The sequence below is a fragment of the Crinia signifera genome, unplaced genomic scaffold (assembly GCF_055691185.1).
Source record: "Crinia signifera unplaced genomic scaffold, ASM5569118v1 HAP2_SCAFFOLD_147, whole genome shotgun sequence".
Lineage (NCBI taxonomy): Eukaryota > Metazoa > Chordata > Amphibia > Anura > Myobatrachidae > Crinia > Crinia signifera.
In genome coordinates this window covers 236,850-308,673 of record NW_028142040.1, presented here as the reverse complement: position 1 = coordinate 308,673, position 71,824 = coordinate 236,850, and positions in this window count along the sequence as shown.

Below are 71,824 nucleotides of genomic sequence, written 5' to 3'. Positions count from 1 at the left end.
ATTTCAATGGGTTTAGGGGCTTCTAGGCAAAAGGGGCGTGGCCAAAAGTATCTCAACCCTCAGCCATATCAAGGTCTATACTATGAATGGTATTCTGGGCTTCTGAACCCAAAGGGGCGGGGCCTAACGAATTTAAACCCCCAAAGCTATTTCAATGGGTTTAGGGGCTTCTAGGCAAAAGGGGCGTGGCCAAAAGTATCTCAACCATCAGCCATGTCGAGGTCTATACTATGAATGGTATTCTGGGCTTCTGGACCAAAAGGGGCGGGGCCTAACGAATTTAACCCCCCAATGCTATTTCAATGGGTTTAGGGGCTTCTAGGCAAAAGGGGCGTGGCCAAAAGTATCTCAACCCTCAGCCATGTCGAGGTCTATACTATGAATGGTATTCTGGGCTTCTGTACCCAAAGGGGCGGGGCCTAACGAATTTAAACCCCCAATGCTATTTCAATGGGTTTAGGGGCTTCTAGGCAAAAGGGGCGTGGCCAAAAGTATCTCAACCCTTAGCCATGTCGAGGTCTGTACTATGAATGGTATTCTGGGCTTCTGGACCCAAAGGGGCGGGGCCTAACGAATTTAAACCCCCAATGCTATTTCAATGGGTTTAGGGGCTTCTAGGCAAAATGGGCGTGGCCAAAAGTATCTCAACCCTCAGCCATGTCGAGGTCTATACTATGAATGGTATTCTGGGCTTCTGGACCCAAAGGGGCGGGGCCTAACGAATTTAAACCCCCAATGCTATTTCAATGGGTTTAGGGGCTTCTAGGCAAAAGGGGCGTGGCCAAAAGTATCTCAACCCTCAGCCATGTCGAGGTCTATACTATGAATGGTATTCTGGGCTTCTGGACCCAAAGGGGCGGGGCCTAACGAATTTAAACCCCCAATGCTATTTCAATGGGTTTAGGGGCTTCTAGGCAAAAGGGGCGTGGCCAAAAGTATCTCAACCCTCAGCCATATCAAGGTCTATACTATGAATGGTATTCTGGGCTTCTGAACCCAAAGGGGCGGGGCCTAACGAATTTAAACCCCCAAAGCTATTTCAATGGGTTTAGGGGCTTCTAGGCAAAAGGGGCGTGGCCAAAAGTATCTCAACCATCAGCCATGTCGAGGTCTATACTATGAATGGTATTCTGGGCTTCTGGACCAAAAGGGGCGGGGCCTAACGAATTTAAACCCCCAATGCTATTTCAATGGGTTTAGGGGCTTCTAGGCAAAAGGGGCGTGGCCAAAAGTATCTCAACCCTCAGCCATGTCGAGGTCTGTACTATGAATGGTATTCTGGGCTTCTGGACCCAAAGGGGCGGGGCCTAACGAATTTAAACCCCCAATGCTATTTCAATGGGTTTAGGGGCTTCTAGGCAAAAGGGGCGTGGCCAAAAGTATCTCAACCCTCAGCCATGTCGAGGTCTATACTATGAATGGTAGTCTGGGCTTCTGGACCCAAAGGGGCGGGGCCTAACGAATTTAAACCCCCAAAGCTATTTCAATGGGTTTAGTGGCTTCTAGGCAAAAGGGGCGTGGCCAAAAGTATCTCAACCCTCAGCCATGTCGAGGTCTATACTATGAATGGTATTCTGGGCTTCTGGACCCAAAGGGGCGGGGCCTAACGAATTTAAACCCCCAATGCTATTTCAATGGGTTTAGGGGCTTCTAGGCAAAAGGGGCGTGGCCAAAAGTATATCAACCCTCAGCCATGTCGAGGTCTATACTATGAATGGTATTCTGGGCTTCTGGACCCAAAGGGGCGGGGCCTAACGAATTTAAACCCCCAATGCTATTTCAATGGGTTTAGGGGCTTCTAGGCAAAAGGGGCGTGGCCAAAAGTATCTCAACCCTCAGCCATGTCGAGGTCTATACTATGAATGGTATTCTGGGCTTCTGGACCCAAAGGGGCGTGGCCTAACGAATTTAAACCCCCAATGCTATTTCAATGGATTTAGGGGCTTCTAGGCAAAATGGGCGTGGTCAAAAGTATCTCAACCCTCAGCCATGTCGAGGTCTGTACTATGAATGGTATTCTGGGCTTCTGGACCCAAAGGGGCGGGGCCTAACGAATTTAACCCCCCAATGCTATTTCAATGGGTTTAGGGGCTTCTAGGCAAAAGGGGCGTGGCCAAAAGTATCTCAACCCTCAGCCATGTCGAGGTCTATACTATGAATGGTATTCTGGGCTTCTGTACCCAAAGGGGCGGGGCCTAACGAATTTAAACCCCCAATGCTATTTCAATGGGTTTAGGGGCTTCTAGGCAAAAGGGGCGTGACCAAAAGTATCTCAACCCTCAGCCATGTCGAGGTCTGTACTATGAATGGTATTCTGGGCTTCTGGACCCAAAGGGGCGGGGCCTAACGAATTTAAACCCCCAATGCTATTTCAATGGGTTTAGGGGCTTCTAGGCAAAAGGGGCGTGGCCAAAAGTATCTCAACCCTCAGCCATGTCGAGGTCTATACTATGAATGGTATTCTGGGCTTCTGGACCCAAAGGGGCGGGGCCTAACGAATTTAAACCCCCACAACTATTTCAATGGGTTTAGGGGCTTCTAGGCAAAAGGGGTGTGGCCAAAAGCCATGTCGAGGTCTATACTATGAATGGTATTCTATGCTTCTGGACCCAAAGGGGCGGGGCCTAACGAATTTAAACCCCCAATGCTATTTCAATGGGTTTAGGGGCTTCTAGGCAAAAGGGGCGTGGCCAAAAGTATCTCAACCCTCAGCCATGTCGAGGTCTATACTATGAATGGTATTCTGGGCTTCTGGACCCAAAGGGGCGGGGCCTAACGAATTTAAACCCCCAATGCAATTTCAATGGGTTTAGGGGCTTCTAGGCAAAAGGGGCGTGGCCAAAAGTATCTCAACCCTCAGCCATATCAAGGTCTATACTATGAATGGTATTCTGGGCTTCTGAACCCAAAGGGGCGGGGCCTAACGAATTTAAACCCCCAAAGCTATTTCAATGGGTTTAGGGGCTTCTAGGCAAAAGGGGCGTGGCCAAAAGTATCTCAACCATCAGCCATGTCGAGGTCTATACTATGAATGGTATTCTGGGCTTCTGGACCAAAAGGGGCGGGGCCTAACGAATTTAACCCCCCAATGCTATTTCAATGGGTTTAGGGGCTTCTAGGCAAAAGGGGCGTGGCCAAAAGTATCTCAACCCTCAGCCATGTCGAGGTCTATACTATGAATGGTATTCTGGGCTTCTGTACCCAAAGGGGCGGGGCCTAACGAATTTAAACCCCCAATGCTATTTCAATGGGTTTAGGGGCTTCTAGGCAAAAGGGGCGTGGCCAAAAGTATCTCAACCCTCAGCCATGTCGAGGTCTGTTCTATGAATGGTATTCTGGGCTTCTGGACCCAAAGGGGCGGGGCCTAACGAATTTAAACCCCCAATGCTATTTCAATGGGTTTAGGGGCTTCTAGGCAAAAGGGGCGTGGCCAAAAGTATCTCAACCCTCAGCCATGTCGAGGTCTATACTATGAATGGTATTCTGGGCATCTGGACCCAAAGGGGCGGGGCCTAACGAATTTAAACCCCCACAACTATTTCAATGGGTTTAGGGGCTTCTAGGCAAAAGGGGCATGGCCAAAAGTATCTTAACCATCAGCCATGTCGAGGTCTATACTATGAATGGTATTCTGGGCTTCTGGACCCAAAGGGGCGGGGCCTAACGAATTTAAACCCCCAATGCTATTTCAATGGGTTTAGGGGCTTCTAGGCAAAAGGGGCGTGGCCAAAAGTATCTCAACCCTCAGCCATGTCGAGGTCTATACTATGAATGGTATTCTGGGCTTCTGGACCCAAAGGGGCGGGGCCTAACGAATTTAAACCCCCAATTCTATTTCAATGGGTTTAGGGGCTTCTAGGCAAAAGGGGCGTGGCCAAAAGTATCTCAACCCTCAGCCATGTCGAGGTCTGTACTATGAATGGTATTCTGGGCTACTGGACCCAAAGGGGCGGGGCCTAACGAATTTAAACCCCCAATGCTATTTCAATGGGTTTACGGGCTTCTAGGCAAAAGGGGCGTGGCCAAAAGTATCTCAACCCTCAGCCATGTCGAGGTCTGTACTATGAATGGTATTCTGGGCTTCTGGACCCAAATGGGCGGGGCCTAACGAATTTAAACCCCCACAACTATTTCAATGGGTTTAGGGGCTTCTAGGCAAAAGGGGCGTGGCCAAAAGTATCTTAACCATCAGCCATGTCGAGGTCTATACTTTGAATGGTATTCTGGGCTTCTGGACCCAAAGGGGCGGGGCCTAACGAATTTAAACCCCCACAACTATTTCAATGGGTTTAGGGGCTTCTAGGCAAAAGGGGCGTGGCCAAAAGTATCTTAACCATCAGCCATGTCGAGGTCTATACTTTGAATGGTATTCTGGGCTTCTGGACCCAAAGGGGCGGGGCCTAACGAATTTAAACCCCCACAACTATTTCAATGGGTTTAGGGGCTTCTAGGCAAAAGGGGCGTGGCCAAAAGTATCTCAACCCTCAGCCATGTCGAGGTCTATACTATGAATGGTATTCTGGGCTTCTGTACCCAAAGGGGCGGGGCCTAACGAATTTAAACCCCCAATGCTATTTCAATGGGTTTAGGGGCTTCTAGGCAAAAGGGGCGTGGCCAAAAGTATCTCAACCCTCAGCCATGTCGAGGTCTGTACTATGAATGGTATTCTGGGCTTCTGGACCCAAAGGGGCGGGGCCTAACGAATTTAAACCCCCAATGCTATTTCAATGGGTTTAGGGGCTTCTAGGCAAAAGGGGCGTGGCCAAAAGTATCTCAACCCTCAGCCATGTCGAGGTCTATACTATGAATGGTATTCTGGGCTTCTGGACCCAAAGGGGCGGGGCCTAACGAATTAAAACCCCCACAACTATTTCAATGGGTTTAGGGGCTTCTAGGCAAAAGGGGCGTGGCCAAAAGTATCTTAACCATCAGCCATGTCGAGGTCTATACTATGAATGGTATTCTGGGCTTCTGGACCCAAAGGGGTGGGGCCTAACGAATTTAAACCCCCAATGCTATTTCAATGGGTTTAGGGGCTTCTAGACAAAAGGGGCGTGGCCAAAAGTATCTCAACCCTCAGCCATGTCGAGGTCTATACTATGAATGGTATTCTGGGCTTCTGGACCCAAAGGGGCGGGGCCTAACGAATTTAAACCCCCAATGCAATTTCAATGGGTTTAGGGGCTTCTAGGCAAAAGGGGCGTGGCCAAAAGTATCTCAACCCTCAGCCATATCAAGGTCTATACTATGAATGGTATTCTGGGCTTCTGAACCCAAAGGGGCGGGGCCTAACGAATTTAAACCCCCAAAGCTATTTCAATGGGTTTAGGGGCTTCTAGGCAAAAGGGGCGTGGCCAAAAGTATCTCAACCATCAGCCATGTCGAGGTCTATACTATGAATGGTATTCTGGGCTTCTGGACCAAAAGGGGCAGGGCCTAACGAATTTAAACCCCCAATGCTATTTCAATGGGTTTAGGGGCTTCTAGGCAAAAGGGGCGTGGCCAAAAGTATCTCAACCCTCAGCCATGTCGAGGTCTATACTATGAATGGTATTCTGGGCTTCTGGACCCAAAGGGGCGGGGCCTAACGAATTTAAACCCCCAATGCTATTTCAATGGGTTTAGGGGCTTCTAGGCAAAAGGGGCGTGGCCAAAAGTATCTCAACCCTCAGCCATGTCGAGGTCTGTACTATGAATGGTATTCTGGGCTTCTGGACCCAAAGGGGCGGGGCCTAACGAATTTAAACCCCCAATGCTATTTCAATGGGTTTAGGGGCTTCTAGGCAAAAGGGGCGTGGCCAAAAGTATCTCAACCCTCAGCCATGTCGAGGTCTATACTATGAATGGTATTCTGGGCTTCTGGACCCAAAGGGGCGGGGCCTAACGAATTTAAACCCCCAATTCTATTTCAATGGGTTTAGGGGCTTCTAGGCAAAAGGGGCGTGGCCAAAAGTATATCAACCCTCAGCCATGTCGAGGTCTATACTATGAATGGTATTCTGGGCTACTGGACCCAAAGGGGCGGGGCCTAACGAATTTAAACCCCCAATGCTATTTCAATGGGTTTACGGGCTTCTAGGCAAAAGGGGCGTGGCCAAAAGTATATCTACCCTCAGCCATGTCGAGGTCTGTACTATGAATGGTATTCTGGGCTTCTGGACCCAAAGGGGCGTGGCCTAACGAATTTAAACCCCCAATGCTATTTCAATGGGTTTAGGGGCTTCTAGGCAAAAGGGGCGTGGCCAAAAGTATATCAACCCTCAGCCATGTCGAGGTCTATACTATGAATGGTATTCTGGGCTTCTGGACCCAAAGGGGCGGGGCCTAACGAATTTAAACCCCCAATGCTATTTCAATGGGTTTAGGGGCTTCTAGGCAAAAGGGGCGTGGCCAAAAGTATCTCAACCCTCAGCCATGTCGAGGTCTATACTATGAATGGTATTCTGGGCTTCTGGACCCAAAGGGGCGGGGCCTAACGAATTTAAACCCCCAATGCTATTTCAATGGATTTAGGGGCTTCTAGGCAAAAGGGGCGTGGTCAAAAGTATCTCAACCCTCAGCCATGTCGAGGTCTGTACTATGAATGGTATTCTGGGCTTCTGGACCCAAAGGGGCGGGGCCTAACGAATTTAACCCCCCAATGCTATTTCAATGGGTTTAGGGGCTTCTAGGCAAAAGGGGCGTGGCCAAAAGTATCTCAACCCTCAGCCATGTCGAGGTCTGTACTATGAATGGTGTTCTGGGCTTCTGGACCCAAAGGGGCGGGGCCTAACGAATTTAAACCCCCAATGCTATTTCAATGGGTTTAGGGGCTTCTAGGCAAAAGGGGCGTGGCCAAAAGTATCTCAACCCTCAGCCATGTCGAGGTCTATACTATGAATGGTATTCTGGGCTTCTGGACCCAAAGGGGCGGGGCCTAACGAATTTAAACCCCCACAACTATTTCAATGGGTTTAGGGGCTTCTAGGCAAAAGGGGCGTGGCCAAAAGTATCTTAACCATCAGCCATGTCGAGGTCTATACTATGAATGGTATTCTGGGCTTCTGGACCCAAAGGGGCGGGGCCTAACGAATTTAAACCCCCAATGCTATTTCAATGGGTTTAGGGGCTTCTAGGCAAAAGGGGCGTGGCCAAAAGTATCTCAACCCTCAGCCATGTCGAGGTCTATACTATGAATGGTATTCTGGGCTTCTGTACCCAAAGGGGCGGGGCCTAACGAATTTAAACCCCCAATGCAATTTCAATGGGTTTAGGGGCTTCTAGGCAAAAGGGGCGTGGCCAAAAGTATCTCAACCCTCAGCCATATCAAGGTCTATACTATGAATGGTATTCTGGGCTTCTGAACCCAAAGGGGCGGGGCCTAACGAATTTAAACCCCCAAAGCTATTTCAATGGGTTTAGGGGCTTCTATGCAAAAGGGGCGTGGCCAAAAGTATCTCAACCATCAGCCATGTCGAGGTCTATACTATGAATGGTATTCTGGGCTTCTGGACCAAAAGGGGCGGGGCCTAACGAATTTAACCCCCCAATGCTATTTCAATGGGTTTAGGGGCTTCTAGGCAAAAGGGGCGTGGCCAAAAGTATCTCAACCCTCAGCCATGTCGAGGTCTATACTATGAATGGTATTCTGGGCTTCTGTACCCAAAGGGGCGGGGCCTAACGAATTTAAACCCCCAATGCTATTTCAATGGGTTTAGGGGCTTCTAGGCAAAAGGGGCGTGGCCAAAAGTATCTCAACCCTCAGCCATGTCGAGGTCTGTACTATGAATGGTATTCTGGGCTTCTGGACCCAAAGGGGCGGGGCCTAACGAATTTAAACCCCCAATGCTATTTCAATGGGTTTAGGGGCTTCTAGGCAAAAGGGGCGTGGCCAAAAGTATCTCAACCCTCAGCCATGTCGAGGTCTATACTATGAATGGTATTCTGGGCTTCTGGACCAAAAGGGGCGGGGCCTAACGAATTTAACCCCCCAATGCTATTTCAATGGGTTTAGGGGCTTCTAGGCAAAAGGGGCGTGGCCAAAAGTATCTCAACCCTCAGCCATGTCGAGGTCTATACTATGAATGGTATTCTGGGCTTCTGTACCCAAAGGGGCGGGGCCTAACGAATTTAAACCCCCAATGCTATTTCAATGGGTTTAGGGGCTTCTAGGCAAAAGGGGCGTGGCCAAAAGTATCTCAACCCTCAGCCATGTCGAGGTCTATACTATGAATGGTATTCTGGGCTTCTGTACCCAAAGGGGCGGGGCCTAACGAATTTAAACCCCCAATGCTATTTCAATGGGTTTAGGGGCTTCTAGGCAAAAGGGGCGTGGCCAAAAGTATCTCAACCCTCAGCCATGTCGAGGTCTGTTCTATGAATGGTATTCTGGGCTTCTGGACCCAAAGGGGCGGGGCCTAACGAATTTAAACCCCCAATGCTATTTCAATGGGTTTAGGGGCTTCTAGGCAAAAGGGGCGTGGCCAAAAGTATCTCAACCCTCAGCCATGTCGAGGTCTATACTATGAATGGTATTCTGGGCATCTGGACCCAAAGGGGCGGGGCCTAACGAATTTAAACCCCCACAACTATTTCAATGGGTTTAGGGGCTTCTAGGCAAAAGGGGCATGGCCAAAAGTATCTTAACCATCAGCCATGTCGAGGTCTATACTATGAATGGTATTCTGGGCTTCTGGACCCAAAGGGGCGGGGCCTAACGAATTTAAACCCCCAATGCTATTTCAATGGGTTTAGGGGCTTCTAGGCAAAAGGGGCGTGGCCAAAAGTATCTCAACCCTCAGCCATGTCGAGGTCTGTACTATGAATGGTATTCTGGGCTTCTGGACCCAAATGGGCGGGGCCTAACGAATTTAAACCCCCAATGCTATTTCAAAGGGTTTAGGGGCTTCTAGGCAAAAGGGGCGTGGCCAAAAGTATCTCAACCCTCAGCCATGTCAAGGTCTATACTATGAATGGTATTCTGGGCTTCTGGACCCAAAGGGGCGGGGCCTAACGAATTTAAACCCCCAATGCTATTTCAATGGGTTTAGGGGCTTCTAGGCAAAAGGGGCGTGGCCAAAAGTATCTCAACCCTCAGCCATGTCGAGGTCTATACTATGAATGGTATTCTGGGCTTCTGGACCCAAAGGGGCGGGGCCTAACGAATTTAAACCCCTTATTCTATTTCAATGGGTTTAGGGGCTTCTAGGCAAAAGGGGCGTGGCCAAAAGTATCTCAACCCTCAGCCATGTCGAGGTCTGTACTATGAATGGTATTCTGGGCTACTGGACCCAAAGGGGCGGGGCCTAACGAATTTAACCCCCCAATGCTATTTCAATGGGTTTAGGGGCTTCTAGGCAAAAGGGGCGTGGCCAAAAGTATCTCAACCCTCAGCCATGTCGAGGTCTATACTATGAATGGTATTCTGGGCTTCTGTACCCAAAGGGGCGGGGCCTAACGAATTTAAACCCCCAATGCTATTTCAATGGGTTTAGGGGCTTCTAGGCAAAAGGGGCGTGGCCAAAAGTATCTCAACCCTCAGCCATGTCGAGGTCTGTACTATGAATGGTATTCTGGGCTTCTGGACCCAAAGGGGCGGGGCCTAACGAATTTAAACCCCCAATGCTATTTCAATGGGTTTAGGGGCTTCTAGGCAAAAGGGGCGTGGCCAAAAGTATCTCAACCCTCAGCCATGTCGAGGTCTATACTATGAATGGTATTCTGGGCTTCTGGACCCAAAGGGGCGGGGCCTAACGAATTTAAACCCCCAATGCTATTTCAATGGGTTTAGGGGCTTCTAGGCAAAAGGGGCGTGGCCAAAAGTATCTCAACCCTCAGCCATGTCGAGGTCTATACTATGAATGGTATTCTGGGCTACTGGACCCAAAGGGGCGGGGCCTAACGAATTTAAACCCCCAATGCTATTTCAATGGGTTTACGGGCTTCTAGGCAAAAGGGGCGTGGCCAAAAGTATCTGTACCCTCAGCCATGTCGAGGTCTGTACTATGAATGGTATTCTGGGCTTCTGGACCCAAAGGGGCGGGGCCTAACGAATTTAAACCCCCAATGCTATTTCAATGGGTTTAGGGGCTTCTAGGCAAAAGGGGCGTGGCCAAAAGTATCTCAACCCTCAGCCATGTCGAGGTCTATACTATGAATGGTATTCTGGGCTTCTGGACCCAAAGGGGCGGGGCCTAACGAATTTAAACCCCCAATGCTATTTCAATGGGTTTAGGGGCTTCTAGGCAAAAGGGGCGTGGCCAAAAGTATCTCAACCATCAGCCATGTCGAGGTCTATACTATGAATGGTATTCTGGGCTTCTGGACCAAAAGGGGCGGGGCCTAACGAATTTAACCCCCCAATGCTATTTCAATGGGTTTAGGGGCTTCTAGGCAAAAGGGGCGTGGCCAAAAGTATCTCAACCCTCAGCCATGTCGAGGTCTATACTATGAATGGTATTCTGGGCTTCTGTACCCAAAGGGGCGGGGCCTAACGAATTTAAACCCCCAATGCTATTTCAATGGGTTTAGGGGCTTCTAGGCAAAAGGGGCGTGGCCAAAAGTATCTCAACCCTCAGCCATGTCGAGGTCTGTACTATGAATGGTATTCTGGGCTTCTGGACCCAAAGGGGCGGGGCCTAACGAATTTAAACCCCCAATGCTATTTCAATGGGTTTAGGGGCTTCTAGGCAAAAGCGGCGTGGCCAAAAGTATCTCAACCCTCAGCCATGTCGAGGTCTATACTATGAATGGTATTCTGGGCTACTGGACCCAAAGGGGCGGGGCCTAACGAATTTAAACCCCAATGCTATTTCAATGGGTTTACGGGCTTCTAGGCAAAAGGGGCGTGGCCAAAAGTATCTCTACCCTCAACCATGTCGAGGTCTGTACTATGAATGGTATTCTGGGCTTCTGGACCCAAAGGGGCGGGGCCTAACGAATTTAAACCCCAATGCTATTTCAATGGGTTTACGGGCTTCTAGGCAAAAGGGGCGTGGCCAAAAGTATCTCTACCCTCAACCATGTCGAGGTCTGTACTATGAATGGTATTCTGGGCTTCTGGACCCAAAGGGGCGGGGCCTAACGAAATTAAACCCCCAATGCTATTTCAATGGGTTTAGGGGCTTCTAGGCAAAAGGGGCGTGGCCAAAAGTATATCAACCCTCAGCCATGTCGAGGTCTGTACTATGAATGGTATTCTGGGCTTCTGGACCCAAAGGGGCGGGGCCTAACGAATTTAAACCCCCAAAGCTATTTCAATGGGTTTAGGGGCTTCTAGGCAAAAGGGGCGTGGCCAAAAGTATCTCAACCATCAGCCATGTCGAGGTCTATACTATGAATGGTATTCTGGGCTTCTGGACCAAAAGGGGCGGGGCCTAACGAATTTAAACCCCCAATGCTATTTCAATGGGTTTAGGGGCTTCTAGGCAAAAGGGGCGTGGCCAAAAGTATCTCAACCCTCAGCCATGTCGAGGTCTATACTATAAATGGTATTCTGGGCTTCTGGACCCAATGGGGCGGGGCCTAACGAATTTAAACCCCCAATGCTATTTCAATGGGTTTAGGGGCTTCTAGGCAAAAGGGGCGTGGCCAAAAGTATCTCAACCCTCAGCCATGTCGAGGTCTATACTATGAATGGTATTCTGGGCTTCTGGACCCAAAGGGGCGGGGCCTAACGAATTTAAACCCCCAATGCTATTTCAATGGGTTTAGGGGCTTCTAGGCAAAAGGGGCGTGGTCAAAAGTATCTCAACCCTCAGCCATGTCGAGGTCTATACTATGAATGGTATTCTGGGCTTCTGGACCCAAAGGGGTGGGGCCTAACGAATTTAAACCCCCCAATGCTATTTATATAGGTTTAGGGGCTTCTAGGCAAAAGGGGCGTGGCCAAAAGTATCTCAACCCTCAGCCACGTCGAGGTCTATACTATGAATGGTATTCTGGGCTTCTGAACCCAAAGGGGCGGGGCCTAACGAATTTAAACCCCCAATTCTATTTCAATGGGTTTAGGGGCTTCTAGGCAAAAGGGGCGTGGCCAAAAGTATCTAAACCCTCAGCCATGTCGAGGTCTATACTATGAATGGTATTCTGGGCTACTGGACCCAAAGGGGCGGGGCCTAACGAATTTAAACCCCCAATGCTATTTCAATGGGTTTAGGGGCTTCTAGGCAAAAGAGGCGTGGCCAAAAGTATCTCAACCCTCAGCCATGTCGAGGTCTATACTATGAATGGTATTCTGGGCTTCTGGACCCAAAGGGGCGGGGCCTAACGAATTTAAACCCCCAAAGCTATTTCAATGGGTTTAGGGGCTTCTAGGCAAAAGGGGCGTGGCCAAAAGTATCTCAACCATCAGCCATGTCGAGGTCTATACTATGAATGGTATTCTGGGCTTCTGGACCAAAAGGGGCGGGGCCTAACGAATTTAAACCCCCAATGCTATTTCAATAGGTTTAGGGGCGTCTAGGCAAAAGAGGCGTGGCCAAAAGTATCTCAACCCTCAGCCATGTCGAGGTCTATACTATGAATGGTATTATGGGCTTCTGGACCCAAAGGGGCGGGGCCTAACGAATTTCAACCCCCAAAGCTATTTCAATGGGTTTAGGGGCTTCTAGGCAAAAGGGGGGTGGCCAAAAGTATCTTAACCATCAGCCATGTCGAGGTCTATACTATGAATGGTATTATGGGCTTCTGGACCAAAAGGGGCGGGGCCTAACGAATTTAAACCCCCAATGCTATTTATATAGGTTTAGGGGCTTCTAGGCAAAAGGGGCGTGGCCAAAAGTATCTCAACCCTCAGCCATATCAAGGTCTATACTATGAATGGTATTCTGGGCTTCTGAACCCAAAGGGGCGGGGCCTAACGAATTTAAACCCCCAAAGCTATTTCAATGGGTTTAGGGGCTTCTAGGCAAAAGGGGCGTGGCCAAAAGTATCTCAACCATCAGCCATGTCGAGGTCTGTACTATGAATGGTATTCTGGGCTTCTGGACCCAAAGGGGCGGGGCCTAACGAATTTAAACCCCCACAACTATTTCAATAAGTTTAGGGGCTTCTAGGCAAAAGGGGCGTGGCCAAAAGTATCTCAACCCTCAGCCATGTCGAGGTCTATACTATGAATCGTATTCTGGGCTTCTGGACCCAAAGGGGCGGGGCCTAACGAATTTAAACCCCCAATGCTATTTCAATGGGTTTAGGGGCTTCTAGGCAAAAGGGGCGTGGCCAAAAGTATCTCAACCCTCAGCCATGTCGAGGTCTGTACTATGAATGGTATTCTGGGCTTCTGGACCCAAAGGGGCGGGGCCTAACGAATTTAAACCCCCAATGCTATTTCAATGGGTTTAGGGGCTTCTAGGCAAAAGGGGCGTGGCCAAAAGTATCTCAACCCTCAGCCATGTCGAGGTCTATACTATGAATGGTATTCTGGGCTTCTGGACCCAAAGGGGCGGGGCCTAACGAATTTAAACCCCCAAAGTTATTTCAATGGGTTTAGGGGCTTCTAGGCAAAAGGGGCGTGGCCAAAAGTATCTCAACCCTCAGCCATGTCGAGGTCTATACTATGAATGGTATTCTGGGCTTCTGGACCCAAAGGGGCGGGGCCTAACGAATTTAAACCCCCAATGCTATTTCAATGGGTTTACGGGCTTCTAGGCAAAAGGGGCGTGGCCAAAAGTATCTCAACCCTCAGCCATGTCGAGGTCTGTACTATGAATGATATTCTGGGCTTCTGGACCAGAATGGGCGGGGCCTAACGAATTTAAACCCCCAATGCAATTTCAATGGGTTTAGGGGCTTCTAGGCAAAAGGGGCGTGGCCAAAAGTATCTCAACCCTCAGCCATATCAAGGTCTATACTATGAATGGTATTCTGGGCTTCTGAACCCAAAGGGGCGGGGCCTAACGAATTTAAACCCCCAAAGCTATTTCAATGGGTTTAGGGGCTTCTAGGCAAAAGGGGCGTGGCCAAAATTATCTCAACCCTCAGCCATGTCGAGGTCTATACTATGAATGGTATTCTGGGCTTCTGGACCCAAAGGGGCGGGGCCTAACGAATTTAAACCCCCAATGCTATTTCAATGGGTTTACGGGCTTCTAGGCAAAAGGGGCGTGGCCAAAAGTATCTCAACCCTCAGCCATGTCGAGGTCTGTACTATGAATGATATTCTGGGCTTCTGGACCAGAATGGGCGGGGCCTAACGAATTTAAACCCCCAATGCAATTTCAATGGGTTTAGGGGCTTCTAGGCAAAAGGGGCGTGGCCAAAAGTATCTCAACCCTCAGCCATATCAAGGTCTATACTATGAATGGTATTCTGGGCTTCTGAACCCAAAGGGGCGGGGCCTAACGAATTTAAACCCCCAAAGCTATTTCAATGGGTTTAGGGGCTTCTAGGCAAAAGGGGCGTGGCCAAAATTATCTCAACCCTCAGCCATGTCGAGGTCTGTACTATGAATGGTATTCTGGGCTTCTGGACCCAAAGGGGCGGGGCCTAACGAATTTAAACCCCCACAACTATTTCAATAAGTTTAGGGGCTTCTAGGCAAAAGGGGTGTGGCCAAAAGTATCTTAACCATCAGCCATGTCGAGGTCTATACTATGAATGGTATTCTGGGCTTCTGGACCCAAAGGGGCGGGGCCTAACGAATTTAAACCCCCAATGCTATTTCAATGGGTTTAGGGGCTTCTAGGCAAAAGGGGCGTGGCCAAAAGTATCTCAACCCTCAGCCATGTCGAGGTCTGTACTATGAATGGTATTCTGGGCTTCTGGACCCAAAGGGGCGGGGCCTAACGAATTTAAACCCCCAATGCTATTTCAAAGGGTTTAGGGGCTTCTAGGCAAAAGGGGCGTGGCCAAAAGTATCTCAACCCTCAGCCATGTCAAGGTCTATACTATGAATGGTATTCTGGGCTTCTGGACCCAAAGGGGCGGGGCCTAACGAATTTAAACCCCCAATGCTATTTCAATGGGTTTAGGGGCTTCTAGGCAAAAGGGGCGTGGCCAAAAGTATCTCAACCCTCAGCCATGTCGAGGTCTATACTATGAATGGTATTCTGGGCTTCTGGACCCAAAGGGGCGGGGCCTAACGAATTTAAACCCCCAATTCTATTTCAATGGGTTTAGGGGCTTCTAGGCAAAAGGGGCGTGGCCAAAAGTATCTCAACCCTCAGCCATGTCGAGGTCTATACTATGAATGGTATTCTGGGCTACTGGACCCAAAGGGGCGGGGCCTAACGAATTTAAACCCCCAATGCTATTTCAATGGGTTTACGGGCTTCTAGGCAAAAGGGGCGTGGCCAAAAGTATCTGTACCCTCAGCCATGTCGAGGTCTGTACTATGAATGGTATTCTGGGCTTCTGGACCCAAAGGGGCGGGGCCTAACGAATTTAAACCCCCAATGCTATTTCAATGGGTTTAGGGGCTTCTAGGCAAAAGGGGCGTGGCCAAAAGTATCTCAACCCTCAGCCATGTCGAGGTCTATACTATGAATGGTATTCTGGGCTTCTGGACCCAAAGGGGCGGGGCCTAACGAATTTAAACCCCCACAACTATTTCAATGGGTTTAGGGGCTTCTAGGCAAAAGGGGTGTGGCCAAAAGTATCTTAACCATCAGCCATGTCGAGGTCTATACTATGAATGGTATTCTGGGCTTCTGGACCCAAAGGGGCGGGGCCTAACGAATTTAAACCCCCAATGCTATTTCAATGGGTTTAGGGGCTTCTAGGCAAAAGGGGCGTGGCCAAAAGTATCTCAACCCTCAGCCATGTCGAGGTCTATACTATGAATGGTATTCTGGGCTTCTGGACCCAAAGGGGCGGGGCCTAACGAATTTAAACCCCCAATGCAATTTCAATGGGTTTAGGGGCTTCTAGGCAAAAGGGGCGTGGCCAAAAGTATCTCAACCATCAGCCATGTCGAGGTCTATACTATGAATGGTATTCTGGGCTTCTGGACCAAAAGGGGCGGGGCCTAACGAATTTAACCCCCCAATGCTATTTCAATGGGTTTAGGGGCTTCTAGGCAAAAGGGGCGTGGCCAAAAGTATCTCAACCCTCAGCCATGTCGAGGTCTATACTATGAATGGTATTCTGGGCTTCTGTACCCAAAGGGGCGGGGCCTAACGAATTTAAACCCCCAATGCTATTTCAATGGGTTTAGGGGCTTCTAGGCAAAAGGGGCGTGGCCAAAAGTATCTCAACCCTCAGCCATGTCGAGGTCTGTACTATGAATGGTATTCTGGGCTTCTGGACCCAAAGGGGCGGGGCCTAACGAATTTAAACCCCCAATGCTATTTCAATGGGTTTAGGGGCTTCTAGGCAAAAGCGGCGTGGCCAAAAGTATCTCAACCCTCAGCCATGTCGAGGTCTATACTATGAATGGTATTCTGGGCTACTGGACCCAAAGGGGCGGGGCCTAACGAATTTAAACCCCAATGCTATTTCAATGGGTTTACGGGCTTCTAGGCAAAAGGGGCGTGGCCAAAAGTATCTCTACCCTCAACCATGTCGAGGTCTGTACTATGAATGGTATTCTGGGCTTCTGGACCCAAAGGGGCGGGGCCTAACGAATTTAAACCCAATGCTATTTCAATGGGTTTACGGGCTTCTAGGCAAAAGGGGCGTGGCCAAAAGTATCTCTACCCTCAACCATGTCGAGGTCTGTACTATGAATGGTATTCTGGGCTTCTGGACCCAAAGGGGCGGGGCCTAACGAAATTAAACCCCCAATGCTATTTCAATGGGTTTAGGGGCTTCTAGGCAAAAGCGGCGTGGCCAAAAGTATCTCAACCCTCAGCCATGTCGAGGTCTATACTATGAATGGTATTCTGGGCTACTGGACCCAAAGGGGCGGGGCCTAACGAATTTAAACCCCAATGCTATTTCAATGGGTTTACGGGCTTCTAGGCAAAAGGGGCGTGGCCAAAAGTATCTCTACCCTCAACCATGTCGAGGTCTGTACTATGAATGGTATTCTGGGCTTCTGGACCCAAAGGGGCGGGGCCTAACGAATTTAAACCCCAATGCTATTTCAATGGGTTTACGGGCTTCTAGGCAAAAGGGGCGTGGCCAAAAGTATCTCTACCCTCAACCATGTCGAGGTCTGTACTATGAATGGTATTCTGGGCTTCTGGACCCAAAGGGGCGGGGCCTAACGAAATTAAACCCCCAATGCTATTTCAATGGGTTTAGGGGCTTCTAGGCAAAAGGGGCGTGGCCAAAAGTATATCAACCCTCAGCCATGTCGAGGTCTGTACTATGAATGGTATTCTGGGCTTCTGGACCCAAAGGGGCGGGGCCTAACGAATTTAAACCCCCAAAGCTATTTCAATGGGTTTAGGGGCTTCTAGGCAAAAGGGGCGTGGCCAAAAGTATCTCAACCATCAGCCATGTCGAGGTCTATACTATGAATGGTATTCTGGGCTTCTGGACCAAAAGGGGCGGGGCCTAACGAATTTAAACCCCCAATGCTATTTCAATGGGTTTAGGGGCTTCTAGGCAAAAGGGGCGTGGCCAAAAGTATCTCAACCCTCAGCCATGTCGAGGTCTATACTATGAATGGTATTCTGGGCTTCTGGACCCAATGGGGCGGGGCCTAACGAATTTAAACCCCCAATGCTATTTCAATGGGTTTAGGGGCTTCTAGGCAAAAGGGGCGTGGCCAAAAGTATCTCAACCCTCAGCCATGTCGAGGTCTATACTATGAATGGTATTCTGGGCTTCTGGACCCAAAGGGGCGGGGCCTAACGAATTTAAACCCCCAATGCTATTTCAATGGGTTTAGGGGCTTCTAGGCAAAAGGGGCGTGGTCAAAAGTATCTCAACCCTCAGCCATGTCGAGGTCTATACTATGAATGGTATTCTGGGCTTCTGGACCCAAAGGGGTGGGGCCTAACGAATTTAAACCCCCAATGCTATTTATATAGGTTTAGGGGCTTCTAGGCAAAAGGGGCGTGGCCAAAAGTATCTCAACCCTCAGCCACGTCGAGGTCTATACTATGAATGGTATTCTGGGCTTCTGGACCCAAAGGGGCGGGGCCTAACGAATTTAAACCCCCAATTCTATTTCAATGGGTTTAGGGGCTTCTAGGCAAAAGGGGCGTGGCCAAAAGTATCTAAACCCTCAGCCATGTCGAGGTCTATACTATGAATGGTATTCTGGGCTTCTGGACCCAAAGGGGCGGGGCCTAACGAATTTAAACCCCCAATTCTATTTCAATGGGTTTAGGGGCTTCTAGGCAAAAGAGGCGTGGCCAAAAGTATCTCAACCCTCAGCCATGTCGAGGTCTATACTATGAATGGTATTCTGGGCTTCTGGACCCAAAGGGGCGGGGCCTAACGAATTTAAACCCCCAAAGCTATTTCAATGGGTTTAGGGGCTTCTAGGCAAAAGGGGCGTGGCCAAAAGTATCTCAACCATCAGCCATGTCGAGGTCTATACTATGAATGGTATTCTGGGCTTCTGGACCAAAAGGGGCGGGGCCTAACGAATTTAAACCCCCAATGCTATTTCAATAGGTTTAGGGGCGTCTAGGCAAAAGAGGCGTGGCCAAAAGTATCTCAACCCTCAGCCATGTCGAGGTCTATACTATGAATGGTATTCTGGGCTTCTGGACCCAAAGGGGCGGGGCCTAACGAATTTCAACCCCCAAAGCTATTTCAATGGGTTTAGGGGCTTCTAGGCAAAAGGGGGGTGGCCAAAAGTATCTTAACCATCAGCCATGTCGAGGTCTATACTATGAATGGTATTATGGGCTTCTGGACCAAAAGGGGCGGGGCCTAACGAATTTAAACCCCCAATGCTATTTATATAGGTTTAGGGGCTTCTAGGCAAAAGGGGCGTGGCCAAAAGTATCTCAACCCTCAGCCATATCAAGGTCTATACTATGAATGGTATTCTGGGCTTCTGAACCCAAAGGGGCGGGGCCTAACGAATTTAAACCCCCAAAGCTATTTCAATGGGTTTAGGGGCTTCTAGGCAAAAGGGGCGTGGCCAAAAGTATCTCAACCATCAGCCATGTCGAGGTCTATACTATGAATGGTATTCTGGGCTTCTGAACCCAAAGGGGCGGGGCCTAACGAATTTAAACCCCCAATGCTATTTCAATGGGTTTAGGGGCTTCTAGGCAAAAGGGGCGTGGCCAAAAGTATCTCAACCCTCAGCCATGTCGAGGTCTGTACTATGAATGGTATTCTGGGCTTCTGGACCCAAAGGGGCGGGGCCTAACGAATTTAAACCCCCAATGCTATTTCAATGGGTTTAGGGGCTTCTAGGCAAAAGGGGCGTGGCCAAAAGTATCTCAACCCTCAGCCATGTCGAGGTCTATACTATGAATGGTATTCTGGGCTTCTGGACCCAAAGGGGCGGGGCCTAACGAATTTAAACCCCCAAAGCTATTTCAATGGGTTTAGGGGCTTCTAGGCAAAAGGGGCGTGGCCAAAAGTATCTCAACCCTCAGCCATGTCGAGGTCTATACTATGAATGGTATTCTGGGCTTCTGGACCCAAAGGGGCGGGGCCTAACGAATTTAAACCCCCAATGCTATTTCAATGGGTTTACGGGCTTCTAGGCAAAAGGGGCGTGGCCAAAAGTATCTCAACCCTCAGCCATGTCGAGGTCTGTACTATGAATGATATTCTGGGCTTCTGGACCAGAATGGGCGGGGCCTAACGAATTTAAACCCCCAATGCAATTTCAATGGGTTTAGGGGCTTCTAGGCAAAAGGGGCGTGGCCAAAAGTATCTCAACCCTCAGCCATATCAAGGTCTATACTATGAATGGTATTCTGGGCTTCTGAACCCAAAGGGGCGGGGCCTAACGAATTTAAACCCCCAAAGCTATTTCAATGGGTTTAGGGGCTTCTAGGCAAAAGGGGCGTGGCCAAAATTATCTCAACCCTCAGCCATGTCGAGGTCTATACTATGAATGGTATTCTGGGCTTCTGGACCCAAAGGGGCGGGGCCTAACGAATTTAAACCCCCAATGCTATTTCAATGGGTTTACGGGCTTCTAGGCAAAAGGGGCGTGGCCAAAAGTATCTCAACCCTCAGCCATGTCGAGGTCTGTACTATGAATGATATTCTGGGCTTCTGGACCAGAATGGGCGGGGCCTAACGAATTTAAACCCCCAATGCAATTTCAATGGGTTTAGGGGCTTCTAGGCAAAAGGGGCGTGGCCAAAAGTATCTCAACCCTCAGCCATATCAAGGTCTATACTATGAATGGTATTCTGGGCTTCTGAACCCAAAGGGGCGGGGCCTAACGAATTTAAACCCCCAAAGCTATTTCAATGGGTTTAGGGGCTTCTAGGCAAAAGGGGCGTGGCCAAAATTATCTCAACCCTCAGCCATGTCGAGGTCTGTACTATGAATGGTATTCTGGGCTTCTGGACCCAAAAGGGCGGGGCCTAACGAATTTAAACCCCCACAACTATTTCAATGGGTTTAGGGGCTTCTAGGCAAAAGGGGCGTGGCCAAAAGTATCTTAACCATCAGCCATGTCGAGGTCTATACTATGAATGGTATTCTGGGCTTCTGGACCAAAAGGGGCGGGGCCTAACGAATTTAAACCCCCAATGCTATTTCAATGGGTTTAGGGGCTTCTAGGCAAAAGGGGCGTGGCCAAAAGTATCTCAACCCTCAGCCATGTCGAGGTCTATACTATGAATGGTATTCTGGGCTTCTGGACCCAATGGGGCGGGGCCTAACGAATTTAAACCCCCAATGCTATTTCAATGGGTTTAGGGGCTTCTAGGCAAAAGGGGCGTGGCCAAAAGTATCTCAACCCTCAGCCATGTCGAGGTCTATACTATGAATGGTATTCTGGGCTTCTGGACCCAAAAGGGGCGGGGCCTAACGAATTTAAACCCCCAATGCTATTTCAATGGGTTTAGGGGCTTCTAGGCAAAAGGGGCGTGGTCAAAAGTATCTCTACCCTCAACCATGTCGAGGTCTGTACTATGAATGGTATTCTGGGCTTCTGGACCCAAAGGGGCGGGGCCTAACGAAATTAAACCCCCAATGCTATTTCAATGGGTTTAGGGGCTTCTAGGCAAAAGGGGCGTGGCCAAAAGTATATCAACCCTCAGCCATGTCGAGGTCTATACTATGAATGGTATTCTGGGCTTCTGTACCCAAAGGGGCGGGGCCTAACGAATTTAAACCCCCAATGTTATTTCAATGGGTTTAGGGGCTTCTAGGCAAAAGGGGCGTGGCCAAAAGTATCTCAACCCTCAGCCATGTCGAGGTCTGTACTATGAATGGTATTCTGGGCTTCTGGACCCAAAGGGGCGGGGCCTAACGAATTTAAACCCCCAAAGCTATTTCAATGGGTTTAGGGGCTTCTAGGCAAAAGGGGCGTGGCCAAAAGTATCTTAACCATCAGCCATGTCGAGGTCTATACTATGAATGGTATTCTGGGCTTCTGGACCCAAAGGGGCGGGGCCTAACGAATTTAAACCCCCAATGCTATTTCAATGGGTTTAGGGGCTTCTAGGCAAAAGGGGCGTGGCCAAAAGTATCTCAACCCTCAGCCATGTCGAGGTCTATACTATGAATGGTATTCTGGGCTTCTGGACCCAAAGGGGCGGGGCCTAACGAATTTAAACCCCCAATGCAATTTCAATGGGTTTAGGGGCTTCTAGGCAAAAGGGGCGTGGCCAAAAGTATCTCAACCCTCAGCCATATCAAGGTCTATACTATGAATGGTATTCTGGGCTTCTGAACCCAAAGGGGCGGGGCCTAACGAATTTAAACCCCCAAAGCTATTTCAATGGGTTTAGGGGCTTCTAGGCAAAAGGGGCGTGGCCAAAAGTATCTCAACCATCAGCCATGTCGAGGTCTATACTATGAATGGTATTCTGGGCTTCTGGACCAAAAGGGGCGGGGCCTAACGAATTTAACCCCCCAATGCTATTTCAATGGGTTTAGGGGCTTCTAGGCAAAAGGGGCGTGGCCAAAAGTATCTCAACCCTCAGCCATGTCGAGGTCTATACTATGAATGGTATTCTGGGCTTCTGTACCCAAAGGGGCGGGGCCTAACGAATTTAAACCCCCAATGCTATTTTAATGGGTTTAGGGGCTTCTAGGCAAAAGGGGCGTGGCCAAAAGTATCTCAACCCTCAGCCATGTCGAGGTCTGTACTATGAATGGTATTCTGGGCTTCTGGACCCAAAGGGGCGGGGCCTAACGAATTTAAACCCCCAATGCTATTTCAATGGGTTTAGGGGCTTCTAGGCAAAAGGGGCGTGGCCAAAAGTATCTCAACCCTCAGCCATGTCGAGGTCTATACTATGAATGGTATTCTGGGCTTCTGGACCCAAAGGGGCGGGGCCTAACGAATTAAAACCCCCACAACTATTTCAATGGGTTTAGGGGCTTCTAGGCAAAAGGGGCGTGGCCAAAAGTATCTTAACCATCAGCCATGTCGAGGTCTATACTATGAATGGTATTCTGGGCTTCTGGACCCAAAGGGGCGGGGCCTAACGAATTTAAACCCCCAATGCTATTTCAATGGGTTTAGGGGCTTCTAGGCAAAAGGGGCGTGGCCAAAAGTATCTCAACCCTCAGCCATGTCGAGGTCTATACTATGAATGGTATTCTGGGCTTCTGTACCCAAAGGGGCGGGGCCTAACGAATTTAAACCCCCAATGCTATTTCAATGGGTTTAGGGGCTTCTAGGCAAAAGGGGCGTGGCCAAAAGTATCTCAACCCTCAGCCATGTCGAGGTCTGTACTATGAATGGTATTCTGGGCTTCTGGACCCAAAGGGGCGGGGCCTAACGAATTTAAACCCCCAATGCTATTTCAATGGGTTTAGGGGCTTCTAGGCAAAAGGGGCGTGGCCAAAAGTATCTCAACCCTCAGCCATGTCGAGGTCTATACTATGAATGGTATTCTGGGCTTCTGGACCCAAAGGGGCGGGGCCTAACGAATTTAAACCCCCAATTCTATTTCAATGGGTTTAGGGGCTTCTAGGCAAAAGGGGCGTGGCCAAAAGTATCTCAACCCTCAGCCATGTCGAGGTCTATACTATGAATGGTATTCTGGGCTACTGGACCCAAAGGGGCGGGGCCTAACGAATTTAAACCCCCAATGCTATTTCAATGGGTTTACGGGCTTCTAGGCAAAAGGGGCGTGGCCAAAAGTATCTCTACCCTCAGCCATGTCGAGGTCTGTACTATGAATGGTATTCTGGGCTTCTGGACCCAAAGGGGCGGGGCCTAACGAATTTAAACCCCCCAATGCTATTTCAATGGGTTTAGGGGCTTCTAGGCAAAAGGGGCGTGGCCAAAAGTATATCAACCCTCAGCCATGTCGAGGTCTATACTATGAATGGTATTCTGGGCTTCTGGACCCAAAGGGGCGGGGCCTAACGAATTTAAACCCCCAATGCTATTTCAATGGATTTAGGGGCTTCTAGGCAAAAGGGGCGTGGTCAAAAGTATCTCAACCCTCAGCCATGTCGAGGTCTGTACTATGAATGGTATTCTGGGCTTCTGGACCCAAAGGGGCGGGGCCTAACGAATTTAAACCCCCAATGCTATTTCAATGGATTTAGGGGCTTCTAGGCAAAAGGGGCGTGGTCAAAAGTATCTCAACCCTCAGCCATGTCGAGGTCTGTACTATGAATGGTATTCTGGGCTTCTGGACCCAAAGGGGCGGGGCCTAACGAATTTAACCCCCCAATGCTATTTCAATGGGTTTAGGGGCTTCTAGGCAAAAGGGGCGTGGCCAAAAGTATCTCAACCCTCAGCCATGTCGAGGTCTATACTATGAATCGTATTCTGGGCTTCTGGACCCAAAGGGGCGGGGCCTAACGAATTTAAACCCCCAATGCTATTTCAATGGGTTTAGGGGCTTCTAGGCAAAAGGGGCGTGGCCAAAAGTATCTCAACCCTCAGCCATGTCGAGGTCTGTACTATGAATGGTATTCTGGGCTTCTGGACCCAAAGGGGCGGGGCCTAACGAATTTAAACCCCCAATGCTATTTCAATGGGTTTAGGGGCTTCTAGGCAAAAGGGGCGTGGCCAAAAGTATCTCAACCCTCAGCCATGTCGAGGTCTATACTATGAATGGTATTCTGGGCTTCTGGACCCAACGGGGCGGGGCCTAACGAATTTAAACCCCCACAACTATTTCAATGGGTTTAGGGGCTTCTAGGCAAAAGGGGCGTGGCCAAAAGTATCTTAACCATCAGCCATGTCGAGGTCTATACTATGAATGGTATTCTGGGCTTCTGGACCCAAAGGGGCGGGGCCTAACGAATTTAAACCCCCAATGCTATTTCAATGGGTTTAGGGGCTTCTAGGCAAAAGGGGCGTGGCCAAAAGTATCTCAACCCTCAGCCATGTCGAGGTCTATACTATGAATGGTATTCTGGGCTTCTGGACCCAAAGGGGCGGGGCCTAACGAATTTAAACCCCCAATGCAATTTCAATGGGTTTAGGGGCTTCTAGGCAAAAGGGGCGTGGCCAAAAGTATCTCAACCCTCAGCCATATCAAGGTCTATACTATGAATGGTATTCTGGGCTTCTGAACCCAAAGGGGCGGGGCCTAACGAATTTAAACCCCCAAAGCTATTTCAATGGGTTTAGGGGCTTCTAGGCAAAAGGGGCGTGGCCAAAAGTATCTCAACCATCAGCCATGTCGAGGTCTATACTATGAATGGTATTCTGGGCTTCTGTACCCAAAGGGGCGGGGCCTAACGAATTTAAACCCCCAATGCTATTTCAATGGGTTTAGGGGCTTCTAGGCAAAAGGGGCGTGGCCAAAAGTATCTCAACCCTCAGCCATGTCGAGGTCTATACTATGAATGGTATTCTGGGCTTCTGTACCCAAAGGGGCGGGGCCTAACGAATTTAAACCCCCAATGCTATTTCAATGGGTTTAGGGGCTTCTAGGCAAAAGGGGCGTGGCCAAAAGTATCTCAACCCTCAGCCATGTCGAGGTCTGTACTATGAATGGTATTCTGGGCTTCTGGACCCAAAGGGGCGGGGCCTAACGAATTTAAACCCCCAATGCTATTTCAATGGGTTTAGGGGCTTCTAGGCAAAAGGGGCGTGGCCAAAAGTATCTCAACCCTCAGCCATGTCGAGGTCTATACTATGAATGGTATTCTGGGCTTCTGGACCCAAAGGGGCGGGGCCTAACGAATTTAAACCCCCACAACTATTTCAATGGGTTTAGGGGCTTCTAGGCAAAAGGGGCGTGGCCAAAAGTATCTTAACCATCAGCCATGTCGAGGTCTATACTATGAATGGTATTCTGGGCTTCTGGACCCAAAGGGGCGGGGCCTAACGAATTTAAACCCCCAAAGCTATTTCAATGGGTTTAGGGGCTTCTAGGCAAAAGGGGCGTGGCCAAAAGTATCTCAACCCTCAGCCATATCAAGGTCTATACTATGAATGGTATTCTGGGCTTCTGTACCCAAAGGGGCGGGGCCTAACGAATTTAAACCCCCAATGCTATTTCAATGGGTTTAGGGGCTTCTAGGCAAAAGGGGCGTGGCCAAAAGTATCTCAACCCTCAGCCATGTCGAGGTCTGTACTATGAATGGTATTCTGGGCTTCTGGACCCAAAGGGGCGGGGCCTAACGAATTTAAACCCCCAATGCTATTTCAATGGGTTTAGGGGCTTCTAGGCAAAAGGGGCGTGGCCAAAAGTATCTCAACCCTCAGCCATGTCGAGGTCTATACTATGAATGGTATTCTGGGCTTCTGGACCCAAAGGGGCGGGGCCTAACGAATTTAAACCCCCAATTCTATTTCAATGGGTTTAGGGGCTTCTAGGCAAAAGGGGCGTGGCCAAAAGTATCTCAACCCTCAGCCATGTCGAGGTCTATACTATGAATGGTATTCTGGGCTACTGGACCCAAAGGGGCGGGGCCTAACGAATTTAAACCCCCAATGCTATTTCAATGGGTTTACGGGCTTCTAGGCAAAAGGGGCGTGGCCAAAAGTATCTCTACCCTCAGCCATGTCGAGGTCTGTACTATGAATGGTATTCTGGGCTTCTGGACCCAAAGGGGCGGGGCCTAACGAATTTAAACCCCCCAATGCTATTTCAATGGGTTTAGGGGCTTCTAGGCAAAAGGGGCGTGGCCAAAAGTATATCAACCCTCAGCCATGTCGAGGTCTATACTATGAATGGTATTCTGGGCTTCTGGACCCAAAGGGGCGGGGCCTAACGAATTTAAACCCCCAATGCTATTTCAATGGATTTAGGGGCTTCTAGGCAAAAGGGGCGTGGTCAAAAGTATCTCAACCCTCAGCCATGTCGAGGTCTGTACTATGAATGGTATTCTGGGCTTCTGGACCCAAAGGGGCGGGGCCTAACGAATTTAAACCCCCAATGCTATTTCAATGGATTTAGGGGCTTCTAGGCAAAAGGGGCGTGGTCAAAAGTATCTCAACCCTCAGCCATGTCGAGGTCTGTACTATGAATGGTATTCTGGGCTTCTGGACCCAAAGGGGCGGGGCCTAACGAATTTAACCCCCCAATGCTATTTCAATGGGTTTAGGGGCTTCTAGGCAAAAGGGGCGTGGCCAAAAGTATCTCAACCCTCAGCCATGTCGAGGTCTATACTATGAATCGTATTCTGGGCTTCTGGACCCAAAGGGGCGGGGCCTAACGAATTTAAACCCCCAATGCTATTTCAATGGGTTTAGGGGCTTCTAGGCAAAAGGGGCGTGGCCAAAAGTATCTCAACCCTCAGCCATGTCGAGGTCTGTACTATGAATGGTATTCTGGGCTTCTGGACCCAAAGGGGCGGGGCCTAACGAATTTAAACCCCCAATGCTATTTCAATGGGTTTAGGGGCTTCTAGGCAAAAGGGGCGTGGCCAAAAGTATCTCAACCCTCAGCCATGTCGAGGTCTATACTATGAATGGTATTCTGGGCTTCTGGACCCAACGGGGCGGGGCCTAACGAATTTAAACCCCCACAACTATTTCAATGGGTTTAGGGGCTTCTAGGCAAAAGGGGCGTGGCCAAAAGTATCTTAACCATCAGCCATGTCGAGGTCTATACTATGAATGGTATTCTGGGCTTCTGGACCCAAAGGGGCGGGGCCTAACGAATTTAAACCCCCAATGCTATTTCAATGGGTTTAGGGGCTTCTAGGCAAAAGGGGCGTGGCCAAAAGTATCTCAACCCTCAGCCATGTCGAGGTCTATACTATGAATGGTATTCTGGGCTTCTGGACCCAAAGGGGCGGGGCCTAACGAATTTAAACCCCCAATGCAATTTCAATGGGTTTAGGGGCTTCTAGGCAAAAGGGGCGTGGCCAAAAGTATCTCAACCCTCAGCCATATCAAGGTCTATACTATGAATGGTATTCTGGGCTTCTGAACCCAAAGGGGCGGGGCCTAACGAATTTAAACCCCCAAAGCTATTTCAATGGGTTTAGGGGCTTCTAGGCAAAAGGGGCGTGGCCAAAAGTATCTCAACCATCAGCCATGTCGAGGTCTATACTATGAATGGTATTCTGGGCTTCTGTACCCAAAGGGGCGGGGCCTAACGAATTTAAACCCCCAATGCTATTTCAATGGGTTTAGGGGCTTCTAGGCAAAAGGGGCGTGGCCAAAAGTATCTCAACCCTCAGCCATGTCGAGGTCTATACTATGAATGGTATTCTGGGCTTCTGTACCCAAAGGGGCGGGGCCTAACGAATTTAAACCCCCAATGCTATTTCAATGGGTTTAGGGGCTTCTAGGCAAAAGGGGCGTGGCCAAAAGTATCTCAACCCTCAGCCATGTCGAGGTCTGTACTATGAATGGTATTCTGGGCTTCTGGACCCAAAGGGGCGGGGCCTAACGAATTTAAACCCCCAATGCTATTTCAATGGGTTTAGGGGCTTCTAGGCAAAAGGGGCGTGGCCAAAAGTATCTCAACCCTCAGCCATGTCGAGGTCTATACTATGAATGGTATTCTGGGCTTCTGGACCCAAAGGGGCGGGGCCTAACGAATTTAAACCCCCACAACTATTTCAATGGGTTTAGGGGCTTCTAGGCAAAAGGGGCGTGGCCAAAAGTATCTTAACCATCAGCCATGTCGAGGTCTATACTATGAATGGTATTCTGGGCTTCTGGACCCAAAGGGGCGGGGCCTAACGAATTTAAACCCCCAAAGCTATTTCAATGGGTTTAGGGGCTTCTAGGCAAAAGGGGCGTGGCCAAAAGTATCTCAACCCTCAGCCATATCAAGGTCTATACTATGAAAGGTATTCTGGGCTTCTGAACCCAAAGGGGCGGGGCCTAACGAATTTAAACCCCCAAAGCTATTTCAATGGGTTTAGGGGCTTCTAGGCAAAAGGGGCGTGGCCAAAAGTATCTCAACCATCAGCCATGTCGAGGTCTATACTATGAATGGTATTCTGGGCTTCTGGACCAAAAGGGGCGGGGCCTAACGAATTTAACCCCCCAATGCTATTTCAATGGGTTTAGGGGCTTCTAGGCAAAAGGGGCGTGGCCAAAAGTATCTCAACCCTCAGCCATGTCGAGGTCTATACTATGAATGGTATTCTGGGCTTCTGTACCCAAAGGGGCGGGGCCTAACGAATTTAAACCCCCAATGCTATTTCAATGGGTTTAGGGGCTTCTAGGCAAAAGGGGCGTGGCCAAAAGTATCTCAACCCTCAGCCATGTCGAGGTCTGTACTATGAATGGTATTCTGGGCTTCTGGACCCAAAGGGGCGGGGCCTAACGAATTTAAACCCCCAATGCTATTTCAATGGGTTTAGGGGCTTCTAGGCAAAAGGGGCGTGGCCAAAAGTATCTCAACCCTCAGCCATGTCGAGGTCTATACTATGAATGGTATTCTGGGCTTCTGGACCCAAAGGGGCGGGGCCTAACGAATTTAAACCCCCACAACTATTTCAATGGGTTTAGGGGCTTCTAGGCAAAAGGGGCGTGGCCAAAAGTATCTTAACCATCAGCCATGTCGAGGTCTATACTATGAATGGTATTCTGGGCTTCTGGACCCAAAGGGGCGGGGCCTAACGAATTTAAACCCCCAATGCTATTTCAATGGGTTTAGGGGCTTCTAGGCAAAAGGGGCGTGGCCAAAAGTGTCTCAACCCTCAGCCATGTCGAGGTCTATACTATGAATGGTATTCTGGGCTTCTGGACCCAAAGGGGCGGGGCCTAACGAATTTAAACCCCCAATGCAATTTCAATGGGTTTAGGGGCTTCTAGGCAAAAGGGGCGTGGCCAAAAGTATCTCAACCCTCAGCCATATCAAGGTCTATACTATGAATGGTATTCTGGGCTTCTGAACCCAAAGGGGCGGGGCCTAACGAATTTAAACCCCCAAAGCTATTTCAATGGGTTTAGGGGCTTCTAGGCAAAAGGGGCGTGGCCAAAAGTATCTCAACCATCAGCCATGTCGAGGTCTATACTATGAATGGTATTCTGGGCTTCTGAACCCAAAGGGGCGGGGCCTAACGAATTTAAACCCCCAAAGCTATTTCAATGGGTTTAGGGGCTTCTAGGCAAAAGGGGCGTGGCCAAAAGTATCTCAACCATCAGCCATGTCGAGGTCTATACTATGAATGGTATTCTGGGCTTCTGAACCCAAAGGGGCGGGGCCTAACGAATTTAAACCCCCAAAGCTATTTCAATGGGTTTAGGGGCTTCTAGGCAAAAGGGGCGTGGCCAAAAGTATCTCAACCATCAGCCATGTCGAGGTCTATACTATGAATGGTATTCTGGGCTTCTGGACCAAAAGGGGCGGGGCCTAGCGAATTTAACCCCCCAATGCTATTTCAATGGGTTTAGGGGCTTCTAGGCAAAAGGGGCGTGGCCAAAAGTATCTCAACCCTCAGCCATGTCGAGGTCTATACTATGAATGGTATTCTGGGCTTCTGTACCCAAAGGGGCGGGGCCTAACGAATTTAAACCCCCAATGCTATTTCAATGGGTTTAGGGGCTTCTAGGCAAAAGGGGCGTGGCCAAAAGTATCTCAACCCTCAGCCATGTCGAGGTCTGTACTATGAATGGTATTCTGGGCTTCTGGACCCAAAGGGGCGGGGCCTAACAAATTTAAACCCCCAATGCTATTTCAATGGGTTTAGGGGCTTCTAGGCAAAAGGGGCGTGGCCAAAAGTATCTCAACCCTCAGCCATGTCGAGGTCTATACTATGAATGGTATTCTGGGCTTCTGGACCCAAAGGGGCGGGGCCTAACGAATTTAAACCCCCAATGCTATTTCAATGGGTTTAGGGGCTTCTAGGCAAAAGGGGCGTGGCCAAAAGTATCTCAACCCTCAGCCATGTCGAGGTCTGTACTATGAATGGTATTCTGGGCTTCTGGACCCAAAGGGGCGGGGCCTAACGAATTTAAACCCCCAATGCTATTTCAAAGGGTTTAGGGGCTTCTAGGCAAAAGGGGCGTGGCCAAAAGTATCTCAACCCTCAGCCATGTCAAGGTCTATACTATGAATGGTATTCTGGGCTTCTGGACCCAAAGGGGCGGGGCCTAACGAATTTAAACCCCCAATGCTATTTCAATGGGTTAAGGGGCTTCTAGGCAAAAGGGGCGTGGCCAAAAGTATCTCAACCCTCAGCCATGTCGAGGTCTATACTATGAATGGTATTCTGGGCTTCTGGACCCAAAGGGGCGGGGCCTAACGAATTTAAACCCCCAATTATATTTCAATGGGTTTAGGGGCTTCTAGGCAAAAGGGGCGTGGCCAAAAGTATCTCAACCCTCAGCCATGTCGAGGTCTATACTATGAATGGTATTCTGGGCTACTGGACCCAAAGGGGCGGGGCCTAACGAATTTAAACCCCCAATGCTATTTCAATGGGTTTACGGGCTTCTAGGCAAAAGGGGCGTGGCCAAAAGTATCTGTACCCTCAGCCATGTCGAGGTCTGTACTATGAATGGTATTCTGGGCTTCTGGACCCAAAGGGGCGGGGCCTAACGAATTTAAACCCCCAATGCTATTTCAATGGGTTTAGGGGCTTCTAGGCAAAAGGGGCGTGGCCAAAAGTATCTCAACCCTCAGCCATGTCGAGGTCTATACTATGAATGGTATTCTGGGCTTCTGGACCCAAAGGGGCGGGGCCTAACGAATTTAAACCCCCACAACTATTTCAATGGGTTTAGGGGCTTCTAGGCAAAAGGGGCGTGGCCAAAAGTATCTTAACCATCAGCCATGTCGAGGTCTATACTATGAATGGTATTCTGGGCTTCTGGACCCAAAGGGGCGGGGCCTAACGAATTTAAACCCCCAATGCTATTTCAATGGGTTTAGGGGCTTCTAGGCAAAAGGGGCGTGGCCAAAAGTGTCTCAACCCTCAGCCATGTCGAGGTCTATACTATGAATGGTATTCTGGGCTTCTGGACCCAAAGGGGCGGGGCCTAACGAATTTAAACCCCCAATGCAATTTCAATGGGTTTAGGGGCTTCTAGGCAAAAGGGGCGTGGCCAAAAGTATCTCAACCCTCAGCCATATCAAGGTCTATACTATGAATGGTATTCTGGGCTTCTGAACCCAAAGGGGCGGGGCCTAACGAATTTAAACCCCCAAAGCTATTTCAATGGGTTTAGGGGCTTCTAGGCAAAAGGGGCGTGGCCAAAAGTATCTCAACCATCAGCCATGTCGAGGTCTATACTATGAATGGTATTCTGGGCTTCTGAACCCAAAGGGGCGGGGCCTAACGAATTTAAACCCCCAAAGCTATTTCAATGGGTTTAGGGGCTTCTAGGCAAAAGGGGCGTGGCCAAAAGTATCTCAACCATCAGCCATGTCGAGGTCTATACTATGAATGGTATTCTGGGCTTCTGAACCCAAAGGGGCGGGGCCTAACAAATTTAAACCCCCAAAGCTATTTCAATGGGTTTAGGGGCTTCTAGGCAAAAGGGGCGTGGCCAAAAGTATCTCAACCATCAGCCATGTCGAGGTCTATACTATGAATGGTATTCTGGGCTTCTGGACCAAAAGGGGCGGGGCCTAGCGAATTTAACCCCCCAATGCTATTTCAATGGGTTTAGGGGCTTCTAGGCAAAAGGGGCGTGGCCAAAAGTATCTCAACCCTCAGCCATGTCGAGGTCTATACTATGAATGGTATTCTGGGCTTCTGTACCCAAAGGGGCGGGGCCTAACGAATTTAAACCCCCAATGCTATTTCAATGGGTTTAGGGGCTTCTAGGCAAAAGGGGCGTGGCCAAAAGTATCTCAACCCTCAGCCATGTCGAGGTCTGTACTATGAATGGTATTCTGGGCTTCTGGACCCAAAGGGGCGGGGCCTAACAAATTTAAACCCCCAATGCTATTTCAATGGGTTTAGGGGCTTCTAGGCAAAAGGGGCGTGGCCAAAAGTATCTCAACCCTCAGCCATGTCGAGGTCTATACTATGAATGGTATTCTGGGCTTCTGGACCCAAAGGGGCGGGGCCTAACGAATTTAAACCCCCAATGCTATTTCAATGGGTTTAGGGGCTTCTAGGCAAAAGGGGCGTGGCCAAAAGTATCTCAACCCTCAGCCATGTCGAGGTCTGTACTATGAATGGTATTCTGGGCTTCTGGACCCAAAGGGGCGGGGCCTAACGAATTTAAACCCCCAATGCTATTTCAAAGGGTTTAGGGGCTTCTAGGCAAAAGGGGCGTGGCCAAAAGTATCTCAACCCTCAGCCATGTCAAGGTCTATACTATGAATGGTATTCTGGGCTTCTGGACCCAAAGGGGCGGGGCCTAACGAATTTAAACCCCCAATGCTATTTCAATGGGTTTAGGGGCGTCTAGGCAAAAGGGGCGTGGCCAAAAGTATCTCAACCCTCAGCCATGTCGAGGTCTATACTATGAATGGTATTCTGGGCTTCTGGACCCAAAGGGGCGGGGCCTAACGAATTTAAACCCCCAATTATATTTCAATGGGTTTAGGGGCTTCTAGGCAAAAGGGGCGTGGCCAAAAGTATCTCAACCCTCAGCCATGTCGAGGTCTATACTATGAATGGTATTCTGGGCTACTGGACCCAAAGGGGCGGGGCCTAACGAATTTAAACCCCCAATGCTATTTCAATGGGTTTACGGGCTTCTAGGCAAAAGGGGCGTGGCCAAAAGTATCTGTACCCTCAGCCATGTCGAGGTCTGTACTATGAATGGTATTCTGGGCTTCTGGACCCAAAGGGGCGGGGCCTAACGAATTTAAACCCCCAATGCTATTTCAATGGGTTTAGGGGCTTCTAGGCAAAAGGGGCGTGGCCAAAAGTATCTCAACCCTCAGCCATGTCGAGGTCTATACTATGAATGGTATTCTGGGCTTCTGGACCCAAAGGGGCGGGGCCTAACGAATTTAAACCCCCACAACTATTTCAATGGGTTTAGGGGCTTCTAGGCAAAAGGGGTGTGGCCAAAAGTATCTTAACCATCAGCCATGTCGAGGTCTATACTATGAATGGTATTCTGGGCTTCTGGACCCAAAGGGGCGGGGCCTAACGAATTTAAACCCCCAATGCTATTTCAATGGCTTTAAGGGCTTCTAGGCAAAAGGGGCGTGGCCAAAAGTATCTCAACCCTCAGCCATGTCGAGGTCTATACTATGAATGGTATTCTGGGCTTCTGGACCCAAAGGGGCGGGGCCTAACGAATTTAAACCCCCAATGCAATTTCAATGGGTTTAGGGGCTTCTAGGCAAAAGGGGCGTGGCCAAAAGTATCTCAACCCTCAGCCATATCAAGGTCTATACTATGAATGGTATTCTGGGCTTCTGAACCCAAAGGGGCGGGGCCTAACGAATTTAAACCCCCAAAGCTATTTCAATGGGTTTAGGGGCTTCTAGGCAAAAGGGGCGTGGCCAAAAGTATCTCAACCATCAGCCATGTCGAGGTCTATACTATGAATGGTATTCTGGGCTTCTGGACCAAAAGGGGCGGGGCCTAACGAATTTAACCCCCCAATGCTATTTCAATGGGTTTAGGGGCTTCTAGGCAAAAGGGGCGTGGCCAAAAGTATCTCAACCCTCAGCCATGTCGAGGTCTATACTATGAATGGTATTCTGGGCTTCTGTACCCAAAGGGGCGGGGCCTAACGAATTTAAACCCCCAATGCTATTTCAATGGGTTTAGGGGCTTCTAGGCAAAAGGGGCGTGGCCAAAAGTATCTCAACCCTCAGCCATGTCGAGGTCTGTACTATGAATGGTATTCTGGGCTTCTGGACCCAAAGGGGCGGGGCCTAACGAATTTAAACCCCCAATGCTATTTCAATGGGTTTAGGGGCTTCTAGGCAAAAGCGGCGTGGCCAAAAGTATCTCAACCCTCAGCCATGTCGAGGTCTATACTATGAATGGTATTCTGGGCTACTGGACCCAAAGGGGCGGGGCCTAACGAATTTAAACCCCAATGCTATTTCAATGGGTTTACGGGCTTCTAGGCAAAAGGGGCGTGGCCAAAAGTGTCTCTACCCTCAACCATGTCGAGGTCTGTACTATGAATGGTATTCTGGGCTTCTGGACCCAAAGGGGCGGGGCCTAACGAATTTAAACCCCAATGCTATTTCAATGGGTTTACGGGCTTCTAGGCAAAAGGGGCGTGGCCAAAAGTATCTCTACCCTCAACCATGTCGAGGTCTGTACTATGAATGGTATTCTGGGCTTCTGGACCCAAAGGGGCGGGGCCTAACGAAAATAAACCCCCAATGCTATTTCAATGGGTTTAGGGGCTTCTAGGCAAAAGGGGCGTGGCCAAAAGTATCTCAACCCTCAGACATGTCGAGGTCTATACTATGAATGGTATTCTGGGCTTCTGTACCCAAAGGGGCGGGGCCTAACGAATTTAAACCCCCAATGCTATTTCAATGGGTTTAGGGGCTTCTAGGCAAAAGGGGCGTGGCCAAAAGTATCTCAACCATCAGCCATGTCGAGGTCTATACTATGAATGGTATTCTGGGCTTCTGGACCAAAAGGGGCGGGGCCTAACGAATTTAAACCCCCAATGCTATTTCAATGGGTTTAGGGGCTTCTAGGCAAAAGGGGCGTGGCCAAAAGTATCTCAACCCTCAGCCATGTCGAGGTCTATACTATGAATGGTATTCTGGGCTTCTGGACCCAAAGGGGCGGGGCCTAACGAATTTAAACCCCCAATGCTATTTCAATGGGTTTAGGGGCTTCTAGGCAAAAGGGGCGTGGTCAAAAGTATCTCAACCCTCAGCCATGTCGAGGTCTATACTATGAATGGTATTCTGGGCTTCTGGACCCAAAGGGGTGGGGCCTAACGAATTTAAACCCCCAATGCTATTTATATAGGTTTAGGGGCTTCTAGGCAAAAGGGGCGTGGCCAAAAGTATCTCAACCCTCAGCCATGTCGAGGTCTATACTATGAATGGTATTCTGGGCTTCTGGACCCAAAGGGGCGGGGCCTAACGAATTTAAACCCCCAATTCTATTTCAATGGGTTTAGGGGCTTCTAGGCAAAAGGGGCGTGGCCAAAAGTATCTCAACCATCAGCCATGTCGAGGTCTATACTATGAATGGTATTCTGGGCTTCTGAACCCAAAGGGGCGGGGCCTAACGAATTTAAACACCCAATGCTATTTCAATGGGTTTAGGGGCTTCTAGGCAAAAGGGGCGTGGCCAAAAGTATCTCAACCCTCAGCCATGTCGAGGTCTATACTATGAATGGTATTCTGGGCTTCTGGACCCAAAGGGGCGGGGCCTAACGAATTTAAACCCCCAATGCAATTTCAATGGGTTTAGGGGCTTCTAGGCAAAAGGGGCGTGGCCAAAAGTATCTCAACCCTCAGCCATGTCGAGGTCTGTACTATGAATGGTATTCTGGGCTTCTGGACCCAAAGGGGCGGGGCCTAACGAATTTAAACCCCCAATGCTATTTCAATGGGTTTAGGGGCTTCTAGGCAAAAGGGGCGTGGCCAAAAGTATCTCAACCCTCAGCCATGTCGAGGTCTATACTATGAATGGTATTCTGGGCATCTGGACCCAAAGGGGCGGGGCCTAATGAATTTAAACCCCCAAAGCTATTTCAATGGGTTTAGTGGCTTCTAGGCAAAAGGGGGGTGGCCAAAAGTATCTCAACCCTCAGCCATGTCGAGGTCTATACTATGAATGGTATTCTGGGCTTCTGGACCCAAAGGGGCGGGGCCTAACGAATTTAAACCCCCAATGCTATTTCAATGGGTTTACGGGCTTCTAGGCAAAAGGGGCGTGGCCAAAAGTATCTAAACCCTCAGCCATGTCGAGGTCTGTACTATGAATGGTATTCTGGGCTTCTGGACCCAAAGGGGCGGGGCCTAACGAATTTAAACCCCCAATGCTATTTCAATGGGTTTAGGGGCTTCTAGGCAAAAGGGGCATGGCCAAAAGTATCTCAACCCTCAGCCATGTCGAGGTCTGTACTATGAATGGTATTCTGGGCTTCTGGACCAGAAGGGGCGGGGCCTAACGAATTTAAACCCCCAATGTTATTTCAATGGGTTTAGGGGCTTCTAGGCAAAAGGGGCGTGGCCAAAAGTATCTCAACCCTCAGCCATGTCGAGGTCTGTACTATGAATGGTATTCTGGGCTTCTGGACCAGAAGGGGCGGGGCCTAACGAATTTAAACCCCCAATGTTATTTCAATGGGTTTAGGGGCTTCTAGGCAAAAGGGGCGTGGCCAAAAGTATCTCAACCCTCAGCCATGTCGAGGTCTATACTATGAATGGTATTCTGGGCTTCTGGACCCAAAGGGGCGGGGCCTAACGAATTTAAACCCCCAATTCTATTTCAATGGGTTTAGGGGCTTCTAGGCAAAAGGGGCGTGGCCAAAAGTATCTCAACCCTCAGCCATGTCGAGGTCTATACTATGAATGGTATTCTGGGCTACTGGACCCAAAGGGGCGGGTCCTAACAAATTTAAACCGCCTATGCTATTTCAATGGGTTTACGGGCTTCTAGGCAAAAGGGGCGTGGCCAAAAGTATCTCTACCCTCAGCCATGTCGAGGTCTGTACTATGAATGGTATTCTGGGCTTCTGGACCCAAAGGGGCGGGGCCTAACGAATTTAAACCCCCAATGCTATTTCAATGGGTTTACGGGCTTCTAGGCAAAAGGGGCGTGGCCAAAAGTATCTCAACCCTCAGCCATGTCGAGGTCTGTACTATGAATGGTATTCTGGGCTTCTGGACCCAAAGGGGCGGGGCCTAACGAATTTAAACCCCCAATGCTATTTCAATGGGTTTAGGGGCTTCTAGGCAAAAGGGGCGTGGCCAAAAGTATCTCAACCCTCAGCCATGTCGAGGTCTATACTATGAATGGTATTCTGGGCTTCTGGACCCAAAGGGGCGGGGCCTAACGAATTTAAACCCCCAATGCTATTTCAATGGGTTTACGGGCTTCTAGGCAAAAGGGGCGTGGCCAAAAGTATCTCAACCCTCAGCCATGTCGAGGTCTGTACTATGAATGGTATTCTGGGCTTCTGGACCCAAAGGGGCGGGGCCTAACGAATTTAAACCCCCAATGCTATTTCAATGGGTTTAGGGGCTTCTAGGCAAAAGGGGCGTGGCCAAAAGTATCTCAACCCTCAGCCATGTCGAGGTCTATACTATGAATGGTATTCTGGGCTTCTGGACCCAAAGAGGCGGGGCCTAACGAATTTAAACCCCCAATTCTATTTCAATGGGTTTAGGGGCTTCTAGGCAAAAGGGGCATGGCCAAAAGTATCTCAACCCTCAGCCATGTCGAGGTCTATACTATGAATGGTACTCTGGGCTTCTGGACCAAAAGGGGCGGGGCCTAACAAATTTAAACCCCCAAAGCTATTTCAATGGGTTTAGTGGCATCTAGGCAAAAGGGGCGTGGCCAAAAGTATCTCAACCCTCAGCCATGTCGAGGTCTATACTATGAATGGTACTCTGGGCTTCTGGACCAAAAGGGGCGGGGCCTAACAAATTTAAACCCCCAATGCTATTTCAATGGGTTTAGGGGCTTATAGGCAAAAGGGGCGTGGCCAAAAGTATCTCAACCCTCAGCCATGTCGAGGTCTATACTATGAATGGTATTCTGGGCTTCTGGACCAAAAGGGGCGGGGCCTAACAAATTTAAACCCCCAATGCTATTGCAATGGGTTTAGGGGCTTCTAGGCAAAAGGGGCGTGGCCAAAAGTATCTCAACCCTCAGCCATGTCGAGGTCTATACTATGAATGGTATTCTGGGCTTCTGGACCGAAAGGGGCGGGGCCTAACGAATTTAAACCCCCAATGCTATTTCAATGGGTTTACGGGCTTCTAGGCAAAAGGGGCGTAGCCAAAAGTATCTCAACCCTCAGCCATGTCGAGGTCTGTACTATGAATGGTATTCTGGGCTTCTGGACCCAAAGGGGCGGGGCCTAACGAATTTAAACCCCCAATGCTATTTCAATGGGTTTAGGGGCTTCTAGGCAAAAGGGGCGTGGCCAAAAGTATCTCAACCCTCAGCCATGTCGAGGTCTATACTATGAATGGTATTCTGGGCTTCTGGACCCAAAGGGGCGGGGCCTAACGAATTTAAACCCCCAATTCTATTTCAATGGGTTTAGGGGCTTCTAGGCAAAAGGGGCGTGGCCAAAAGTATCTCAACCCTCAGCCATGTCGAGGTCTATACTATGAATGGTATTCTGGGCTACTGGACCCAAAGGGGCGGGGCCTAACCAATTTAAACCCCCAATGCTATTTCAATGGGTTTACGGGCTTCTAGGCAAAAGGGGCGTGGCCAAAAGTATCTCTACCCTCAGCCATGTCGAGGTCTGTACTATGAATGGTATTCTGGGCTTCTGGACCCAAAGGGGCGGGGCCTAACGAATTTAAACCCCCAATGCTATTTCAATGGGTTTACGGGCTTCTAGGCAAAAGGGGAGTGGCCAAAAGTATCTCAACCCTCAGCCATGTCGAGGTCTATACTATGAATGGTATTCTGGGCTTCTGGACCAAAAGGGGCGGGGCCTAACGAATTTAAACCCCCAATGCTATTTCAATGGGTTTAGGGGCTTCTAGGCAAAAGGGGCGTGGCCAAAAGTATCTCAACCCTCAGCCATGTCGAGGTCTATACTATGAATGGTATTCTGGGCTTCTGGACCAGAAGGGGCGGGGCCTAACAAATTTAAACCCCCAAAGCTATTTCAATGGGTTTAGTGGCTTCTAGGCAAAAGGGGCGTGGCCAAAAGTATCTCAACCCTCAGCCATGTCGAGGTCTATACTATGAATGGTACTCTGGGCTTCTGGACCAAAAGGGGCGGGGCCTAACAAATTTAAACCCCCAATGCTATTTCAATGGGTTTAGGGGCTTCTAGGCAAAAGGGGCGTGGCCAAAAGTATCTCAACCCTCAGCCATGTCGAGGTCTATACTATGAATGGTATTCTGGGCTTCTGGACCAAAAGGGGCGGGGCCTAACAAATTTAAACCCCCAATGCTATTTCAATGGGTTTAGGGGCTTCTAGGCAAAAGGGGCGTGGCCAAAAGTATCTCAACCCTCAGCCATGTAGAGGTCTATACTATGAATGGTATTCTGGGCTTCTGGACCGAAAGGGGCGGGGCCTAACGAATTTAAACCCCCAATGCTATTTCAATGGGTTTACGGGCTTCTAGGCAAAAGGGGCGTGGCCAAAAGTATCTCAACCCTCAGCCATGTCGAGGTCTATACTATGAATGGTATTCTGGGCTTCTGGACCAAAAGGGGCGGGGCCTAACGAATTTAAACCCCCAATGCTATTTCAATGGGTTTAGGGGCTTCTAGGCAAAAGGGGCGTGGCCAAAAGTATCTCAACCCTCAGCCATGTCGAGGTCTATACTATGAATGGTATTCTGGGCTTCTGGACCAGAAGGGGCGGGGCCTAACAAATTTAAACCCCCAAAGCTATTTCAATGGGTTTAGTGGCTTCTAGGCAAAAGGGGCGTGGCCAAAAGTATCTCAACCCTCAGCCATGTCGAGGTCTATACTATGAATGGTACTCTGGGCTTCTGGACCAAAAGGGGCGGGGCCTAACAAATTTAAACCCCCAATGCTATTTCAATGGGTTTAGGGGCTTCTAGGCAAAAGGGGCGTGGCCAAAAGTATCTCAACCCTCAGCCATGTCGAGGTCTATACTATGAATGGTATTCTGGGCTTCTGGACCAAAAGGGGCGGGGCCTAACAAATTTAAACCCCCAATGCTATTTCAATGGGTTTAGGGGCTTCTAGGCAAAAGGGGCGTGGCCAAAAGTATCTCAACCCTCAGCCATGTAGAGGTCTATACTATGAATGGTATTCTGGGCTTCTGGACCGAAAGGGGCGGGGCCTAACGAATTTAAACCCCCAATGCTATTTCAATGGGTTTACGGGCTTCTAGGCAAAAGGGGCGTAGCCAAAAGTATCTCAACCCTCGAGGTCTGTACTATGAATGGTATTCTGGGCTTCTGGACCCAAAGGGGCGGGGCCTAACGAATTTAAACCCCCAATGCTATTTCAATGGGTTTAGGGGCTTCTAGGCAAAAGGGGCATGGCCAAAAGTATCTCAACCCTCAGCCATGTCGAGGTCTGTACTATGAATGGTATTCTGGGCTTCTGGACCAGAAGGGGCGGGGCCTAACGAATTTAAACCCCCAATGTTATTTCAATGGGTTTAGGGGCTTCTAGGCAAAAGGGGCGTGGCCAAAAGTATCTCAACCCTCAGCCATGTCGAGGTCTATACTATGAATGGTATTCTGGGCTTCTGGACCCAAAGGGGCGGGGCCTAACGAATTTAAACCCCCAATGCTATTTCAATGGGTTTAGGGGCTTCTAGGCAAAAGGGGCGTGGCCAAAAGTATCTCAACCCTCAGCCATGTCGAGGTCTATACTATGAATGGTATTCTGGGCTTCTGGACCCAAAGGGGCGGGGCCTAACGAATTTAAACCCCCAATGCAATTTCAATGGGTTTAGGGGCTTCTAGGCAAAAGGGGCGTGGCCAAAAGTATCTCAACCCTCAGCCATGTCGAGGTCTGTACTATGAATGGTATTCTGGGCTTCTGGACCCAAAGGGGCGGGGCCTAACGAATTTAAACCCCCAATGCTATTTCAATGGGTTTAGGGGCTTCTAGGCAAAAGGGGCGTGGCCAAAAGTATCTCAACCCTCAGCCATGTCGAGGTCTATACTATGAATGGTATTCTGGGCATCTGGACCCAAAGGGGCGGGGCCTAATGAATTTAAACCCCCAAAGCTATTTCAATGGGTTTAGTGGCTTCTAGGCAAAAGGGGCGTGGCCAAAAGTATCTCAACCCTCAGCCATGTCGAGGTCTATACTATGAATGGTATTCTGGGCTTCTGGACCCAAAGGGGCGGGGCCTAACGAATTTAAACCCCCAATGCTATTTCAATGGGTTTAGGGGCTTCTAGGCAAAAGGGGCGTGGCCAAAAGTATCTCAACCCTCAGCCATGTCGAGGTCTATACTATGAATGGTATTCTGGGCTTCTGGACCCAAAGGGGCGGGGCCTAACGAATTTAAACCCCCACAACTATTTCAATGGGTTTAGGGGCTTCTAGGCAAAAGGGGCGTGGCCAAAAGTATCTTAACCATCAGCCATGTCGAGGTCTATACTATGAATGGTATTCTGGGCTTCTGGACCCAAAGGGGCGGGGCCTAACGAATTTAAACCCCCAATGCTATTTCAATGGGTTTAGGGGCTTCTAGGCAAAAGGGGCGTGGCCAAAAGTGTCTCAACCCTCAGCCATGTCGAGGTCTATACTATGAATGGTATTCTGGGCTTCTGGACCCAAAGGGGCGGGGCCTAACGAATTTAAACCCCCAATGCAATTTCAATGGGTTTAGGGGCTTCTAGGCAAAAGGGGCGTGGCCAAAAGTATCTCAACCCTCAGCCATATCAAGGTCTATACTATGAATGGTATTCTGGGCTTCTGAACCCAAAGGGGCGGGGCCTAACGAATTTAAACCCCCAAAGCTATTTCAATGGGTTTAGGGGCTTCTAGGCAAAAGGGGCGTGGCCAAAAGTATCTCAACCATCAGCCATGTCGAGGTCTATACTATGAATGGTATTCTGGGCTTCTGAACCCAAAGGGGCGGGGCCTAACGAATTTAAACCCCCAAAGCTATTTCAATGGGTTTAGGGGCTTCTAGGCAAAAGGGGCGTGGCCAAAAGTATCTCAACCATCAGCCATGTCGAGGTCTATACTATGAATGGTATTCTGGGCTTCTGAACCCAAAGGGGCGGGGCCTAACGAATTTAAACCCCCAAAGCTATTTCAATGGGTTTAGGGGCTTCTAGGCAAAAGGGGCGTGGCCAAAAGTATCTCAACCATCAGCCATGTCGAGGTCTATACTATGAATGGTATTCTGGGCTTCTGGACCAAAAGGGGCGGGGCCTAGCGAATTTAACCCCCCAATGCTATTTCAATGGGTTTAGGGGCTTCTAGGCAAAAGGGGCGTGGCCAAAAGTATCTCAACCCTCAGCCATGTCGAGGTCTATACTATGAATGGTATTCTGGGCTTCTGTACCCAAAGGGGCGGGGCCTAACGAATTTAAACCCCCAATGCTATTTCAATGGGTTTAGGGGCTTCTAGGCAAAAGGGGCGTGGCCAAAAGTATCTCAACCCTCAGCCATGTCGAGGTCTGTACTATGAATGGTATTCTGGGCTTCTGGACCCAAAGGGGCGGGGCCTAACGAATTTAAACCCCCAATGCTATTTCAATGGGTTTAGGGGCTTCTAGGCAAAAGGGGCGTGGCCAAAAGTATCTCAACCCTCAGCCATGTCGAGGTCTATACTATGAATGGTATTCTGGGCTTCTGGACCCAAAGGGGCGGGGCCTAACGAATTTAAACCCCCAATGCTATTTCAATGGGTTTAGGGGCTTCTAGGCAAAAGGGGCGTGGCCAAAAGTATCTCAACCCTCAGCCATGTCGAGGTCTGTACTATGAATGGTATTCTGGGCTTCTGGACCCAAAGGGGCGGGGCCTAACGAATTTAAACCCCCAATGCTATTTCAAAGGGTTTAGGGGCTTCTAGGCAAAAGGGGCGTGGCCAAAAGTATCTCAACCCTCAGCCATGTCAAGGTCTATACTATGAATGGTATTCTGGGCTTCTGGACCCAAAGGGGCGGGGCCTAACGAATTTAAACCCCCAATGCTATTTCAATGGGTTTAGGGGCTTCTAGGCAAAAGGGGCGTGGCCAAAAGTATCTCAACCCTCAGCCATGTCGAGGTCTATACTATGAATGGTATTCTGGGCTTCTGGACCCAAAGGGGCGGGGCCTAACGAATTTAAACCCCCAATTATATTTCAATGGGTTTAGGGGCTTCTAGGCAAAAGGGGCGTGGCCAAAAGTATCTCAACCCTCAGCCATGTCGAGGTCTATACTATGAATGGTATTCTGGGCTACTGGACCCAAAGGGGCGGGGCCTAACGAATTTAAACCCCCAATGCTATTTCAATGGGTTTACGGGCTTCTAGGCAAAAGGGGCGTGGCCAAAAGTATCTGTACCCTCAGCCATGTCGAGGTCTGTACTATGAATGGTATTCTGGGCTTCTGGACCCAAAGGGGCGGGGCCTAACGAATTTAAACCCCCAATGCTATTTCAATGGGTTTAGGGGCTTCTAGGCAAAAGGGGCGTGGCCAAAAGTATCTCAACCCTCAGCCATGTCGAGGTCTATACTATGAATGGTATTCTGGGCTTCTGGACCCAAAGGGGCGGGGCCTAACGAATTTAAACCCCCACAACTATTTCAATGGGTTTAGGGGCTTCTAGGCAAAAGGGGTGTGGCCAAAAGTATCTTAACCATCAGCCATGTCGAGGTCTATACTATGAATGGTATTCTGGGCTTCTGGACCCAAAGGGGCGGGGCCTAACGAATTTAAACCCCCAATGCTATTTCAATGGCTTTAAGGGCTTCTAGGCAAAAGGGGCGTGGCCAAAAGTATCTCAACCCTCAGCCATGTCGAGGTCTATACTATGAATGGTATTCTGGGCTTCTGGACCCAAAGGGGCGGGGCCTAACGAATTTAAACCCCCAATTCTATTTCAATGGGTTTAGGGGCTTCTAGGCAAAAGGGGCGTGGCCAAAAGTATCTCAACCCTCAGCCATGTCGAGGTCTATACTATGAATGGTATTCTGGGCTACTGGACCCAAAGGGGCGGGGCCTAACGAATTTAAACCCCCAATGCTATTTCAATGGGTTTACGGGCTTCTAGGCAAAAGGGGCGTGGCCAAAAGTATCTCTACCCTCAGCCATGTCGAGGTCTGTACTATGAATGGTATTCTGGGCTTCTGGACCCAAAGGGGCGGGGCCTAACGAATTTAAACCCCCCAATGCTATTTCAATGGGTTTAGGGGCTTCTAGGCAAAAGGGGCGTGGCCAAAAGTATATCAACCCTCAGCCATGTCGAGGTCTATACTATGAATGGTATTCTGGGCTTCTGGACCCAAAGGGGCGGGGCCTAACGAATTTAAACCCCCAATGCTATTTCAATGGATTTAGGGGCTTCTAGGCAAAAGGGGCGTGGTCAAAAGTATCTCAACCCTCAGCCATGTCGAGGTCTGTACTATGAATGGTATTCTGGGCTTCTGGACCCAAAGGGGCGGGGCCTAACGAATTTAAACCCCCAATGCTATTTCAATGGATTTAGGGGCTTCTAGGCAAAAGGGGCGTGGTCAAAAGTATCTCAACCCTCAGCCATGTCGAGGTCTGTACTATGAATGGTATTCTGGGCTTCTGGACCCAAAGGGGCGGGGCCTAACGAATTTAACCCCCCAATGCTATTTCAATGGGTTTAGGGGCTTCTAGGCAAAAGGGGCGTGGCCAAAAGTATCTCAACCCTCAGCCATGTCGAGGTCTATACTATGAATCGTATTCTGGGCTTCTGGACCCAAAGGGGCGGGGCCTAACGAATTTAAACCCCCAATGCTATTTCAATGGGTTTAGGGGCTTCTAGGCAAAAGGGGCGTGGCCAAAAGTATCTCAACCCTCAGCCATGTCGAGGTCTGTACTATGAATGGTATTCTGGGCTTCTGGACCCAAAGGGGCGGGGCCTAACGAATTTAAACCCCCAATGCTATTTCAATGGGTTTAGGGGCTTCTAGGCAAAAGGGGCGTGGCCAAAAGTATCTCAACCCTCAGCCATGTCGAGGTCTATACTATGAATGGTATTCTGGGCTTCTGGACCCAACGGGGCGGGGCCTAACGAATTTAAACCCCCACAACTATTTCAATGGGTTTAGGGGCTTCTAGGCAAAAGGGGCGTGGCCAAAAGTATCTTAACCATCAGCCATGTCGAGGTCTATACTATGAATGGTATTCTGGGCTTCTGGACCCAAAGGGGCGGGGCCTAACGAATTTAAACCCCCAATGCTATTTCAATGGGTTTAGGGGCTTCTAGGCAAAAGGGGCGTGGCCAAAAGTATCTCAACCCTCAGCCATGTCGAGGTCTATACTATGAATGGTATTCTGGGCTTCTGGACCCAAAGGGGCGGGGCCTAACGAATTTAAACCCCCAATGCAATTTCAATGGGTTTAGGGGCTTCTAGGCAAAAGGGGCGTGGCCAAAAGTATCTCAACCCTCAGCCATATCAAGGTCTATACTATGAATGGTATTCTGGGCTTCTGAACCCAAAGGGGCGGGGCCTAACGAATTTAAACCCCCAAAGCTATTTCAATGGGTTTAGGGGCTTCTAGGCAAAAGGGGCGTGGCCAAAAGTATCTCAACCATCAGCCATGTCGAGGTCTATACTATGAATGGTATTCTGGGCTTCTGTACCCAAAGGGGCGGGGCCTAACGAATTTAAACCCCCAATGCTATTTCAATGGGTTTAGGGGCTTCTAGGCAAAAGGGGCGTGGCCAAAAGTATCTCAACCCTCAGCCATGTCGAGGTCTATACTATGAATGGTATTCTGGGCTTCTGTACCCAAAGGGGCGGGGCCTAACGAATTTAAACCCCCAATGCTATTTCAATGGGTTTAGGGGCTTCTAGGCAAAAGGGGCGTGGCCAAAAGTATCTCAACCCTCAGCCATGTCGAGGTCTGTACTATGAATGGTATTCTGGGCTTCTGGACCCAAAGGGGCGGGGCCTAACGAATTTAAACCCCCAATGCTATTTCAATGGGTTTAGGGGCTTCTAGGCAAAAGGGGCGTGGCCAAAAGTATCTCAACCCTCAGCCATGTCGAGGTCTATACTATGAATGGTATTCTGGGCTTCTGGACCCAAAGGGGCGGGGCCTAACGAATTTAAACCCCCACAACTATTTCAATGGGTTTAGGGGCTTCTAGGCAAAAGGGGCGTGGCCAAAAGTATCTTAACCATCAGCCATGTCGAGGTCTATACTATGAATGGTATTCTGGGCTTCTGGACCCAAAGGGGCGGGGCCTAACGAATTTAAACCCCCAAAGCTATTTCAATGGGTTTAGGGGCTTCTAGGCAAAAGGGGCGTGGCCAAAAGTATCTCAACCCTCAGCCATATCAAGGTCTATACTATGAAAGGTATTCTGGGCTTCTGAACCCAAAGGGGCGGGGCCTAACGAATTTAAACCCCCAAAGCTATTTCAATGGGTTTAGGGGCTTCTAGGCAAAAGGGGCGTGGCCAAAAGTATCTCAACCATCAGCCATGTCGAGGTCTATACTATGAATGGTATTCTGGGCTTCTGGACCAAAAGGGGCGGGGCCTAACGAATTTAACCCCCCAATGCTATTTCAATGGGTTTAGGGGCTTCTAGGCAAAAGGGGCGTGGCCAAAAGTATCTCAACCCTCAGCCATGTCGAGGTCTATACTATGAATGGTATTCTGGGCTTCTGTACCCAAAGGGGCGGGGCCTAACGAATTTAAACCCCCAATGCTATTTCAATGGGTTTAGGGGCTTCTAGGCAAAAGGGGCGTGGCCAAAAGTATCTCAACCCTCAGCCATGTCGAGGTCTGTACTATGAATGGTATTCTGGGCTTCTGGACCCAAAGGGGCGGGGCCTAACGAATTTAAACCCCCAATGCTATTTCAATGGGTTTAGGGGCTTCTAGGCAAAAGGGGCGTGGCCAAAAGTATCTCAACCCTCAGCCATGTCGAGGTCTATACTATGAATGGTATTCTGGGCTTCTGGACCCAAAGGGGCGGGGCCTAACGAATTTAAACCCCCACAACTATTTCAATGGGTTTAGGGGCTTCTAGGCAAAAGGGGCGTGGCCAAAAGTATCTTAACCATCAGCCATGTCGAGGTCTATACTATGAATGGTATTCTGGGCTTCTGGACCCAAAGGGGCGGGGCCTAACGAATTTAAACCCCCAATGCTATTTCAATGGGTTTAGGGGCTTCTAGGCAAAAGGGGCGTGGCCAAAAGTGTCTCAACCCTCAGCCATGTCGAGGTCTATACTATGAATGGTATTCTGGGCTTCTGGACCCAAAGGGGCGGGGCCTAACGAATTTAAACCCCCAATGCAATTTCAATGGGTTTAGGGGCTTCTAGGCAAAAGGGGCGTGGCCAAAAGTATCTCAACCCTCAGCCATATCAAGGTCTATACTATGAATGGTATTCTGGGCTTCTGAACCCAAAGGGGCGGGGCCTAACGAATTTAAACCCCCAAAGCTATTTCAATGGGTTTAGGGGCTTCTAGGCAAAAGGGGCGTGGCCAAAAGTATCTCAACCATCAGCCATGTCGAGGTCTATACTATGAATGGTATTCTGGGCTTCTGAACCCAAAGGGGCGGGGCCTAACGAATTTAAACCCCCAAAGCTATTTCAATGGGTTTAGGGGCTTCTAGGCAAAAGGGGCGTGGCCAAAAGTATCTCAACCATCAGCCATGTCGAGGTCTATACTATGAATGGTATTCTGGGCTTCTGAACCCAAAGGGGCGGGGCCTAACGAATTTAAACCCCCAAAGCTATTTCAATGGGTTTAGGGGCTTCTAGGCAAAAGGGGCGTGGCCAAAAGTATCTCAACCATCAGCCATGTCGAGGTCTATACTATGAATGGTATTCTGGGCTTCTGGACCAAAAGGGGCGGGGCCTAGCGAATTTAACCCCCCAATGCTATTTCAATGGGTTTAGGGGCTTCTAGGCAAAAGGGGCGTGGCCAAAAGTATCTCAACCCTCAGCCATGTCGAGGTCTATACTATGAATGGTATTCTGGGCTTCTGTACCCAAAGGGGCGGGGCCTAACGAATTTAAACCCCCAATGCTATTTCAATGGGTTTAGGGGCTTCTAGGCAAAAGGGGCGTGGCCAAAAGTATCTCAACCCTCAGCCATGTCGAGGTCTGTACTATGAATGGTATTCTGGGCTTCTGGACCCAAAGGGGCGGGGCCTAACAAATTTAAACCCCCAATGCTATTTCAATGGGTTTAGGGGCTTCTAGGCAAAAGGGGCGTGGCCAAAAGTATCTCAACCCTCAGCCATGTCGAGGTCTATACTATGAATGGTATTCTGGGCTTCTGGACCCAAAGGGGCGGGGCCTAACGAATTTAAACCCCCAATGCTATTTCAATGGGTTTAGGGGCTTCTAGGCAAAAGGGGCGTGGCCAAAAGTATCTCAACCCTCAGCCATGTCGAGGTCTGTACTATGAATGGTATTCTGGGCTTCTGGACCCAAAGGGGCGGGGCCTAACGAATTTAAACCCCCAATGCTATTTCAAAGGGTTTAGGGGCTTCTAGGCAAAAGGGGCGTGGCCAAAAGTATCTCAACCCTCAGCCATGTCAAGGTCTATACTATGAATGGTATTCTGGGCTTCTGGACCCAAAGGGGCGGGGCCTAACGAATTTAAACCCCCAATGCTATTTCAATGGGTTTAGGGGCTTCTAGGCAAAAGGGGCGTGGCCAAAAGTATCTCAACCCTCAGCCATGTCGAGGTCTATACTATGAATGGTATTCTGGGCTTCTGGACCCAAAGGGGCGGGGCCTAACGAATTTAAACCCCCAATTATATTTCAATGGGTTTAGGGGCTTCTAGGCAAAAGGGGCGTGGCCAAAAGTATCTCAACCCTCAGCCATGTCGAGGTCTATACTATGAATGGTATTCTGGGCTACTGGACCCAAAGGGGCGGGGCCTAACGAATTTAAACCCCCAATGCTATTTCAATGGGTTTACGGGCTTCTAGGCAAAAGGGGCGTGGCCAAAAGTATCTGTACCCTCAGCCATGTCGAGGTCTGTACTATGAATGGTATTCTGGGCTTCTGGACCCAAAGGGGCGGGGCCTAACGAATTTAAACCCCCAATGCTATTTCAATGGGTTTAGGGGCTTCTAGGCAAAAGGGGCGTGGCCAAAAGTATCTCAACCCTCAGCCATGTCGAGGTCTATACTATGAATGGTATTCTGGGCTTCTGGACCCAAAGGGGCGGGGCCTAACGAATTTAAACCCCCACAACTATTTCAATGGGTTTAGGGGCTTCTAGGCAAAAGGGGCGTGGCCAAAAGTATCTTAACCATCAGCCATGTCGAGGTCTATACTATGAATGGTATTCTGGGCTTCTGGACCCAAAGGGGCGGGGCCTAACGAATTTAAACCCCCAATGCTATTTCAATGGGTTTAGGGGCTTCTAGGCAAAAGGGGCGTGGCCAAAAGTGTCTCAACCCTCAGCCATGTCGAGGTCTATACTATGAATGGTATTCTGGGCTTCTGGACCCAAAGGGGCGGGGCCTAACGAATTTAAACCCCCAATGCAATTTCAATGGGTTTAGGGGCTTCTAGGCAAAAGGGGCGTGGCCAAAAGTATCTCAACCCTCAGCCATATCAAGGTCTATACTATGAATGGTATTCTGGGCTTCTGAACCCAAAGGGGCGGGGCCTAACGAATTTAAACCCCCAAAGCTATTTCAATGGGTTTAGGGGCTTCTAGGCAAAAGGGGCGTGGCCAAAAGTATCTCAACCATCAGCCATGTCGAGGTCTATACTATGAATGGTATTCTGGGCTTCTGAACCCAAAGGGGCGGGGCCTAACGAATTTAAACCCCCAAAGCTATTTCAATGGGTTTAGGGGCTTCTAGGCAAAAGGGGCGTGGCCAAAAGTATCTCAACCATCAGCCATGTCGAGGTCTATACTATGAATGGTATTCTGGGCTTCTGAACCCAAAGGGGCGGGGCCTAACGAATTTAAACCCCCAAAGCTATTTCAATGGGTTTAGGGGCTTCTAGGCAAAAGGGGCGTGGCCAAAAGTATCTCAACCATCAGCCATGTCGAGGTCTATACTATGAATGGTATTCTGGGCTTCTGGACCAAAAGGGGCGGGGCCTAGCGAATTTAACCCCCCAATGCTATTTCAATGGGTTTAGGGGCTTCTAGGCAAAAGGGGCGTGGCCAAAAGTATCTCAACCCTCAGCCATGTCGAGGTCTATACTATGAATGGTATTCTGGGCTTCTGTACCCAAAGGGGCGGGGCCTAACGAATTTAAACCCCCAATGCTATTTCAATGGGTTTAGGGGCTTCTAGGCAAAAGGGGCGTGGCCAAAAGTATCTCAACCCTCAGCCATGTCGAGGTCTGTACTATGAATGGTATTCTGGGCTTCTGGACCCAAAGGGGCGGGGCCTAACAAATTTAAACCCCCAATGCTATTTCAATGGGTTTAGGGGCTTCTAGGCAAAAGGGGCGTGGCCAAAAGTATCTCAACCCTCAGCCATGTCGAGGTCTATACTATGAATGGTATTCTGGGCTTCTGGACCCAAAGGGGCGGGGCCTAACGAATTTAAACCCCCAATGCTATTTCAATGGGTTTAGGGGCTTCTAGGCAAAAGGGGCGTGGCCAAAAGTATCTCAACCCTCAGCCATGTCGAGGTCTGTACTATGAATGGTATTCTGGGCTTCTGGACCCAAAGGGGCGGGGCCTAACGAATTTAAACCCCCAATGCTATTTCAAAGGGTTTAGGGGCTTCTAGGCAAAAGGGGCGTGGCCAAAAGTATCTCAACCCTCAGCCATGTCAAGGTCTATACTATGAATGGTATTCTGGGCTTCTGGACCCAAAGGGGCGGGGCCTAACGAATTTAAACCCCCAATGCTATTTCAATGGGTTTAGGGGCTTCTAGGCAAAAGGGGCGTGGCCAAAAGTATCTCAACCCTCAGCCATGTCGAGGTCTATACTATGAATGGTATTCTGGGCTTCTGGACCCAAAGGGGCGGGGCCTAACGAATTTAAACCCCCAATTATATTTCAATGGGTTTAGGGGCTTCTAGGCAAAAGGGGCGTGGCCAAAAGTATCTCAACCCTCAGCCATGTCGAGGTCTATACTATGAATGGTATTCTGGGCTACTGGACCCAAAGGGGCGGGGCCTAACGAATTTAAACCCCCAATGCTATTTCAATGGGTTTACGGGCTTCTAGGCAAAAGGGGCGTGGCCAAAAGTATCTGTACCCTCAGCCATGTCGAGGTCTGTACTATGAATGGTATTCTGGGCTTCTGGACCCAAAGGGGCGGGGCCTAACGAATTTAAACCCCCAATGCTATTTCAATGGGTTTAGGGGCTTCTAGGCAAAAGGGGCGTGGCCAAAAGTATCTCAACCCTCAGCCATGTCGAGGTCTATACTATGAATGGTATTCTGGGCTTCTGGACCCAAAGGGGCGGGGCCTAACGAATTTAAACCCCCACAACTATTTCAATGGGTTTAGGGGCTTCTAGGCAAAAGGGGTGTGGCCAAAAGTATCTTAACCATCAGCCATGTCGAGGTCTATACTATGAATGGTATTCTGGGCTTCTGGACCCAAAGGGGCGGGGCCTAACGAATTTAAACCCCCAATGCTATTTCAATGGCTTTAAGGGCTTCTAGGCAAAAGGGGCGTGGCCAAAAGTATCTCAACCCTCAGCCATGTCGAGGTCTATACTATGAATGGTATTCTGGGCTTCTGGACCCAAAGGGGCGGGGCCTAACGAATTTAAACCCCCAATGCAATTTCAATGGGTTTAGGGGCTTCTAGGCAAAAGGGGCGTGGCCAAAAGTATCTCAACCCTCAGCCATATCAAGGTCTATACTATGAATGGTATTCTGGGCTTCTGAACCCAAAGGGGCGGGGCCTAACGAATTTAAACCCCCAAAGCTATTTCAATGGGTTTAGGGGCTTCTAGGCAAAAGGGGCGTGGCCAAAAGTATCTCAACCATCAGCCATGTCGAGGTCTATACTATGAATGGTATTCTGGGCTTCTGGACCAAAAGGGGCGGGGCCTAACGAATTTAACCCCCCAATGCTATTTCAATGGGTTTAGGGGCTTCTAGGCAAAAGGGGCGTGGCCAAAAGTATCTCAACCCTCAGCCATGTCGAGGTCTATACTATGAATGGTATTCTGGGCTTCTGTACCCAAAGGGGCGGGGCCTAACGAATTTAAACCCCCAATGCTATTTCAATGGGTTTAGGGGCTTCTAGGCAAAAGGGGCGTGGCCAAAAGTATCTCAACCCTCAGCCATGTCGAGGTCTGTACTATGAATGGTATTCTGGGCTTCTGGACCCAAAGGGGCGGGGCCTAACGAATTTAAACCCCCAATGCTATTTCAATGGGTTTAGGGGCTTCTAGGCAAAAGCGGCGTGGCCAAAAGTATCTCAACCCTCAGCCATGTCGAGGTCTATACTATGAATGGTATTCTGGGCTACTGGACCCAAAGGGGCGGGGCCTAACGAATTTAAACCCCAATGCTATTTCAATGGGTTTACGGGCTTCTAGGCAAAAGGGGCGTGGCCAAAAGTGTCTCTACCCTCAACCATGTCGAGGTCTGTACTATGAATGGTATTCTGGGCTTCTGGACCCAAAGGGGCGGGGCCTAACGAATTTAAACCCCAATGCTATTTCAATGGGTTTACGGGCTTCTAGGCAAAAGGGGCGTGGCCAAAAGTATCTCTACCCTCAACCATGTCGAGGTCTGTACTATGAATGGTATTCTGGGCTTCTGGACCCAAAGGGGCGGGGCCTAACGAAAATAAACCCCCAATGCTATTTCAATGGGTTTAGGGGCTTCTAGGCAAAAGGGGCGTGGCCAAAAGTATCTCAACCCTCAGACATGTCGAGGTCTATACTATGAATGGTATTCTGGGCTTCTGTACCCAAAGGGGCGGGGCCTAACGAATTTAAACCCCCAATGCTATTTCAATGGGTTTAGGGGCTTCTAGGCAAAAGGGGCGTGGCCAAAAGTATCTCAACCATCAGCCATGTCGAGGTCTATACTATGAATGGTATTCTGGGCTTCTGGACCAAAAGGGGCGGGGCCTAACGAATTTAAACCCCCAATGCTATTTCAATGGGTTTAGGGGCTTCTAGGCAAAAGGGGCGTGGCCAAAAGTATCTCAACCCTCAGCCATGTCGAGGTCTATACTATGAATGGTATTCTGGGCTTCTGGACCCAAAGGGGCGGGGCCTAACGAATTTAAACCCCCAATGCTATTTCAATGGGTTTAGGGGCTTCTAGGCAAAAGGGGCGTGGTCAAAAGTATCTCAACCCTCAGCCATGTCGAGGTCTATACTATGAATGGTATTCTGGGCTTCTGGACCCAAAGGGGTGGGGCCTAACGAATTTAAACCCCCAATGCTATTTATATAGGTTTAGGGGCTTCTAGGCAAAAGGGGCGTGGCCAAAAGTATCTCAACCCTCAGCCATGTCGAGGTCTATACTATGAATGGTATTCTGGGCTTCTGGACCCAAAGGGGCGGGGCCTAACGAATTTAAACCCCCAATTCTATTTCAATGGGTTTAGGGGCTTCTAGGCAAAAGGGGCGTGGCCAAAAGTATCTCAACCATCAGCCATGTCGAGGTCTATACTATGAATGGTATTCTGGGCTTCTGAACCCAAAGGGGCGGGGCCTAACGAATTTAAACACCCAATGCTATTTCAATGGGTTTAGGGGCTTCTAGGCAAAAGGGGCGTGGCCAAAAGTATCTCAACCCTCAGCCATGTCGAGGTCTATACTATGAATGGTATTCTGGGCTTCTGGACCCAAAGGGGCGGGGCCTAACGAATTTAAACCCCCAATGCAATTTCAATGGGTTTAGGGGCTTCTAGGCAAAAGGGGCGTGGCCAAAAGTATCTCAACCCTCAGCCATGTCGAGGTCTGTACTATGAATGGTATTCTGGGCTTCTGGACCCAAAGGGGCGGGGCCTAACGAATTTAAACCCCCAATGCTATTTCAATGGGTTTAGGGGCTTCTAGGCAAAAGGGGCGTGGCCAAAAGTATCTCAACCCTCAGCCATGTCGAGGTCTATACTATGAATGGTATTCTGGGCATCTGGACCCAAAGGGGCGGGGCCTAATGAATTTAAACCCCCAAAGCTATTTCAATGGGTTTAGTGGCTTCTAGGCAAAAGGGGGGTGGCCAAAAGTATCTCAACCCTCAGCCATGTCGAGGTCTATACTATGAATGGTATTCTGGGCTTCTGGACCCAAAGGGGCGGGGCCTAACGAATTTAAACCCCCAATGCTATTTCAATGGGTTTACGGGCTTCTAGGCAAAAGGGGCGTGGCCAAAAGTATCTAAACCCTCAGCCATGTCGAGGTCTGTACTATGAATGGTATTCTGGGCTTCTGGACCCAAAGGGGCGGGGCCTAACGAATTTAAACCCCCAATGCTATTTCAATGGGTTTAGGGGCTTCTAGGCAAAAGGGGCATGGCCAAAAGTATCTCAACCCTCAGCCATGTCGAGGTCTGTACTATGAATGGTATTCTGGGCTTCTGGACCAGAAGGGGCGGGGCCTAACGAATTTAAACCCCCAATGTTATTTCAATGGGTTTAGGGGCTTCTAGGCAAAAGGGGCGTGGCCAAAAGTATCTCAACCCTCAGCCATGTCGAGGTCTGTACTATGAATGGTATTCTGGGCTTCTGGACCAGAAGGGGCGGGGCCTAACGAATTTAAACCCCCAATGTTATTTCAATGGGTTTAGGGGCTTCTAGGCAAAAGGGGCGTGGCCAAAAGTATCTCAACCCTCAGCCATGTCGAGGTCTATACTATGAATGGTATTCTGGGCTTCTGGACCCAAAGGGGCGGGGCCTAACGAATTTAAACCCCCAATTCTATTTCAATGGGTTTAGGGGCTTCTAGGCAAAAGGGGCGTGGCCAAAAGTATCTCAACCCTCAGCCATGTCGAGGTCTATACTATGAATGGTATTCTGGGCTACTGGACCCAAAGGGGCGGGTCCTAACAAATTTAAACCGCCTATGCTATTTCAATGGGTTTACGGGCTTCTAGGCAAAAGGGGCGTGGCCAAAAGTATCTCTACCCTCAGCCATGTCGAGGTCTGTACTATGAATGGTATTCTGGGCTTCTGGACCCAAAGGGGCGGGGCCTAACGAATTTAAACCCCCAATGCTATTTCAATGGGTTTACGGGCTTCTAGGCAAAAGGGGCGTGGCCAAAAGTATCTCAACCCTCAGCCATGTCGAGGTCTGTACTATGAATGGTATTCTGGGCTTCTGGACCCAAAGGGGCGGGGCCTAACGAATTTAAACCCCCAATGCTATTTCAATGGGTTTAGGGGCTTCTAGGCAAAAGGGGCGTGGCCAAAAGTATCTCAACCCTCAGCCATGTCGAGGTCTATACTATGAATGGTATTCTGGGCTTCTGGACCCAAAGGGGCGGGGCCTAACGAATTTAAACCCCCAATGCTATTTCAATGGGTTTACGGGCTTCTAGGCAAAAGGGGCGTGGCCAAAAGTATCTCAACCCTCAGCCATGTCGAGGTCTGTACTATGAATGGTATTCTGGGCTTCTGGACCCAAAGGGGCGGGGCCTAACGAATTTAAACCCCCAATGCTATTTCAATGGGTTTAGGGGCTTCTAGGCAAAAGGGGCGTGGCCAAAAGTATCTCAACCCTCAGCCATGTCGAGGTCTATACTATGAATGGTATTTTGGGCTTCTGGACCCAAAGAGGCGGGGCCTAACGAATTTAAACCCCCAATTCTATTTCAATGGGTTTAGGGGCTTCTAGGCAAAAGGGGCATGGCCAAAAGTATCTCAACCCTCAGCCATGTCGAGGTCTATACTATGAATGGTACTCTGGGCTTCTGGACCAAAAGGGGCGGGGCCTAACAAATTTAAACCCCCAAAGCTATTTCAATGGGTTTAGTGGCATCTAGGCAAAAGGGGCGTGGCCAAAAGTATCTCAACCCTCAGCCATGTCGAGGTCTATACTATGAATGGTACTCTGGGCTTCTGGACCAAAAGGGGCGGGGCCTAACAAATTTAAACCCCCAATGCTATTTCAATGGGTTTAGGGGCTTATAGGCAAAAGGGGCGTGGCCAAAAGTATCTCAACCCTCAGCCATGTCGAGGTCTATACTATGAATGGTATTCTGGGCTTCTGGACCAAAAGGGGCGGGGCCTAACAAATTTAAACCCCCAATGCTATTGCAATGGGTTTAGGGGCTTCTAGGCAAAAGGGGCGTGGCCAAAAGTATCTCAACCCTCAGCCATGTCGAGGTCTATACTATGAATGGTATTCTGGGCTTCTGGACCGAAAGGGGCGGGGCCTAACGAATTTAAACCCCCAATGCTATTTCAATGGGTTTACGGGCTTCTAGGCAAAAGGGGCGTAGCCAAAAGTATCTCAACCCTCAGCCATGTCGAGGTCTGTACTATGAATGGTATTCTGGGCTTCTGGACCCAAAGGGGCGGGGCCTAACGAATTTAAACCCCCAATGCTATTTCAATGGGTTTAGGGGCTTCTAGGCAAAAGGGGCGTGGCCAAAAGTATCTCAACCCTCAGCCATGTCGAGGTCTATACTATGAATGGTATTCTGGGCTTCTGGACCCAAAGGGGCGGGGCCTAACGAATTTAAACCCCCAATTCTATTTCAATGGGTTTAGGGGCTTCTAGGCAAAAGGGGCGTGGCCAAAAGTATCTCAACCCTCAGCCATGTCGAGGTCTATACTATGAATGGTATTCTGGGCTACTGGACCCAAAGGGGCGGGGCCTAACCAATTTAAACCCCCAATGCTATTTCAATGGGTTTACGGGCTTCTAGGCAAAAGGGGCGTGGCCAAAAGTATCTCTACCCTCAGCCATGTCGAGGTCTGTACTATGAATGGTATTCTGGGCTTCTGGACCCAAAGGGGCGGGGCCTAACGAATTTAAACCCCCAATGCTATTTCAATGGGTTTACGGGCTTCTAGGCAAAAGGGGAGTGGCCAAAAGTATCTCAACCCTCAGCCATGTCGAGGTCTATACTATGAATGGTATTCTGGGCTTCTGGACCAAAAGGGGCGGGGCCTAACGAATTTAAACCCCCAATGCTATTTCAATGGGTTTAGGGGCTTCTAGGCAAAAGGGGCGTGGCCAAAAGTATCTCAACCCTCAGCCATGTCGAGGTCTATACTATGAATGGTATTCTGGGCTTCTGGACCAGAAGGGGCGGGGCCTAACAAATTTAAACCCCCAAAGCTATTTCAATGGGTTTAGTGGCTTCTAGGCAAAAGGGGCGTGGCCAAAAGTATCTCAACCCTCAGCCATGTCGAGGTCTATACTATGAATGGTACTCTGGGCTTCTGGACCAAAAGGGGCGGGGCCTAACAAATTTAAACCCCCAATGCTATTTCAATGGGTTTAGGGGCTTCTAGGCAAAAGGGGCGTGGCCAAAAGTATCTCAACCCTCAGCCATGTCGAGGTCTATACTATGAATGGTATTCTGGGCTTCTGGACCAAAAGGGGCGGGGCCTAACAAATTTAAACCCCCAATGCTATTTCAATGGGTTTAGGGGCTTCTAGGCAAAAGGGGCGTGGCCAAAAGTATCTCAACCCTCAGCCATGTAGAGGTCTATACTATGAATGGTATTCTGGGCTTCTGGACCGAAAGGGGCGGGGCCTAACGAATTTAAACCCCCAATGCTATTTCAATGGGTTTACGGGCTTCTAGGCAAAAGGGGCGTGGCCAAAAGTATCTCAACCCTCAGCCATGTCGAGGTCTATACTATGAATGGTATTCTGGGCTTCTGGACCAAAAGGGGCGGGGCCTAACGAATTTAAACCCCCAATGCTATTTCAATGGGTTTAGGGGCTTCTAGGCAAAAGGGGCGTGGCCAAAAGTATCTCAACCCTCAGCCATGTCGAGGTCTATACTATGAATGGTATTCTGGGCTTCTGGACCAGAAGGGGCGGGGCCTAACAAATTTAAACCCCCAAAGCTATTTCAATGGGTTTAGTGGCTTCTAGGCAAAAGGGGCGTGGCCAAAAGTATCTCAACCCTCAGCCATGTCGAGGTCTATACTATGAATGGTACTCTGGGCTTCTGGACCAAAAGGGGCGGGGCCTAACAAATTTAAACCCCCAATGCTATTTCAATGGGTTTAGGGGCTTCTAGGCAAAAGGGGCGTGGCCAAAAGTATCTCAACCCTCAGCCATGTCGAGGTCTATACTATGAATGGTATTCTGGGCTTCTGGACCAAAAGGGGCGGGGCCTAACAAATTTAAACCCCCAATGCTATTTCAATGGGTTTAGGGGCTTCTAGGCAAAAGGGGCGTGGCCAAAAGTATCTCAACCCTCAGCCATGTAGAGGTCTATACTATGAATGGTATTCTGGGCTTCTGGACCGAAAGGGGCGGGGCCTAACGAATTTAAACCCCCAATGCTATTTCAATGGGTTTACGGGCTTCTAGGCAAAAGGGGCGTAGCCAAAAGTATCTCAACCCTCGAGGTCTGTACTATGAATGGTATTCTGGGCTTCTGGACCCAAAGGGGCGGGGCCTAACGAATTTAAACCCCCAATGCTATTTCAATGGGTTTAGGGGCTTCTAGGCAAAAGGGGCATGGCCAAAAGTATCTCAACCCTCAGCCATGTCGAGGTCTGTACTATGAATGGTATTCTGGGCTTCTGGACCAGAAGGGGCGGGGCCTAACGAATTTAAACCCCCAATGTTATTTCAATGGGTTTAGGGGCTTCTAGGCAAAAGGGGCGTGGCCAAAAGTATCTCAACCCTCAGCCATGTCGAGGTCTATACTATGAATGGTATTCTGGGCTTCTGGACCCAAAGGGGCGGGGCCTAACGAATTTAAACCCCCAATGCTATTTCAATGGGTTTAGGGGCTTCTAGGCAAAAGGGGCGTGGCCAAAAGTATCTCAACCCTCAGCCATGTCGAGGTCTATACTATGAATGGTATTCTGGGCTTCTGGACCCAAAGGGGCGGGGCCTAACGAATTTAAACCCCCAATGCAATTTCAATGGGTTTAGGGGCTTCTAGGCAAAAGGGGCGTGGCCAAAAGTATCTCAACCCTCAGCCATGTCGAGGTCTGTACTATGAATGGTATTCTGGGCTTCTGGACCCAAAGGGGCGGGGCCTAACGAATTTAAACCCCCAATGCTATTTCAATGGGTTTAGGGGCTTCTAGGCAAAAGGGGCGTGGCCAAAAGTATCTCAACCCTCAGCCATGTCGAGGTCTATACTATGAATGGTATTCTGGGCATCTGGACCCAAAGGGGCGGGGCCTAATGAATTTAAACCCCCAAAGCTATTTCAATGGGTTTAGTGGCTTCTAGGCAAAAGGGGCGTGGCCAAAAGTATCTCAACCCTCAGCCATGTCGAGGTCTATACTATGAATGGTATTCTGGGCTTCTGGACCCAAAGGGGCGGGGCCTAACGAATTTAAACCCCCAATGCTATTTCAATGGGTTTAGGGGCTTCTAGGCAAAAGGGGCGTGGCCAAAAGTATCTCAACCCTCAGCCATGTCGAGGTCTATACTATGAATGGTATTCTGGGCTTCTGGACCCAAAGGGGCGGGGCCTAACGAATTTAAACCCCCACAACTATTTCAATGGGTTTAGGGGCTTCTAGGCAAAAGGGGCGTGGCCAAAAGTATCTTAACCATCAGCCATGTCGAGGTCTATACTATGAATGGTATTCTGGGCTTCTGGACCCAAAGGGGCGGGGCCTAACGAATTTAAACCCCCAATGCTATTTCAATGGGTTTAGGGGCTTCTAGGCAAAAGGGGCGTGGCCAAAAGTGTCTCAACCCTCAGCCATGTCGAGGTCTATACTATGAATGGTATTCTGGGCTTCTGGACCCAAAGGGGCGGGGCCTAACGAATTTAAACCCCCAATGCAATTTCAATGGGTTTAGGGGCTTCTAGGCAAAAGGGGCGTGGCCAAAAGTATCTCAACCCTCAGCCATATCAAGGTCTATACTATGAATGGTATTCTGGGCTTCTGAACCCAAAGGGGCGGGGCCTAACGAATTTAAACCCCCAAAGCTATTTCAATGGGTTTAGGGGCTTCTAGGCAAAAGGGGCGTGGCCAAAAGTATCTCAACCATCAGCCATGTCGAGGTCTATACTATGAATGGTATTCTGGGCTTCTGAACCCAAAGGGGCGGGGCCTAACGAATTTAAACCCCCAAAGCTATTTCAATGGGTTTAGGGGCTTCTAGGCAAAAGGGGCGTGGCCAAAAGTATCTCAACCATCAGCCATGTCGAGGTCTATACTATGAATGGTATTCTGGGCTTCTGAACCCAAAGGGGCGGGGCCTAACGAATTTAAACCCCCAAAGCTATTTCAATGGGTTTAGGGGCTTCTAGGCAAAAGGGGCGTGGCCAAAAGTATCTCAACCATCAGCCATGTCGAGGTCTATACTATGAATGGTATTCTGGGCTTCTGGACCAAAAGGGGCGGGGCCTAGCGAATTTAACCCCCCAATGCTATTTCAATGGGTTTAGGGGCTTCTAGGCAAAAGGGGCGTGGCCAAAAGTATCTCAACCCTCAGCCATGTCGAGGTCTATACTATGAATGGTATTCTGGGCTTCTGTACCCAAAGGGGCGGGGCCTAACGAATTTAAACCCCCAATGCTATTTCAATGGGTTTAGGGGCTTCTAGGCAAAAGGGGCGTGGCCAAAAGTATCTCAACCCTCAGCCATGTCGAGGTCTGTACTATGAATGGTATTCTGGGCTTCTGGACCCAAAGGGGCGGGGCCTAACGAATTTAAACCCCCAATGCTATTTCAATGGGTTTAGGGGCTTCTAGGCAAAAGGGGCGTGGCCAAAAGTATCTCAACCCTCAGCCATGTCGAGGTCTATACTATGAATGGTATTCTGGGCTTCTGGACCCAAAGGGGCGGGGCCTAACGAATTTAAACCCCCAATGCTATTTCAATGGGTTTAGGGGCTTCTAGGCAAAAGGGGCGTGGCCAAAAGTATCTCAACCCTCAGCCATGTCGAGGTCTGTACTATGAATGGTATTCTGGGCTTCTGGACCCAAAGGGGCGGGGCCTAACGAATTTAAACCCCCAATGCTATTTCAAAGGGTTTAGGGGCTTCTAGGCAAAAGGGGCGTGGCCAAAAGTATCTCAACCCTCAGCCATGTCAAGGTCTATACTATGAATGGTATTCTGGGCTTCTGGACCCAAAGGGGCGGGGCCTAACGAATTTAAACCCCCAATGCTATTTCAATGGGTTTAGGGGCTTCTAGGCAAAAGGGGCGTGGCCAAAAGTATCTCAACCCTCAGCCATGTCGAGGTCTATACTATGAATGGTATTCTGGGCTTCTGGACCCAAAGGGGCGGGGCCTAACGAATTTAAACCCCCAATTATATTTCAATGGGTTTAGGGGCTTCTAGGCAAAAGGGGCGTGGCCAAAAGTATCTCAACCCTCAGCCATGTCGAGGTCTATACTATGAATGGTATTCTGGGCTACTGGACCCAAAGGGGCGGGGCCTAACGAATTTAAACCCCCAATGCTATTTCAATGGGTTTACGGGCTTCTAGGCAAAAGGGGCGTGGCCAAAAGTATCTGTACCCTCAGCCATGTCGAGGTCTGTACTATGAATGGTATTCTGGGCTTCTGGACCCAAAGGGGCGGGGCCTAACGAATTTAAACCCCCAATGCTATTTCAATGGGTTTAGGGGCTTCTAGGCAAAAGGGGCGTGGCCAAAAGTATCTCAACCCTCAGCCATGTCGAGGTCTATACTATGAATGGTATTCTGGGCTTCTGGACCCAAAGGGGCGGGGCCTAACGAATTTAAACCCCCACAACTATTTCAATGGGTTTAGGGGCTTCTAGGCAAAAGGGGTGTGGCCAAAAGTATCTTAACCATCAGCCATGTCGAGGTCTATACTATGAATGGTATTCTGGGCTTCTGGACCCAAAGGGGCGGGGCCTAACGAATTTAAACCCCCAATGCTATTTCAATGGCTTTAAGGGCTTCTAGGCAAAAGGGGCGTGGCCAAAAGTATCTCAACCCTCAGCCATGTCGAGGTCTATACTATGAATGGTATTCTGGGCTTCTGGACCCAAAGGGGCGGGGCCTAACGAATTTAAACCCCCAATGCAATTTCAATGGGTTTAGGGGCTTCTAGGCAAAAGGGGCGTGGCCAAAAGTATCTCAACCCTCAGCCATATCAAGGTCTATACTATGAATGGTATTCTGGGCTTCTGAACCCAAAGGGGCGGGGCCTAACGAATTTAAACCCCCAAAGCTATTTCAATGGGTTTAGGGGCTTCTAGGCAAAAGGGGCGTGGCCAAAAGTATCTCAACCATCAGCCATGTCGAGGTCTATACTATGAATGGTATTCTGGGCTTCTGGACCAAAAGGGGCGGGGCCTAACGAATTTAACCCCCCAATGCTATTTCAATGGGTTTAGGGGCTTCTAGGCAAAAGGGGCGTGGCCAAAAGTATCTCAACCCTCAGCCATGTCGAGGTCTATACTATGAATGGTATTCTGGGCTTCTGTACCCAAAGGGGCGGGGCCTAACGAATTTAAACCCCCAATGCTATTTCAATGGGTTTAGGGGCTTCTAGGCAAAAGGGGCGTGGCCAAAAGTATCTCAACCCTCAGCCATGTCGAGGTCTGTACTATGAATGGTATTCTGGGCTTCTGGACCCAAAGGGGCGGGGCCTAACGAATTTAAACCCCCAATGCTATTTCAATGGGTTTAGGGGCTTCTAGGCAAAAGCGGCGTGGCCAAAAGTATCTCAACCCTCAGCCATGTCGAGGTCTATACTATGAATGGTATTCTGGGCTACTGGACCCAAAGGGGCGGGGCCTAACGAATTTAAACCCCAATGCTATTTCAATGGGTTTACGGGCTTCTAGGCAAAAGGGGCGTGGCCAAAAGTGTCTCTACCCTCAACCATGTCGAGGTCTGTACTATGAATGGTATTCTGGGCTTCTGGACCCAAAGGGGCGGGGCCTAACGAATTTAAACCCCAATGCTATTTCAATGGGTTTACGGGCTTCTAGGCAAAAGGGGCGTGGCCAAAAGTATCTCTACCCTCAACCATGTCGAGGTCTGTACTATGAATGGTATTCTGGGCTTCTGGACCCAAAGGGGCGGGGCCTAACGAAAATAAACCCCCAATGCTATTTCAATGGGTTTAGGGGCTTCTAGGCAAAAGGGGCGTGGCCAAAAGTATCTCAACCCTCAGACATGTCGAGGTCTATACTATGAATGGTATTCTGGGCTTCTGTACCCAAAGGGGCGGGGCCTAACGAATTTAAACCCCCAATGCTATTTCAATGGGTTTAGGGGCTTCTAGGCAAAAGGGGCGTGGCCAAAAGTATCTCAACCATCAGCCATGTCGAGGTCTATACTATGAATGGTATTCTGGGCTTCTGGACCAAAAGGGGCGGGGCCTAACGAATTTAAACCCCCAATGCTATTTCAATGGGTTTAGGGGCTTCTAGGCAAAAGGGGCGTGGCCAAAAGTATCTCAACCCTCAGCCATGTCGAGGTCTATACTATGAATGGTATTCTGGGCTTCTGGACCCAAAGGGGCGGGGCCTAACGAATTTAAACCCCCAATGCTATTTCAATGGGTTTAGGGGCTTCTAGGCAAAAGGGGCGTGGTCAAAAGTATCTCAACCCTCAGCCATGTCGAGGTCTATACTATGAATGGTATTCTGGGCTTCTGGACCCAAAGGGGTGGGGCCTAACGAATTTAAACCCCCAATGCTATTTATATAGGTTTAGGGGCTTCTAGGCAAAAGGGGCGTGGCCAAAAGTATCTCAACCCTCAGCCATGTCGAGGTCTATACTATGAATGGTATTCTGGGCTTCTGGACCCAAAGGGGCGGGGCCTAACGAATTTAAACCCCCAATTCTATTTCAATGGGTTTAGGGGCTTCTAGGCAAAAGGGGCGTGGCCAAAAGTATCTCAACCATCAGCCATGTCGAGGTCTATACTATGAATGGTATTCTGGGCTTCTGAACCCAAAGGGGCGGGGCCTAACGAATTTAAACACCCAATGCTATTTCAATGGGTTTAGGGGCTTCTAGGCAAAAGGGGCGTGGCCAAAAGTATCTCAACCCTCAGCCATGTCGAGGTCTATACTATGAATGGTATTCTGGGCTTCTGGACCCAAAGGGGCGGGGCCTAACGAATTTAAACCCCCAATGCAATTTCAATGGGTTTAGGGGCTTCTAGGCAAAAGGGGCGTGGCCAAAAGTATCTCAACCCTCAGCCATGTCGAGGTCTGTACTATGAATGGTATTCTGGGCTTCTGGACCCAAAGGGGCGGGGCCTAACGAATTTAAACCCCCAATGCTATTTCAATGGGTTTAGGGGCTTCTAGGCAAAAGGGGCGTGGCCAAAAGTATCTCAACCCTCAGCCATGTCGAGGTCTATACTATGAATGGTATTCTGGGCATCTGGACCCAAAGGGGCGGGGCCTAATGAATTTAAACCCCCAAAGCTATTTCAATGGGTTTAGTGGCTTCTAGGCAAAAGGGGGGTGGCCAAAAGTATCTCAACCCTCAGCCATGTCGAGGTCTATACTATGAATGGTATTCTGGGCTTCTGGACCCAAAGGGGCGGGGCCTAACGAATTTAAACCCCCAATGCTATTTCAATGGGTTTACGGGCTTCTAGGCAAAAGGGGCGTGGCCAAAAGTATCTAAACCCTCAGCCATGTCGAGGTCTGTACTATGAATGGTATTCTGGGCTTCTGGACCCAAAGGGGCGGGGCCTAACGAATTTAAACCCCCAATGCTATTTCAATGGGTTTAGGGGCTTCTAGGCAAAAGGGGCATGGCCAAAAGTATCTCAACCCTCAGCCATGTCGAGGTCTGTACTATGAATGGTATTCTGGGCTTCTGGACCAGAAGGGGCGGGGCCTAACGAATTTAAACCCCCAATGTTATTTCAATGGGTTTAGGGGCTTCTAGGCAAAAGGGGCGTGGCCAAAAGTATCTCAACCCTCAGCCATGTCGAGGTCTGTACTATGAATGGTATTCTGGGCTTCTGGACCAGAAGGGGCGGGGCCTAACGAATTTAAACCCCCAATGTTATTTCAATGGGTTTAGGGGCTTCTAGGCAAAAGGGGCGTGGCCAAAAGTATCTCAACCCTCAGCCATGTCGAGGTCTATACTATGAATGGTATTCTGGGCTTCTGGACCCAAAGGGGCGGGGCCTAACGAATTTAAACCCCCAATTCTATTTCAATGGGTTTAGGGGCTTCTAGGCAAAAGGGGCGTGGCCAAAAGTATCTCAACCCTCAGCCATGTCGAGGTCTATACTATGAATGGTATTCTGGGCTACTGGACCCAAAGGGGCGGGTCCTAACAAATTTAAACCGCCTATGCTATTTCAATGGGTTTACGGGCTTCTAGGCAAAAGGGGCGTGGCCAAAAGTATCTCTACCCTCAGCCATGTCGAGGTCTGTACTATGAATGGTATTCTGGGCTTCTGGACCCAAAGGGGCGGGGCCTAACGAATTTAAACCCCCAATGCTATTTCAATGGGTTTACAGGCTTCTAGGCAAAAGGGGCGTGGCCAAAAGTATCTCAACCCTCAGCCATGTCGAGGTCTGTACTATGAATGGTATTCTGGGCTTCTGGACCCAAAGGGGCGGGGCCTAACGAATTTAAACCCCCAATGCTATTTCAATGGGTTTAGGGGCTTCTAGGCAAAAGGGGCGTGGCCAAAAGTATCTCAACCCTCAGCCATGTCGAGGTCTATACTATGAATGGTATTCTGGGCTTCTGGACCCAAAGGGGCGGGGCCTAACGGATTTAAACCCCCAATGCTATTTCAATGGGTTTACGGGCTTCTAGGCAAAAGGGGCGTGGCCAAAAGTATCTCAACCCTCAGCCATGTCGAGGTCTGTACTATGAATGGTATTCTGGGCTTCTGGACCCAAAGGGGCGGGGCCTAACGAATTTAAACCCCCAATGCTATTTCAATGGGTTTAGGGGCTTCTAGGCAAAAGGGGCGTGGCCAAAAGTATCTCAACCCTCAGCCATGTCGAGGTCTATACTATGAATGGTATTCTGGGCTTCTGGACCCAAAGAGGCGGGGCCTAACGAATTTAAACCCCCAATTCTATTTCAATGGGTTTAGGGGCTTCTAGGCAAAAGGGGCATGGCCAAAAGTATCTCAACCCTCAGCCATGTCGAGGTCTATACTATGAATGGTACTCTGGGCTTCTGGACCAAAAGGGGCGGGGCCTAACAAATTTAAACCCCCAAAGCTATTTCAATGGGTTTAGTGGCATCTAGGCAAAAGGGGCGTGGCCAAAAGTATCTCAACCCTCAGCCATGTCGAAGTCTATACTATGAATGGTACTCTGGGCTTCTGGACCAAAAGGGGCGGGGCCTAACAAATTTAAACCCCCAATGCTATTTCAATGGGTTTAGGGGCTTATAGGCAAAAGGGGCGTGGCCAAAAGTATCTCAACCCTCAGCCATGTCGAGGTCTATACTATGAATGGTATTCTGGGCTTCTGGACCAAAAGGGGCGGGGCCTAACAAATTTAAACCCCCAATGCTATTGCAATGGGTTTAGGGGCTTCTAGGCAAAAGGGGCGTGGCCAAAAGTATCTCAACCCTCAGCCATGTCGAGGTCTATACTATGAATGGTATTCTGGGCTTCTGGACCGAAAGGGGCGGGGCCTAACGAATTTAAACCCCCAATGCTATTTCAATGGGTTTACGGGCTTCTAGGCAAAAGGGGCGTAGCCAAAAGTATCTCAACCCTCAGCCATGTCGAGGTCTGTACTATGAATGGTATTCTGGGCTTCTGGACCCAAAGGGGCGGGGCCTAACGAATTTAAACCCCCAATGCTATTTCAATGGGTTTAGGGGCTTCTAGGCAAAAGGGGCGTGGCCAAAAGTATCTCAACCCTCAGCCATGTCGAGGTCTATACTATGAATGGTATTCTGGGCTTCTGGACCCAAAGGGGCGGGGCCTAACGAATTTAAACCCCCAATTCTATTTCAATGGGTTTAGGGGCTTCTAGGCAAAAGGGGCGTGGCCAAAAGTATCTCAACCCTCAGCCATGTCGAGGTCTATACTATGAATGGTATTCTGGGCTACTGGACCCAAAGGGGCGGGGCCTAACCAATTTAAACCCCCAATGCTATTTCAATGGGTTTACGGGCTTCTAGGCAAAAGGGGCGTGGCCAAAAGTATCTCAACCCTCAGCCATGTCGAGGTCTGTACTATGAAAGGTATTCTGGGCTTCTGGACCCAAAGGGGCGGGGCCTAACGAATTTAAACCCCCAATGCTATTTCAATGGGTTTACGGGCTTCTAGGCAAAAGGGGCGTGGCCAAAAGTATCTCAACCCTCAGCCATGTCGAGGTCTATACTATGAATGGTATTCTGGGCTTCTGGACCAAAAGGGGCGGGGCCTAACGAATTTAAACCCCCAATGCTATTTCAATGGGTTTAGGGGCTTCTAGGCAAAAGGGGCGTGGCCAAAAGTATCTCAACCCTCAGCCATGTCGAGGTCTATACTATGAATGGTATTCTGGGCTTCTGGACCAGAAGGGGCGGGGCCTAACAAATTTAAACCCCCAAAGCTATTTCAATGGGTTTAGTGGCTTCTAGGCAAAAGGGGCGTGGCCAAAAGTATCTCAACCCTCAGCCATGTCGAGGTCTATACTATGAATGGTACTCTGGGCTTCTGGACCAAAAGGGGCGGGGCCTAACAAATTTAAACCCCCAATGCTATTTCAATGGGTTTAGGGGCTTCTAGGCAAAAGGGGCGTGGCCAAAAGTATCTCAACCCTCAGCCATGTCGAGGTCTATACTATGAATGGTATTCTGGGCTTCTGGACCAAAAGGGGCGGGGCCTAACAAATTTAAACCCCCAATGCTATTTCAATGGGTTTAGGGGCTTCTAGGCAAAAGGGGCGTGGCCAAAAGTATCTCAACCCTCAGCCATGTAGAGGTCTATACTATGAATGGTATTCTGGGCTTCTGGACCGAAAGGGGCGGGGCCTAACGAATTTAAACCCCCAATGCTATTTCAATGGGTTTACGGGCTTCTAGGCAAAAGGGGCGTAGCCAAAAGTATCTCAACCCTCGAGGTCTGTACTATGAATGGTATTCTGGGCTTCTGGACCCAAAGGGGCGGGGCCTAACGAATTTAAACCCCCAATGCTATTTCAATGGGTTTAGGGGCTTCTAGGCAAAAGGGGCATGGCCAAAAGTATCTCAACCCTCAGCCATGTCGAGGTCTGTACTATGAATGGTATTCTGGGCTTCTGGACCAGAAGGGGCGGGGCCTAACGAATTTAAACCCCCAATGTTATTTCAATGGGTTTAGGGGCTTCTAGGCAAAAGGGGCGTGGCCAAAAGTATCTCAACCCTCAGCCATGTCGAGGTCTATACTATGAATGGTATTCTGGGCTTCTGGACCCAAAGGGGCGGGGCCTAACGAATTTAAACCCCCAATGCTATTTCAATGGGTTTAGGGGCTTCTAGGCAAAAGGGGCGTGGCCAAAAGTATCTCAACCCTCAGCCATGTCGAGGTCTATACTATGAATGGTATTCTGGGCTTCTGGACCCAAAGGGGCGGGGCCTAACGAATTTAAACCCCCAATGCAATTTCAATGGGTTTAGGGGCTTCTAGGCAAAAGGGGCGTGGCCAAAAGTATCTCAACCCTCAGCCATGTCGAGGTCTGTACTATGAATGGTATTCTGGGCTTCTGGACCCAAAGGGGCGGGGCCTAACGAATTTAAACCCCCAATGCTATTTCAATGGGTTTAGGGGCTTCTAGGCAAAAGGGGCGTGGCCAAAAGTATCTCAACCCTCAGCCATGTCGAGGTCTATACTATGAATGGTATTCTGGGCATCTGGACCCAAAGGGGCGGGGCCTAATGAATTTAAACCCCCAAAGCTATTTCAATGGGTTTAGTGGCTTCTAGGCAAAAGGGGCGTGGCCAAAAGTATCTCAACCCTCAGCCATGTCGAGGTCTATACTATGAATGGTATTCTGGGCTTCTGGACCCAAAGGGGCGGGGCCTAACGAATTTAAACCCCCAATGCTATTTCAATGGGTTTACGGGCTTCTAGGCAAAAGGGGCGTGGCCAAAAGTATCTCAACCCTCAGCCATGTCGAGGTCTGTACTATGAATGGTATTCTGGGCTTCTGGACCCAAAGGGGCGGGGCCTAACGAATTTAAACCCCCAATGCTATTTCAATGGGTTTAGGGGCTTCTAGGCAAAAGGGGCATGGCCAAAAGTATCTCAACCCTCAGCCATGTCGAGGTCTGTACTATGAATGGTATTCTGGGCTTCTGGACCAGAAGGGGCGGGGCCTAACGAATTTAAACCCCCAATGTTATTTCAATGGGTTTAGGGGCTTCTAGGCAAAAGGGGCGTGGCCAAAAGTATCTCAACCCTCAGCCATGTCGAGGTCTATACTATGAATGGTATTCTGGGCTTCTGGACCCAAAGGGGCGGGGCCTAACGAATTTAAACCCCCAATGCTATTTCAATGGGTTTACGGGCTTCTAGGCAAAAGGGGCGTGGCCAAAAGTATCTCAACCCTCAGCCATGTCGAGGTCTATACTATGAATGGTATTCTGGGCTTCTGGACCCAAAGAGGCGGGGCCTAACGAATTTAAACCCCCAATTCTATTTCAATGGGTTTAGGGGCTTCTAGGCAAAAGGGGCATGGCCAAAAGTATCTCAACCCTCAGCCATGTCGAGGTCTATACTATGAATGGTACTCTGGGCTTCTGGACCAAAAGGGGCGGGGCCTAACAAATTTAAACCCCCAAAGCTATTTCAATGGGTTTAGTGGCATCTAGGCAAAAGGGGCGTGGCCAAAAGTATCTCAACCCTCAGCCATGTCGAGGTCTATACTATGAATGGTACTCTGGGCTTCTGGACCAAAAGGGGCGGGGCCTAACAAATTTAAACCCCCAATGCTATTTCAATGGGTTTAGGGGCTTATAGGCAAAAGGGGCGTGGCCAAAAGTATCTCAACCCTCAGCCATGTCGAGGTCTGTACTATGAATGGTATTCTGGGCTTCTGGACCCAAAGGGGCGGGGCCTAATGAATTTAAACCCCCAAAGCTATTTCAATGGGTTTAGTGGCTTCTAGGCAAAAGGGGCGTGGCCAAAAGTATCTCAACCCTCAGCCATGTCGAGGTCTATACTATGAATGGTATTCTGGGCTTCTGGACCCAAAGGGGCGGGGCCTAACGAATTTAAACCCCCAATGCTATTTCAATGGGTTTACGGGCTTCTAGGCAAAAGGGGCGTGGCCAAAAGTATCTCAACCCTCAGCCATGTCGAGGTCTGTACTATGAATGGTATTCTGGGCTTCTGGACCCAAAGGGGCGGGGCCTAACGAATTTAAACCCCCAATGCTATTTCAATGGGTTTAGGGGCTTCTAGGCAAAAGGGGCATGGCCAAAAGTATCTCAACCCTCAGCCATGTCGAGGTCTGTACTATGAATGGTATTCTGGGCTTCTGGACCAGAAGGGGCGGGGCCTAACGAATTTAAACCCCCAATGTTATTTCAATGGGTTTAGGGGCTTCTAGGCAAAAGGGGCGTGGCCAAAAGTATCTCAACCCTCAGCCATGTCGAGGTCTATACTATGAATGGTATTCTGGGCTTCTGGACCCAAAGGGGCGGGGCCTAACGAATTTAAACCCCCAATGCTATTTCAATGGGTTTACGGGCTTCTAGGCAAAAGGGGCGTGGCCAAAAGTATCTCAACCCTCAGCCATGTCGAGGTCTGTACTATGAATGGTATTCTGGGCTTCTGGACCCAAAGGGGCGGGGCCTAACGAATTTAAACCCCCAATGCTATTTCAATGGGTTTAGGGGCTTCTAGGCAAAAGGGGCGTGGCCAAAAGTATCTCAACCCTCAGCCATGTCGAGGTCTATACTATGAATGGTATTCTGGGCTTCTGGACCCAAAGAGGCGGGGCCTAACGAATTTAAACCCCCAATTCTATTTCAATGGGTTTAGGGGCTTCTAGGCAAAAGGGGCATGGCCAAAAGTATCTCAACCCTCAGCCATGTCGAGGTCTATACTATGAATGGTACTCTGGGCTTCTGGACCAAAAGGGGCGGGGCCTAACAAATTTAAACCCCCAAAGCTATTTCAATGGGTTTAGTGGCATCTAGGCAAAAGGGGCGTGGCCAAAAGTATCTCAACCCTCAGCCATGTCGAGGTCTATACTATGAATGGTACTCTGGGCTTCTGGACCAAAAGGGGCGGGGCCTAACAAATTTAAACCCCCAATGCTATTTCAATGGGTTTAGGGGCTTATAGGCAAAAGGGGCGTGGCCAAAAGTATCTCAACCCTCAGCCATGTCGAGGTCTATACTATGAATGGTATTCTGGGCTTCTGGACCAAAAGGGGCGGGGCCTAACAAATTTAAACCCCCAATGCTATTGCAATGGGTTTAGGGGCTTCTAGGCAAAAGGGGCGTGGCCAAAAGTATCTCAACCCTCAGCCATGTCGAGGTCTATACTATGAATGGTATTCTGGGCTTCTGGACCGAAAGGGGCGGGGCCTAACGAATTTAAACCCCCAATGCTATTTCAATGGGTTTACGGGCTTCTAGGCAAAAGGGGCGTAGCCAAAAGTATCTCAACCCTCAGCCATGTCGAGGTCTGTACTATGAATGGTATTCTGGGCTTCTGGACCCAAAGGGGCGGGGCCTAACGAATTTAAACCCCCAATGCTATTTCAATGGGTTTAGGGGCTTCTAGGCAAAAGGGGCGTGGCCAAAAGTATCTCAACCCTCAGCCATGTCGAGGTCTATACTATGAATGGTATT